General features: G+C 43.9%; 1 protein-coding gene across 1 annotated transcript; it reads right to left on the bottom strand.

The window, feature by feature from the left end:
• Positions 1 to 14,409: 14,409 nt before the first annotated feature.
• Positions 14,410 to 48,495, bottom strand: Onecut2 (one cut homeobox 2). The gene is made up of 2 exons (XM_048363440.1): positions 47,243 to 48,495; positions 14,410 to 15,693 (listed from the first exon to the last, which is right to left on the bottom strand). Exons 1-2 carry the CDS (start codon positions 48,477 to 48,479, stop codon positions 15,407 to 15,409), a joined length of 1,524 nt encoding a protein of 507 aa, XP_048219397.1. The 5' UTR covers positions 48,480 to 48,495; the 3' UTR covers positions 14,410 to 15,406.
• Between the last annotated feature and the right edge of the window lie 23,594 nt (positions 48,496 to 72,089).

Genomic DNA, 72,089 nt, shown 5'->3' with positions numbered 1-72,089 from the left:
CTTTTCCTTTTTAAGTGGTCTTTAAGTAGCTGAACAGACAAGTTTCCATGTCAGTTTAGGAGTATAATGCATCCTGATCAATGTCACCCCTTCCGTTGTTCTCCCCCATCTCTTCCAGCCCCACACATTCTCGTTACCTGGTTCCATTTTCACACACACACACACACACACACACACACACACACACACACACACACACACCCTCTCCACTGGTTTACCCCCCTCCTTGATCTGCCAGATTCCCCCCAACAAAACATTTTATGATTCTTGGTTTTCCCATAGGGTGACAATGACAGGATTCCCCTTTAGATTTGCCACATGTGATGGCATATAGAATCTATGTAAGGATTAGGGTAGGATCGGAGATATCCAAAGTTTCAACAGGTTAAGAATGAGGTAATTTACGAAGCATCCCTAATCTTTTGTGATTGATTACAAGGATGACGGATCTATTGGTTATAAAAATGTGCCTTGCATCCTGCCAGGAAGAGAAGTTGCACTCTCAGTACATTGATCAGCATTGCTGTTCTCTTTGAAATCACAGTGGATTGCAAGAGAAGGAAGAGTGCTTAACTCTGTCAAAAAAGAAAGAAGGCAACTGAGCCATAGGTCCATGAATTAAAGCAGTTTATTTGACATTAATTGCAGAATTTACAGCACTACCATTTAATGAGAGGAATAAAAATAGAAAGAATCCAGTGTAAGCAACATTGCAGACAAAACATGAGGGTGGGAAATGAGCCAGCTTGAAAATGCAACTAACATTCAAAGGAATCTTTCAAACAAAAAGGACTGGGAGCTTCTCAAGGGCAGAGCATCTCCTGGATAATGAAGTGTTGTCCTCATTCCCATCTGGATTTCAGGGCAGCCACTGAACATATATACCCTGTTGGCTATCTCTGGAAACCTCTTTCTGCAGAGTCAGACTCCACACATTTGAGAGGGTATAAAATCTGGGTCCTAATAGGTTTTGGAAATGTAACTCAATGTGGATCAGTGTGTGGGTTTTCTTTTTTCCCAAAGAATACAAAACTTTAAGGTGTATTTTCTTATTTTAAACGAGTCAAAGGGACTGGGTGAAAATAACTCTCCCTCCACGATTTTCTCAGAGAGACTATCTGTACAAGCAAAGAACTAGCATGGGACTCTATGGTCTGGTGACATGTTTGGATCTGGTTAAAGAGCTAGGACAGGCATTTGGGTTTCTACTAAAGGGCTGGATTTCTGGAACTGCTGTCTGAAAGGCAGGAGGCAGTGTATGGCCTTTGACAGGAAGACCTTCTAGCCATTTCTCCATAGCTTAATGGGTCTCTTTTCCATTTTATAACTTTAAACAGAGCGGGGGCAAAAACATCTCTCCTTACCTCTTCCCTTCTTTCATTACAGTCCCATTTACTGTAAAGCAGTCAACAGACTAGAAGAAACTATTAAAGTCCCCCAAAGGCAGCATGTAAAATTAAATGGTGTTTTTAATATCCAGAATAAAATATATCTGAAGACTTGCTGGAAGACAATAGCCAAGACTAACTTGGATCAGGAGAACAAAACTGGATCAGAAGAGATATTTGAACTTTTCATTCACTTTGGTGGGAAGACAGTTTGTCTTGTACAAATTCATTTATCCAGAAATAATCTACAATACCTGCTCTAATAAAGCATTAATTTGGGTAGAAATATCTAAATGGCTACTGTCTTTCTCTGCAGTTGGGGGAAATAATTTTTTTGAAAAAAAGTCAAGGAAGAATAAAACACTTTAGTATGTTGGCCAGTTTCTAATTATCTTTTGTCCATGAAATGCTTTGACAGCCTAGACTTGTAGAGTAGACTTGTGGATTGAGAGAAAACCTAGGATTTGGTGATTAGAGACAGGAATTTAAAAAAGAAACTAGCATTGAGATTATACCTCTATCACCTCCATGTTTGTCTCCAGGTTTCAGTAGCTCTTTATCAATTTGTCAAGTGTGAAGTTTGTGTTCTTCATTCAGAAATTCAAGGTGTTAGGTGAGAAATTTTCTGGCACCATTTGGGCTCATGAAACACAAAACAAAACAGGAAGGAAATAGTATTTTACCTTCATGTAAGTATTTGTTAATATGATCACCTGTTCTATATGTAGGTAGTCTTTAGCTACTTCATCCTTTTTTTCTCCAAAGTAGCAAGTTTTCTGACATAATCTGGGCATGGGGTGGGATGTGTGTGAATACTTTCCCTACACAGTAAACCAACTGTTGGCAATAAATGTCAAATTGAGCCAAAGCAAGGGGTATGGGAGGGAAAAAAAACAAACCCAAGTTCTTTAACTTTTTAAATAGGACTTTCAAGCAGAGATAAAGTAGGCATGGCTGGCCATGTTCTTGGCGGGCTCATAGCAGTGATTCAGCCTGTCTGTGTGATTATCAGCATGGACAATGTGTATGGTCCACTGAGATGGGAGCAAGGCACAGAACAAACGTGGGGCCTCCTTTCCTCTCTCCCATGTTTCTAGATCCAAAGATTGAAAAGCTAAGACATAACTAGAAGTAATGCATTAGAAAACTCTACTCCATATCTTCCCTTGATTTTCAAAGTGTGTTCTCTGAAAGTTATAGATGGGATGGTTAAATAGTATGCAGAGAACAGCTGCAAAGGGGACGTCTGATATGGAAGAGCCTCTCTTTCTGGGTCAAGGGCTTTGCTGTGGGAGTCAAGACAGTCACTATAAACTCCTTCAGGGGCAGCTCAGGAAGAGACAACCAGACCGATGACTCTTGCCTTGGCTAGTGGCTGTCTAGTTGGTCACAGATGACTTGAGGTTGTCATTTTCTTTTCTTTTTTATTTTTTTCTAGACGAATTAGGGTTGGTCTTAATGCTAGCAGGTGCTCATGAAAGGATTTCAAAGAAGTGTTAGGATCCCAAAAGACTGAGGATAGAGAGAGTGGGCCTAGCCTGCTTTAAAGTTGAGAGAAATGGAGATCATTCCCAACTACCCTAAATCTACCTTCCAGCCCAGAACTTTCCATGTATTTCCCAGGCCAGACCCACATACACTCAATGAGGGGAGGAAAGAAAACTAAACCAAACTAAGGTCATTTCATAGAAGTGTCTCCAAGTAAAAGGACATTCACTGGCACAAAGCATTGAGTAAAAACCCTTTAATAACAAAATAACATTCACAATGTAGCTACTTCAGTTGTCCGGAAAACTCAGCTTACACTTGATTCAACATATCACTTTCCACAAAGTTAAAAACAAAATAGGACATAAAATGGCATAACAAAATATACCTCAAATTTCATAAGACAAATTTTCTTGGCAAATCCTAGTGAGCCAGACCCCCTGCATTGCCTGTAATATAAGGGGCTGGGCATACACATGTCTCAGACACCCCTCTTTTTCCTTTGGATGGAAAAATGCACTTGAAATTTGTAGATCCTACAACATCTGCATCAAGAGGAACAGTTTGTGGGTTTGGAAATGTGAGGAGGATTTACTGAAACAAATACCACTTTGATTTATTGCGGAAGAACACATAAAGCTTTCTGGAAGATTAAAACACCAGTACAATCATCAAACTGTCTTACAAAAACTGATTTCTAAAATTCTCATATCTATTCCCATCTTTGGCAGATTAATAAAAGGAAAAATAAAAATTCTATATTACAAAGCCTTCGTTATCACAATCTACTTTATAAGGCCAAATGAAAATGTTTCTTTGTATTACTAATGAAAGTATATTCCCAATACTTTCTCATCAGCAGAAACTATGAAAATTCTACTGTCTGGTGATTTCCGGTATTTTCCATCGCAGACTTCTGGGTAACCACCATCGTCTCCATTTGCACTCTTCTATTCAAAACAAAGCGTGTTTGGCTGTTGTTTTGGCTTTATGTCAAACATACTGGTTTGGGAAATAGGTATGGAAATTGAGAATAGATACCAGAACCCCAAATATAAGAGTATGTCTGCTCAGTCCACAACAACTATTTTCAGATAAAAAACATCAAATACTTAGGGAACCTTGAAGCAACATGGGTTTCAGGACTTCCTCTTCTGCTCCCCTTTAGAAAACAGGGGTCACATTGTGAGGCAGGTCCAGAGTAAGCTAGAATGATCTCTGTCTCCAGGAAGGACAAAACCATGACAGAATCTCAATAGGTGACTTTTGAGGAAATGACTGTGTATTTTTTCCAACCACTGGACGAGTTCGAGGGGATGGCCATAAGAGTGGATTTTAAAAAGGCCAGAATGAATGACTGATAAGGATAGCATTTGAGTTATGGGGACTTAATCTGACAGTAAAACAAAAGAAAATACCCAGAGTCAAAAACTAGCAATTCTCAAATAGAGACCCAAGAGGGCCAGGGCATGGATGAAACAGCATGGACGTATACATAGCCAATTAGATTTGAGGGTGTGAACATAAAGCCAAAAGAACTCCTTTCACTACAATTCTTTTTTAAAGCATGGGTGGGTTCTTCTCAATGTTCATTTGTCAAACCCCTCTTGGATACAGTGATAGATCTGGGTTATTATGATTCCAATTTGTAGTATGCAAGCTGGCTAGCTCAAACTTGGAATGACCTTTCTCATTATAAAATTTGAACCCGATTCAATCTGACGTGTTTGAAATCCCAACGGATGTAGGGATATTTTTGAGGTGAGACATCTCCCAGTAAAACCAATATTACCACTGTGTGAGCATGAACTTTGCACGCTCTTCACAGTTTAATGTATACACAACTGTTCCACGACGGCTAACAAACAATAGGCGCCCATGCATAAATAATGTCCATTGAACCAAAGGGGGAAGAACTAGTTCAAAATGAAAAAAAAAGTTGCTATTAAGACCACAATGCATCACACTGCTAAATTTTTAGCTTCATGCATAAAATTATAGCACTGATTGGCAGTTGCTAATTATAATACTACACTGTTAACACAGAACAATTAATTGCTCAGACCAAGTAGCACAAATGTAGAAAATAATTAATAATTATTATTCTTTTTCAACAGAGCAAATGAACACAGATTGTTTCTTCAGCAAAATATGAAACTGTAAACTTTGGGCTCATTCTGCAACTTTCCCCAATCCAGAATAAATAAAATCCAAAAGGGGGAAGGGAAGAAAAAAAAAAAGAACATACATTTTTTTAAGCGCACCTTGTTATCTATTACAAAAGCACAACCTAAAACGTATAAAGCTTTTTTTCTTTTTTTTTCTTTTTTTGAAATCACAGTTACCAAAAGAAACAGTGAATAATTTATTACATACGCTATAATAACATTACTCTAACACTATTATCTATGAGGTATATCTGAGAAAATTCGGTAAGGAATTGCGCGGTCTGCATTGCCAACATGCCCAGGTTCATATTAAAGCTTTGGAACCATGAAGAACTAGAAAAGGGGAAGGAAGGGGAGGCAGGAGGAAGAGACATAGAGAAAGAACCTTTGGTATTAGTACAAATCTTGTTCTTTGCAGGGTTGCATTGCAAAGCACCACAGTACAGTAAGACCACCCATTTACTGTATGGAGGCCCAGTGGAAGCTGAGGTATTCACAGGAAGGATTAAAAAAAGCACAGAGAGGTCCAGACTGGCTAAATCGTTGCTTTGGTTCAAGCAAGGCACTCGTCCCGTGGTTTATGTCACACTTTGCAAGTGAAGCATGAGGCTGAGGGGGATTGCTGAGGAGGGGGGTCTGCCAATTGGGATGTTTTCTGTGTTCAGGCTGCCATTTTGTAGGTTCTGTTTGGTAGAAGTTCAGTGGGAGGAAGGCTGAGGAGCAGAGCTCACAGGGGAGCACTCTGCCGCTTAATGAATTACGTTATCTTTGTTGTCTCCCAGGTATTTAGAGCGATCTATTTCCAATAAGAATTGGGGAAGGAAATGGAAGCAATTTGCTGCTTGGAAGGCCTTACCGCTCTGTCTCGTGTGGGAGGAACATGGAGCTTGTTTGGATAGGCTGGAACTGTCACAAGGGATGGGATGATGGGATGGTGCTTGGGCCCTTCAGAAAGTAACTTGAGTGTTTCTTACAGTTTATCAGACTGGATTTTAAATTTCTTTCCTAGCTACACTCTTGATGTATGCACTGATGAACTGACTAGATTTTTGCTTAGCTTTTTTTTTTTTGTTTAAATGGTCTCTTAAAAAGCTCAGAGACAAAAGTCATACAGAAGGGGTGAGTGAGATCAGAGTATATCACATTCACGTATATAAATAGCCCAATGAAACACCTTCATATAACTTGTGCTAATAAAAATTATAGACAAAGCTCAAAGATAAATTATATGAAATCAAAAATTACTAGTACTGAATAAGAGCTATATTAGTCTAGAAATGGGCATTCGCATATGTCTAAACCCCATTTGGTCAAAAGCTAAAAAAAAAAGACTCACTGGCTAATGTACAAGTCATTTTGATGAATGATCATAACAGTGATTTAATCACTTAATGGGATCTAAAGAAACTTAGGACCAATTAATTTTGTAAGGAAAAAAGAGAAGCAACTTTAAGTAACCATTACTTTGAAACTGGGATATCCATTCCTCTGACATTTTGGGGTCATTTTTTTTTTCATTTAGACTGAACAACCCTTTTGCATCAAACAATGTAAGGCTTAAACTTCTGGTATTAAGTTGACTCAGAAGTGAAATGTAAATACCCTTAAGTGAAAAAGGAAAAAGCGGGATGGCTGAAATGTTATCATGGCAACTGGCAGTCAAGTTCTCTCTCTTGGTAAAAACGGGCTTAAAAATACTCAGAATAATTAAACTCAATGGGCTAGGAGTAAAATTTTTCCACCCACTGAATTTAAAGGTCCTTTATGCAACACTTTATAACGTAGAGGTTTCAAAAGCAATCACACCGTGAGGATCTATACCTTCTTCCCAGGGCAGAGCTCCCTGAGTGAGCCTTAATATTTCAAGGATGGCCACCTTACTAAGTAACCTATCATATATATGACTCTGGAAATGGAACCACATGGATACTGAAAGTGCGTGTGATAAAAAACATTAAGTGATAAGCCCCGGTCACTGCTGATTGCTCGAGGATTACTACTTTCCTATTGGCTACCATGTGACTGACCTCATGCCCAGTTGGCAGAGCATGACGGTGGAGCCATGAGGCTTAGGGGGGGCTTTGGCTCTGGGGATCTTTGACTTGGGTAACTATTTCAAGCCTCTGGATGAAATACTTAGCCTAATGTCCCTTCACATTCGCCCACCTGATGTGTGCAGGTTCTACCGTCCAGAATTTGGAAAGCTCCAATGGAAAGCTCCAGATCAGGGACAGAGGTCTTGACTAGGAGGGAAGGCCATTTCCAACCAGTCTTCTTCACCAATTTGGAATCTGAATTTAAGCCAATCCAGTTACAGCAGCATGGGAAACTTGCCTCCTGAACGTGTGGAGACAGCCAGCCACGGGAGAATCACAGAAAACATCCCTTTCCAAATTAGCAGCCGCCATCGCATAGACAATTATTTCTTTGGGGTATCTGAGCTGTGGCTGTACATACCATATGGCAGAGAGAAGAGTTCAAATGATAAAAGAGCACAAGCAAAATGCAGACCGCACAGAGAAAGAAATCTTTGGTATCTTTGGTGTCATCAACACGATTAAAATTACAAATGGAAAAGTCAGTGAGGTAGCCTTCTTTGGTTCTCACTAGAAATAGAAAGTTTTTCCTTTTTTTTTTCTTTTTTCTGCTTTTTTTTGGTTTGTTTTTCCTTTTTTTTTTTTGTCTTGTTGCTTTACACACACACAGAGTTCATTCTTGGAAGCAGCTAAGTGTAAGGGTTTTTCTCTTTTTTTGGTTTATGATTTTTTTTTTAACTTTTTTCCAGTTTCCATATTGAAGCCCCGAAATCCAGGCTGGTGGAAGAGGGTCTGAAGCTCATGTTTTCTGAAGCAGGGTTCAGGTTCAATAGTCATTGCTTGTCCCAAAATTTGCTGTTGTCCTGATAACAAACAAACTGTAGTGCTCTCTGTTGTTTTAAATAAAAATATCAACTATACAATGCATCTTTCATGGATGCTAAATAAGTTAAATAAATAAGTTACAATATAAAGGCTCTGAGGGCCCCAATAATTAAGAGGTGAAGTTCGCCTGGTACCAGGTAGGGCTGTGAACTTAAATTAAATAATTTAATAATAATTACACTATTTTAAAAGTTAATTCAAGAAGGAAAAATAACCCAAATGATTTTTTTTTGTAACCAGTATTTCTTCCCTGTCTGTAACAGAATTTCATTGTTTTATAAAGCAAACTAAACTTCAAGATTTTTCTAAATAGGATTTTTGTACACTCTGGATTTTGATAAATAAGAACTATGAGTAAAAATCAAACTAAGAAAAAGATGATTAAGTAATTACCCCAAATCCTATATTCTTGTTTACTAGAAACTAATTGAAATAAATTAATTACAGTAATGGTACTTAGCTTGTTGGGTCATTACTAGAAGAAGCAAGTTAACAAATAGTTTTTTGGGGGGAGGGGGTGAGGGTGGGAGTTAACTTTCATTTTTCAATAGACCAAATGTAGAATCTCTTTCTGTAGTCTAAATAAAAATAAAAGAGAGACGTATAACCTCTAAGGCTGAGTTTCTCACATTGGGGGCCATTTTAGTTGTGACAAGCATGAGAAAAGCAATCACCACTCCCCACCAGCCAAAGTAGGTTCTCCCGAAGCCACAGTGCTACTGTCTTAACCCAGGAAACCAGGGCCCACTTTCTCCCACTGGTTTGAGCTTGGTGTCGCTCATTTTTCCTTTTTGTCCTTTTTCAGGTCTTTGGATTTAGCTCTAGTTATTATGAGAGATCCAGAATAAAGCTATTCAACCGAAGTCACCCAGCCCAGGTGTCATTCGAACACAGATGGTTTACATGATAGCAAGGTCCCTTTGCAAGCTGAGTTTTTCTTGGGTGTGCCCGGATGGAAGTCATCTCAAGTAGACACGAGGAAGATGGTGGGATACTTTTGTTGTTTTATATTCCTGCACTTTGGTTTTCCATGTTACAATAAATAATCATGAAAGCAATGTACATCGTCAAAGTACCACATACATGTCATAAGATGATTTATAATTTATTTATCGTAACAGATTACAGTATATATATGTATGTGGGGGGGCGTGTGAAGCATGTCTGTACACTTGCATGTACACAGTCTAGACACCTCTAGGTACTATGCGTGATATCTGGAAAGACAACTAAGAGAATACATGGTAAAAATATGTATCTAAATCTGTATACATTCAAGCAGACAGACTGTATAAGCTTTAGGCAAACTTAACTATCAAGGTCTATGCTCTGTGAAATGCCTGGTGTTCAAATAGAGCTAAGTGGAAGATTTTCATGGTATGACCCAACCTTTAACATGTTTTTTTTTAATTTTTTCCCTGTACACATTTTCTCCACGAACAGCACATTAGCTGCTTAATTCTGATCAATCTAACTCAAAGCTTCTATGGGGAAGTTTGGGCTCCAGTTCTCATTTTCCTCAGACTGTCAGAGTCATTGTGAAATTCACATCCCAGCCCATCAGCTTCAGTGGTAAGTTTCCCATCTAGCCATGTGAGTTCTTCTTTTATTTTTATGTTTCATAATTAATTTTTGGTAGTTGGAGACATTCTAAAAGCTATAATCATCACCCCACACCTTGCAAAGAAACAAATCATTGATAGAAAATAGGCAATTGGGGGCATCTTTATTTAAAAATGGTGTCATTATTTTACGAAATTTATACAACCAACTGGGATGCCATTCTTTTTTTTTTTTTTTGCCAGTCCTGGGGCTTGGACTCAGGGCCTGAGCACTGTCCCTGGCTTCTTTATGCTCAAGGCTAGCACTCTACTTCTTGAGGCACAGAGCCACTTCCAGCTTTTTCTGTTTATGTGGTGCTGGGAAATCAAAGCCAGGGCTTTGTGCATGCTAGGCAAGCACTTTACCACTAGGCCACATTCCCAGCCTGTCATTCTTTTTTTATAAAGAATATTTTGTGGCACTGTTTTGAAACTGGACTCTTTTTAGTCTTTCAGTGATGCCCTGGTTTTAGTTAAAGGTACAAAATTATTAAGCTATCCATTACTGCAGCTAAATATCTGAAAAATATAGGTACACTAGCTCTATCCCTTCTTCCTGAACCTTTTCCCATCCAGTCTTCTTGGCTAGGCTGACAAGTTCTACTCAGAGCATCAGCAAGGACAACAGTAAAACGGGCAGCCCTAATTTGTCATGAATCCAGAGTGCTATTGTCCAAGTACTTGTGTTTGGACCTTGGAGTCAACCTAGACCACAGGTATTATCTCCTTTTCTCCAGTTTTTAATTCTCTATTATTCTGCAGCAGCATTGGAAGCTAGGCTGTTCTTAAGATTTTGAAAGATTCCAATTATACAACAACTTGAAAATCTATGCTCACTCCAAAGGGCTGCATGATACTCCTTTAATTCTATTGACAGTTCTTAAGATGGAGACATTTCCCCCTGTTGTAGTAATTGTTTATAAATAATTTTTTAACTTGGAATTTATTGGCACTAACAGATGGGTGCCCAGCATTATCAAGATACAATAGTCTTCTATTTAAAAGGTATTCATAGTTGACTTTCAAGTACATTGTTTGACTTAGAAAAGTGTGTTTGTCTACATCTAACAGACTGATCTTTCTAACTCAGAATTTCTTTTAGCATGAAAGGAAAATGAGTTGGATTTCCTAAGCTCACAACTGCCAAATGCCTATGAGAAAAAGAAAGCTGTATAAGCAACTCTGAGTTTTCCAGAGAAAAGTATCATACTGGGTCCATCCTGTCTCAGGTTAAGACTGAACCTTCATGTGTACAACTTAAGCATTCTTTTACATTTTGGGGAAAAGCATTTAAATATGAATGTTGTTTTCCTTTAAAAAAAAGGAAGTGCATCAGTTTAACTCTATAAAAATATACTGTAGTGAATGAATTATATTCCAAGTACCAAAATCATACTGAAAACAAAAATGGAGCTAAATTATATAAAGGCATGGAGAAAAGTATCTTTCTACTCCATAGTTGTGAGCATGTGGATTTTAGTTGCCTCCAGAATGTGCAATTGTGCAACTGGGTTAAGATTTGTTCCTTTACACTGTGCCTTTTTTTTTTTTTTGGGCTGATGGTAGAGACATCTAGAATTTTCCTTGGCTTAAATAAATTGATTCTAAACTATAACCAAGTTTAAATAGTTACTTTCTCCTGAAATTATTAAGTTTTTTTAAAAAAAACTTTGAAGAAACTCACTGGGTTAAATTCTATAACCTTTCAATATAAAAAAAATCTTTTATTTCATCCTTCTAACAAACTGAAATTCGGCAGGGCTTACAATTTTGATACAGCTACATTATATATGCAAGCTTTTTCTGAAGCAAGCACTTCTCTCTCTGACGTGATATCATTGATCTGGGTCGATCTAGTATAAGACATGTTGTCAAGAATCCTTGGAGGGAGAAATTCTTACATTTTTAAAAAATATTATGACATCTTCCTCGGATTATCAGAGCACTGGTTTGACCAGTGTTGAAATGTCAGGCCACAGGGGCAGCCTCTGTTTTGCCTATCCATCTTCAGAGGATGCCAGAGACCCAAAGGCGGATATTACGAGTGAGCCCAAGACACTTGGTTCCTCAACCTATTCTTAAGAACGACCATTTCCATTGGTCCCAAGTCACGGGGACTCAATTAGGCACACTCAAGTTCAAATTCACTTGTATCCATCCATTTGGGAGCAATCCCCTGCGGAAATATGCTTTTCTGTGGGTCCTTAGAAAGAAGCATACATGGACTATGAGTGAGGGACAAAGCGGGCACAGGGAAAAAGTTAAAAATGATGCCTCAGATGGGACCAATGACAGATACCACAGAGCTCCGTGTCTGCTGCCTACACCAAGGGCACCCCACGTGGTGGGAGTGAGGGGGTGGCACAGTGGACAGTGAAGCTCCCTCCCAAATAAGCTGTCTGTTTTCCCTCCAAGACTGAGAAAACTTCTCCCCAACAGCAGCACCACCATCCGACCTCAGTGCCAGCAGTGGTTGCACACAGGTTTGTCAATGCAAATTGGTAATTACCACCCTGAGGAAACCTGATCAACCCAATGCAACACAAGTTGGACCCATGAGAAATCTCTGGTGGATCTGCTCACTGAGGTGGGTCTGAGCTACCCTGATGGGCGGGGCATCTCCTGGAGAAGGGATTTCTGAGTTGGCTGGCATTGTGCTCCACAGCTGGTGGGAACGGACCACTGAGTCTTCCCAGCAGTTACAGAAGATCTCCCCCCACTTCCCGGCCCCACCCAGGCCCCCCCCCCCGCGCCCTACCTCCAGCTGTGGATGGCCCAGTTTGAGGCCAGTCTGGTACATGTATCTCACTCCCCACCTTGATCATGGTTGAAGTGTGATTCACTTAGCTGACTCTAAATAGAAATAACACTTGCTTATACCATGAATCCACTCATCAACAAGCATTGAAATGCTTGAACTTGAGTTTCAAACCTTCCCAGGAATTGTCAGTAGAAATCTGAATGCTCCAAGTCATCCCCAGTGGCAAATGAATGCTGGAATGGCATGGGAAATGGGCAAAATTCAGAACTGAATACTAGGACAAATTAAACCTGTGACGAAAGGAAGGTATGAACTCGGACAGCAAAAACTTGGGGTTATCACCGATGTCAACTTGCTCTATATATGTATTCATATATTATATATATCTTTCTTTAGAAATGCAACTTTATAGCTGATTTTTAAAAAGCTAATAGAAAAGTAGAAACTGGCAATATTTTTTTTTACATGTTTCCCCACCCCTAAATGAAGCCCTGTTAATAAGATGGAGCGATCACATGAAAATGAGGCTGTAAATTCCTCTATAAATTCTTTGGTTCTGTGGCTCCAGAGGACATGTCATCGAGACCTCTACCCTTGACCCTCACTCCCCTTCCCTCCCCTGATGATGAGACTCTGAACACAGAAGGAACCAAGTCTAAGGGTTAGGCAAAGAACATTCAAGTGACAATGTCATTCCCTACACTCTACTGAATGGAGAGAAGTCTTTCAGTATCCCAACATCTTAAACTGAAGAGTCCATGGAACCATTTCAGAGATTCCATGTTGGAGTAAAAAGCCATAAAACAAAACTAAAGGGAAACAATAACAGCAAATAAATGACCCTTTCCTTTTGTTGCTTGGAGAAAATAAAATGGATTACCTTTATACAGATCAATGGCGTTATTAGTATTTTAGCCAGGCAAAAGGAGACAATGAACTGAAAAGGAAGAAAAAATGATAAAAAGTGTGAGAAATCCTCATCTTTGGTATTGTAGCTGTTGAGGTTTCTGTTGTTCTGTTCCGTGTTTCTTTTGAAAAAACTGCATAGGCACAAATTAAAGACAATCTTCAACTTTTAAGATTACCGCATGAGTTGTCATTTGAAGCAGCAGCCACTGAGGTGTCTCCTTATTTCCATCCATGTTTCAACCCTTTCTTTCAAATCTGCTTCCAAAAAAAGTGTCCCAAGAGGTCTGTTTGAACACAGTGTGTCTTCCTGTTGTTCTGGGGTTTCATTTTTGTTGTCTTGTCTTGTTTTCTGGCGTGCTTCCTTCTTGAAGGTGGTCATTTGCACTGTTTAGGGATTTTTCTCATTCACGTAATGGGACAGTTGGTTTGTTGCAGAAGTAGGTGCAGAAAAAGTTTCTTTGGTTTCGATTAAGTAGTTCATACAAAAGTCAGTCTCAAGTGTCTGTAAATCATTGCAGCGTTTGGCTTGCTTAGAACACCCCCACGGTGTCCATCCGGGGCCATTCACTGGTAAATATGCACATTGTGACCTCAGCAATCTCCCAGAGTTCTGTGGGCATGCTTCAGCTTGCTATGGGAAGGAGCCAGCCATATACCAGAGCTGGTGTGGTCAAGCCACTGCCTGGGTGGCTTGGCTAACATCCTTGGCATAGCTGGCCGGCTCAGCCGAATGGCGAGCCGAATTCAAGAGCTGAATGCCATTTGGAGTTGCAGAGGCTTTCTGATTTCTAAAAGTAATCACAGTATTTTTAGGCTAGAAAATGGCAAGTAATAAGTGTCTTTGGTTTGCAGTATTCTGCTTCTTTGGTGTGCTGTGTGTCCTCCAAATTGATTCAGCTGTTTTGCAAGGATGAGTCAACAATGGAAGAGAGTTAGGACTAGAGGACAGTCATGAGCAACATGGACGGTGGTTTGATTTTTTTCTTTTCTATTCTTTCTGGAAAACACCGGATGCATCCTTCCAATGGGATGGACATGGGAACAAAGATGAGAGTGAGAATGGATGAGGTGGTGGTCATAACATACAATAGGAGGAACCAGATGACAAGTAAGTAAAATCAAGAAGGACACATTAACGATCTAAAAAAAATCTAGATCTTTAAAAACGCTGTATCGCTCCAGGTACCGTAACAGTTAAGTTGGCTTTCTGAGTGTGCGTCTGCATTATGTACAAACAAAATTTGTATCAAACTGCAAGATGTGCTTGAAGCCATGTTCCCAACAATTCCCTAATGACTTCACAACAGGTGTCTTGAAAATCCAGATGTGGCGAATCCAGAACCTTCTTTTATTTCTGTTCATCTTTGTTGTGCTTGATATTTTGAGCTCAAGTGAACTAATTTTATTTTATTTTTTGACGGATCCAAGACCACATGAGATCTCCAGGAGGTTGAAGAAAAGAAAACCATAAAGAAGGTCAACTGAAAGCTTTCTAAACCATTCAATGAAAAGGTGCCTGAGTTGGAAAATCAGGTCCTTGGACTTCTATTATTTTTATTTCCATATTTTAAAACTTGTGCTCAGTAATTATCATTCTGATGGGTTTTTTGGTTTGTGTTTAAATGTTATGGCTGTGAACTTTGGTGTACTGTGAGAATGAGGCTAAGCACTTGGAAAGCAAATGAGGTCATTCTTGTTGCTAGATTCTTCTCTAATCGTAGTGTCTTGGAAGTCTAAACTCAAGAGTCCTCACACAGGCCAAATCCACACGGTTTTCAGTGCAAACTGAATTAAGAGGTTTGATGGGACCCGCAGTGGACTGTTGACACGCAATGCTGAGTTTAGTTGACACCATAGTGGAATGAAGTGGCTTCAGGAAGGCCCCATTTGGATTTCTGGGTTGCTTAGTCTGCTCAGAAGACAGTGTCTGGTTCAGAGAGATTCATTTTCAGCTTGCACTTGGACTCTGTAGCCATTACAAACAACAACAACAACAAAAAGAACACCTGGCCTATGATTACAGCTAGAAGTTTCTTTTCAAGAGAATTGTGCTTTCAAATCACCAGTGAAGGGCCCCAGAGAAGAATCCGACGTGTTCTTCCTTTGCATTTCGTTTGGTATCTGTCGTCGTCCTTGGGAGGTGACTTGTGCCCAGGTGAGAGTCCTTGCATCATGCTTTGGTACAAGTGCTGGAGGTGGACGAGGAGCCCCCTGTGCTCAGGTCGTCCTGCCACTTCTCCAGGCTGCGGCGCCGGGCGTTCATGAAGAAGTTGCTGACGGTGGTGAGCTCCAGGCCCAGCTGCTGGGAAATGGTGATCTGCATCTCCTTTGACGGGCGCTTATTCTCCTTGAAGATGGCAAAGAGCGTGCGGCGTTGGAGGTCCGTGAACACCAGGCGGGATTTCTTCTGGGAATTGTTCCTGTCTTTGTTTGGTTCTTGCTCTTTGCGCTTGCATGCTTGAGGGGAGAGAGAAGAAAGAGAGACATCAGTGACTGGGGCTGACTGAGGGCTGGGCCCCAGAATGTGATCCATTGAAAACCTTGACAAAGCCATACACAGTGGGGGGCGGGAGCTGATGGCCCCCGTTGCCAATACCATTCCTTCCCAGTTCATTCTGGTGACTGAAGGCACTGACTCGGTAGCTAGCGGCCGTGTGAGAAAGGAGAAGACAGGGCTGCTTCACAGGCTGGTTTGGAAGTGACTGTGTGTCTTTCTCTTTTAGTCACCGCTTCCATCACCACACCCTGAAACTTTTTTTTTTTTTTAATTCCAGGTGTGATGAGGAGAATGACCAGGCACCAGGTCCCCAGAGGGAAGTAAGTAAGCCTGGTGGGGCGGTTCCTCTTTCATAGTCACCCTCTAGAATTGTTTTCAGCTGAGCTGAAATTACCTTCTGGAGTCAAAACTTACAAGTGCACATCCCTCCCCCCTCCACCACCCCCAAATCAAGGCTTTCTACCTATATGACTCCAAAAAAAAAATTGTTAACAGAGCAAAATTAGAAGTGACAGAATGATGGAATTCTCTTGACCCCAAACCTCTTCATCCAGACCTTTGAAAAACTGAAAAGACAGACAGGAGAGGCAAGACCATGAAAAACACTGGCTTGGCCTACACTGGCTAGCTTGAAGTGAAACCGGTACAGAAAGACAGGAGGCGAGGGGATGGGAAGAGGTCTGAAGTTTGCATGGCAGTGCTTTAGGGCCCCAGGTAAGTCCATGACTTCTTGCGGAATCCGGTGTAGTAGGAGCGGGTATCTACACCTGACTGATGGATGTAGAAAGGACACGGACTTGTGTCTATAGTGCAGCCAGCAAGTCTGTCTAAATAGTCCTCACTGACTCCTTTGGGATCATGGATGTAGGGAGTGTTCGGGACAATGATAAGTGGCGATCTCAAGGCCTTCCTGTGCCGGGGGGGTTCCTTAAACTTCAGTCCAGGTATTTCTGCTCAGCATGTTCCGCAGGGGAGCATCCTGTGAAGACGGGCACCTTCAGTGTATGAGGAAACATCAAGCCAGCCCCAGGTAGCAAGCCCTGGCTGTGGTCTTAATAACCATGCTCTTCCGAAATGTGCATGTTGAAATCCTAGCTCCCTTTCAGCTACATGTAGTAGATACTGGATATAGATAAATGGTGCGTAATTTCAGAATTATGTGTCAAAAGTAAACAAATAAAAATCCTAGCTCTCCAGGTGAGAGGGGCCTTAGGGGAAGGAGGTAAAGCCCCTAGAAATGGGATTAGTGCCCCTATCAGCAGACACCAGAGAGGTGGTGAGCCCCTTCTACCATGTGAAGATGCATCGAGAGCTGCTAGCTCTGAACCAGAAAACAGGAGCTCCACAGACAGGAAATCTGCCAGCCCTAGGGAAGTCACAGCTAGAGAAACAGGGCAGAATGATTTTCATTTTGACAAGAAAGAAACGGAGACCGAGAGATGAAAGTGATGGCCCCAGGGCCACACTGTGTTTTCGGCTGACCCAGGACTGCTACCATTCCCTACTGCCCTAGAATTGGGGCTTCTGTGCAGGGCAGCTCTGGAAGCGGAGTGGGGCCACATTCTGCATCCTGGACCTTTACTGTCTCCCCTCCGGCCCTTGACCCCACCGCGATTACAGATTCCTAGACCCCCACCCCTGCTCCAACCTCTTGGGATGCCTGGCACTGAGCCTTCATCTGGAGGATTCTCAATGAACAGTGCTGCATGATAGTCTAGCCTTAGCATTTCTGCAGACGTTGGCTGGGGTCTTGTGTCAATTCCTACTTTTTGGGGTTAACCATATAGCCCTCAACTTTTCATACTGGTATTCATTATCCTCCTGGTAGTATTTGCACTTTTAATAGGATGTTTGGATCACTTCTTGGCCTTTTAGCTAAGATCAAATGAGGCAGCAGTTGCATATACTTGCCCGGAGGCCTTAAAGCTGGCAAGTGTCAGCCTATGATTCTTATTCACAAGAGTATAGTGGAGAGCTGAAGGAAATAAGAGTTCCACTTGCTTTGAAAGTCTAAGAGCAGGTGGTGGATTGAATAACGTTTAGTATGAGGTGGTGCACCTCAGGATTCTTAGAAGGAGCTATGGTGCCAGATGTTCCCAGAGGAACAGCAGAGATGAATTACACTCTACAGTCAATATGTACCCATTTCTGAATAGCTAGGAAAGTGCCAGTGACTCCCTACAACCAAGGAATGTGTTAGAAACCCGATATTGAGACAGCAGATGTTCACAGGTGGTACTGTCCAAGTCCTGCCACAGCCTCAAGCTGATCAGTCTCTCTCCAGTGAAATTTGGCTACAGAGGGGGCAAGGGTAGCACTCCTCTAGACCCTTCAGCTCCATTCCTGTTCTTTCTTCTGGAGAAAAGCAGGAATGACATGCTATGGGGTGATGAATGTACCGTCGATGGTGGGGTGGGGTATGGATCTTGAAAGGCATCAGTTCTTGACATCCCTCTCCCTTTCTCTTCCTGGGAGGGGGCTTCTGTGTGGGGCATGAGGAAGAACAAGAGTTCATTTGTATTGCAAAGACTCAAGAGAAATCACTTATGCTCTTATAATGGGATGATGTACCCAGGCTACTGTGTCCTCCCCACTCCTTCTCCTCCATCCCTGCCACTCCTTCACTCTGTCTGTCTGTCTGTCTGTCTGTCTGTCTGCTGTCCCTGAACTTCTTTTGCTCAAGGCAAGCACTCTGCCACTTGAGCCACAGCATCACTTCCAGGTTTATTGGGTTTTTTTTTTTTTGAGTAGTTTATTGGAGATAAGAGTCTTATAAAGTTTCCTGCCCTGGCTGACTTTGAATTTGGATCCTCAGATCTCAGCCTCCTGAGTAGCTAAGATTATAAGCCTAGCCACTGGCACCCAGCCTTTCTCTCTCTCTCTAATGGAAAGAATAAAGTTGACTCATCTTAGTAATACCGAAACAGGGTTGAGACAAACAGGTGTGCACAGACGATGTGTATATCATCTATGATTAGGAACAAAGGAAACAGTCACTGCTTGCAGATGAGTAAGTTTTCACACCACTCACTTCTGAGGAGGGAAATGTCTCTGGTTTTAACTACCAGCCACTGCTGAGATCTTGGGATGTAAACTTGCCTATGACCTGATGGTCATCAGGCTGGCTGAAAGTTTTCCCAGGCTCTGGGAACTTTAGCTAGCTGTAGCATGACAAGCCAAGGCCAGCTTGCTGCAGGACAAGGGCTGTCCCGACCCCAGCCACCCTGGATCACTGAGTTGGCGGACCCAGCAGCTGACTGCAGATGTTTGAGTGAGCCTAGCTGAGACCAGCCAAGTGTGGTCTGGACTGGCAGAACCACCCAGCCAAGCCACAGACTTCTGAGCAAAAAGAAGTGCTGTGTTAGGCCAACCACCTTGTGGTTCTCTATGGGACATCAAGATACTGAAGCCAAGAACAACAACCTTCCTCCAAGGAATAGCCAAACACAGGGGAGAAGCCTCAGTTCAGAGTCAAGACAGATTCCAATGCCCCAGCAACCAGCAACCAGCCGGTATGACCTTAAACCTCAGCTTCCTCACCTACAGATTGGAAGTTCTGATGCCCTCAATGCCTGGACGTCAAGAGGCTAGCTGGACTGCTTAGCACTCAGTAAATGTGACTATTCTTTCTTCCTTCACAGAAATTAAAAAAAAGGAAGGTGTTAGGTGAGGTTAAAAATTCATGATCTGAACTGCTTCTCCCAGCCTTACTCAATGGTAAACTTCCCAGGGGGCTAAATGGCAAATAAAAGGTTAAAGATTTTTTTTGTGTCCCTCCTTAAGCTGTCTCATAGCCAACTCCCAGCCTTGGTGAAGAGGTAAGACTGTAGGATGGGTTTTTGCACATGTGTCAGAGATCCTAAGACGGTCCTGGACCACGTGTTTCATGACATCATTAATTTATATCTAAATACATTCTACATAGGATGGGTATTGTTAGCCCATAATAAATAATGCAGAAGGGCTCCATTCTCATTGCGTTCAGTAAATACTTGCTCTGAATAGTTCAGGAGGATCTTGCCAGGATGGAGGGTGGGGGGTGGGGGGAACAAAAACCACCCAGTGAAGAAGGGAAATGAACTCCCTGTACCACCCTCCTCTGAAGAGTTGGCCCTTGGGTACTGACAGAATAGAAAGCCCACGGGAGAGGCATGCTGTCCAGGGGGACCATTCTTCCCTCTGAAACACATCTGCAGTAGTCAAGAGCCTCTCAAATAAGACCAATAGGATCTCTTGCATTGAAGCGAGGAAGCAAGTGGAAGAACGATACACTGATAGTGCATATTTAATGCCCAGTAAGCCATCAGTGCTGGTAAGTCTTAGTCATGCAGCCTCTTGGGCCAGCAGAGAGACAGATGCCAGCACTTTGCTACAGGGACATGGGGAGGAGGGGCCGACCCACCGACTTGGGCTCAGGGTCTAAGCAGTTCCATCCAGCCACGGAGGGCCCGCTGAAAGCACGGGCAGTGGTTATCACGTGGCAGGAAGGAGTGCTCGCTGTTATTATAAAGTCATTATTTGATTCTGTGCCCCCTAAAATTTTGGCAACTAAATTGTTTGCAGCTTAATGCTTTGCATTTTTCTCTACCTCTCTGGTTCCTGGCTAAGCACCAAAGCCTGCCTTTTATTTACCACAGTGTGAGGACTGGGTCTTGTTGGGCCCTGAAAACTCAACTTTTCACTTCCCCTTTATTTCTCCTAGTGTCTTTGGTCTGAGTCAGATGGGAAACCTAAGTTGGCTCTCCTCTGGAACTGTCTCACAGACCAAATGCCTACCCACTCAGGTGGGCGAGCCCGTCACCTCTAGATCCATTTTGGAAAGCCAAGAGCAGAGGCCGGAGGGATGCGCCACGTAAATGGATTTGGACCATTTCTGGTTGATGGCTTCCCCCGCCCCCTTTGACTCTCTTCTAATTGTAGCTGTAGGAAAAGCCTTGGCAAGACTAACCTCTAAACCATTTGGCAAAGTATCCTGGGCACACAAGATACTCCAGGAGGAACAACCTATGGGACAGTCTAAGAGCTGCTGTCCCAGCAGCCTGGCTAATTATGAGAACAAATATTTTGGGCAAGAGAATGAGGGTGGGGAGGCAAGAGAGTTGGGGAAAGAAACGAGAGCACAGGAGGACCACATAACCATGAGCACAGCCCACCTATTCTGAAGACTGGACAGTGTGTGTGTGGGGGGGGGGGCGGAGAATTCTCAGAGATGCTTGAAGTCCAGAGGCCTGGTGCTGTCAGACCCGGGGTACATTCACCTCTGATATGTAGTACATTTCTGACCACAAGGTTATTTCCTGTGGCACCTTCCTCTCACTTGGAAACTGTGAAAGACCAATGATAAATTACTGCCCTTTCTCCATACCCTGGAGCCCCCCACTTTCTCTTGAACGCTGGGTGGGCTATGATAAGCATTTCTTGTTCAACAGAAGGCAAGCAGCACAGTGACTTTCTCAGTTTGAAGACATCTCTCAAGTTTTATTCTCTGCCCCTATACAAAAATCACTGAATGTTAGGGATCAGGAAACGAAGGCTCTCAATGCCTGGCAACTTGATTTGCAGGTACTCTGCCATCTGGCCAAGCCCTCAGGCAAGAAACACAAGAGTGTGCACACCAAGCGATGATGTGCCTGCCTTCTGCTTCTACTTCCCTTTGAGCAGAAATTCTGAAAGCAAAAGCAAGGCACTCCAAAGAACAGGCTGCGAAGCCAGAGCTGATAGAACTCTGGGGTCTCAAGGTAGGAATACATGGGTCACTCAGCCTTGGAAGTCACAGTTATCAGCTGTGTCTTCTGCCACGCAAATCCTACAGAGAGATCTCTAGCTGGGCTGCCTAGCTGCATTCCTGTATCCCATCCAGGAAGCCATGAGCTGCAAAAATAAATATTTGATTCTAGAAAGGAACATCTGGCTTTGGATGGCTAGAAAAGTCTGGGGTAACAACTTCCCACTATAATCACCTCAAATACAATAAATATATAACATAAATATAAAATTAAAATAAAAACTAAAATTTATCACACTAAAAACTACAACTATAAGGTCTCAGGATATCATAAAGACATCTGCAGGGGCTGGGGATATGGCCTAGTGGCAAGAGTGCCTGCCTCATATACATGAGGCCCTGGGTTCAATTCCCCAGCACCATGTATACAGAAAATTGCCAGAAATGGCACTGTGGCTCAAGTGGCAGAGTGCTAGCCTTGAGCAAAAAGAAGCCAGGGACAGTGCTCAGGCCCTGAGTCCAAGCCCCAGGACTGGCCAAAAAAAAAAAAAAAGACATCTGCACATTCATGTTTATTGCTGCACAATTCATAATAGCCAAAATATGGAAACAACCCAGATGCCCCTCTACAGATGAATGGATACAAAAAAATGTGATACCTACACACAATGGAATACTACATAGTGATTAGAAATGATAAAATATTGGTATTCGCAGGGAAATGAACAAATAATGTTGAGCGAGACAAGCCTAGAACATAGAGAACAAAGGGGCATGGTCTCCTTGATATATGACTGTTAGGATTGGGGGTGGGGAGGACAGTAGAGACCAGGTATGTAAAACAAAAAACTTCTTTTCAAATGGTACTTCCACAGGTTTGGGTCGGCGACCTTACGTTATGTATAAGCAAAAACAACTCCAAGAGAAGGACACAGGAGGATTCTATTGTTGACGTTACATTTAAAGTTCTAGGTGAATTTCCTTTGGCATACGCTACGTGGTTACTGTATATGATTTTGGAACACTGGGTACTATATATATGCCTACCTGCTCTAGGGAAGGGAAGGAAAAACAAAGGTGTACGATATCACAAGAAGTGTACTCACTGCCTTATTATGTAACTGTACCCATTTTGCACAATACCTTGTCTACAAAACTTAACTGATAAAACAAAAAACAAACTACAACTACAGTCAACCCATTTTTACCTAAACCCAAATCCAATGGAATTAGATTGAAAAATAACATTTGGACTGAGTCCCCTAACTTCTCAGAAATAAAATTTAGTAGTCATCAGTTTATTTGGAAGGTGCTCCCTTTTGCAAAGGAGTGCTGTCCATTCCTGTCCACCTGACAATTGAGAAGTGCAACTTGGGAAAACAACCAGGCAAAGAAGATTGGGGGAGAGGTGGAGGAAAAGACACTGGGGGTGGTCCCTCACTTTCTGAGAGACTATTCCAGAGAAGCAAAGGACAAGAAGTAATCCTGATGTGTTAAGAATATACTGGGGGGGGGGGAGTTGGGAATATGGCCTAGTGGCAAGAGTGCTTGCCTTGTATAAATGAAGCCCTGGGTTCAATTCCCCAGCACCACCTATGTAGAAAATGGCCAGAAGTGGTGCTGTGGCAGAGGGCTAGCCTTGAGCAAAAAGAAGCCAGGGACAGTGCTCAGGCCCTGAGTCCAAGACCCAGGAGTGGCAATATGTGTGTGTGTGTGTGTGTGTGTGTGTGTGTGTGTGCGCGTGTGTGTATGTGGGGCTGGGTGCCAGTAGCTCACACCTATAATCCAAGCTACATAGAGGATTGAATTCTGAGGATGGAGGTTAGAAGCCAGCAATCAAACAGAAAAAAGCTGAAAGTTGAGATATGGTTGTGACCTTGCACACGAAAACTAAGTAAGGGACTGTGCCCAGGCCCTGAGTAAAAGTACCAGGACTTACTAAAGAAACAAAAAACACTGAACAAAAAAACCAGCAAGTGTTTATTAGGCATTGCTGCACCCACGCCCTGGATCAGCTTGTGGACAACCCAGGCAGGGATGCAGACCATGAATCCATGTCTATCCAGTAGGGCCCAGACACAAAAACACTGTTAGAACAGGAGCTCACTTAAGTGTATACTCTGGTCATTCAACACCATTACAATGAATATGCTGACATTCTTTTGTCACTTGTGGACAAATAATTTGGATAGAAGAGATAGAAGAGAAATAGTGGGGAGTAGGAAAAATGATAGTGATATGCCAATCAGAAGAATTTCATCTGAAAACATCAACAGTTAAAGATCATTTTAAAGAATACTTCCTATCACAATATGATGCAAGAAAGAGATGGATTTTGTGAAACAGAAGAAGAAAATTATGAAGAAGAAAAGCAGAAATCTACAGCAGGATGTGTCATAAAAAGGCAACAAGATAAAGAAGTTTCAGGAAAAATGAGCAATTCAATAGTAGCACTGGATAAAATAAAGAACAAAACAGACAGTGGTTGTAGGGCTTGGATTTTGCAGCTCGTGGTCTTTCCTGTTGGTATGCATTCCTAGTTATTTGATAATTTACAAACTGTATCTATATGCTCTTCATAAAAATGAACTAGTCTGAGCCGGGTGTGGGTGGTTCACCCCTGTAATCCTATCTACTCAGGAGGCTGATATATGAGGATCATGGTTCAAAGCCAGGAAAGCCAGGAAAGTCCATGAGACTGGTATCTCCAACAAACTACAAAAGGTCAGAAGGGGTACTGTGGCTCAAGCAGTAGAGTGCTAGCCTTGAGCCAAAGAAGCTCAGGGACAGTGCCCAGGTCCTGAGTTCAAGCCCCAGGACTGGCACAAAAAGAAAAGAAGAGTCTGAAGACATACTCTTAGTTTACCAAAAAATATAATCAAACCTAAAAGTGCAAGAATGTGATATTGTCTGAGGGGAAAAAGAACAGCCAACTTATTTGGCTCCTCCCAGACATCCTTAGGAGATTTATGACATCAACAATGTACATTTTTTTGGAAAGGTTACACCAAAATAGCTGTCAGAAGGGGGCGAGTACTGAAGTTCCCTTTCACAACAAGATCTTGATGATGGGAAGTTCCTCAGAGTTTAAAACTAGCTTTGGAAGTTTAAAGACGACTTTAGATGTCAGACATGGAAAGCCAAACAGCTGTGCCTATAGTAAAACAAGAAAAATAGTTTCCAAGTTCAAACTTTCAGTGGTGAGACCTACAAGCACGACTACTGATCAATATTATGTCAGGAAAGTAGCCAATGCAATAAAACAAGAAAAATAAAAAGTCAAAATTTAGAAAGGAATGAAACTGATTTTTAAAAACTGTCAAAGGGGGCTGGGAATGTGGCTTGGCGGTAGAGAGCTTGCCTAGCATGCACGAAGCCCTGGTTTAATTCCTCAGCACCACATAAACAGAAAAAGCCAGAAGTGGCACTGTGGCTCAAGTGGTAGAGTGCTAGCCTTGAGCAAAAGGAAGCCAGGGACAGTGCTCAGCCCAGGACTGGTTAAAAAAAAAAAAGACAAAGATTGACATAAAGTACATACATTGTGTGAGCTAATTGTTCAGCCACCCTGAGGCTGAACAATTATAATGTATGATAGAAAGGAATATAGAATTCAGCAAATTAGTTAGGGTTTCATAGTAAGTGATAAAGCTGGAATTTAAATTTGGGTAGTCGGACTCCAGACTCCTTGCACTTAGCAGCTACTCTACATTGTTTCTCCTGTCAGAAACAGAACCTTCATAATTATATGCTAATGTGATTGTTTTTTCTTAACTAAGAAAACCTGAGAGCCTGCAAGACAAATTAGAACTAATAAGGAAGCTCAGCAACGTGGCCAGTTACCAAACAACAACAAAATCAATATTGATTATGTATACATAAAAAAATCCAAGAGAATACACAGACAAAAGTGTTAGAATAAAATATAGAAATTTAACAAGTTTTCCTAGACTCATAATTAGTAAACAAAAACCAATGGTCTTTTGATGTTACATAACAAATAGTAGGTAAAGTTATTTAGGTAACTCTTTAATAATGTAGAGTTACTATACATATTTACAAACATATTTATATGACACAACAATACACTTGTACTAATATGTATATAGTAATGTGTAAATATAAGCGTTTGTACTTAAAACATCAAGTATACAAAATAAACATAACAATATGTGTGAAAGTCTTTTTTTTTTTTAATTTTTTTTTTTTTTTGGCCAGTCCTGGGCCTTGGACTCAGGGCCTGAGCACTGTCCCTGGCTTCTTCCCGCTCAAGGCTAGCACTCTGCCACTTGAGCCACAGCGCCGCTTCTGGCCGTTTTCTGTATATGTGGTGCTGGGGAATCGAACCTAGGGCCTCGTGCATCCGAGGCAGGCACTCTTGCCACTAGGCTATATCCCCAGCCCCTGTGAAAGTCTTTTAACAGAGTAACCTTCAATACTTTGTTGGAGAAATCACGGAATCACTAAAGAAATAAAACTAGAAGACAGTACTATAAAGAATTTAATTCTGCCCATATCAATCTATAGAAGTAATATAATTTTTCCTCAGACTCCCATGGATTTCCCTCCCTCCCTCCCTCCCTCCCTCCCTCCCTCCCTCCCTCCCTCCCTCCCTCCCTTCCTTTTTTTAGTCTTTGGAATTTAATGAGTTGATTCTGAAAAAAAACATATGGGTATGTGACGATCAAAAACTGAACTTATTCTTTAAAATTTTTTAAAATTATTTTTAAATAGTGTACACAGAAAGGCGCTTCAATTCAATGTGAACTTATGAGCGCAATGCCCCCTAATCAGGGTCGCCCCTTCCGTCCTTCTCCCTCGTCTCTCAGTGAAGTCATTACTAAGGAAGGACAACATGGGAGGCCTGACTCTAGCACCCATCGAGGGTTTCAATAAGGCTACCATGGCACCGTACCGGGACAAGGTTGTACAGCTGCAGAGACAGGGACAGAACGGAGAGCACAGAGCATGTAGACCTTGACTTCATGACAAAGCTGGTGGTGCAGAACGTGAGGAAAGAACCTTTTCCCCAACAGTGGAGGTCAGCTCACTGGCTGGGTGACAGGATGTGATGCTGGGCTTTTACTTCATATCCTATATAGAAAGCATGTTGTGCCTGGATCATAGATAGTAACGTCAACGGTGAACAGGAAAACATTCAGCGCTGGGAATGTGGCTCAAGTGGTAGAGTGCTTGCCTTCCATACATGAAGCCCTGGGTTTGATTCCTCAGCCTCTCATATACTGAAAAAGCCAGAGGTGGTGCTGTGGCTCAAGTGGTAGAGTGCTAGCCTTGAGCAAAAAGAAGCCAGGGACAGTGCCCAGGCCCTAAGTTCAAGCGCCAGGACTGGTTAAAAAAAAAAAATCAGGTAAGTAACACAGGGTAATATCCTGGGAATGTTCTCTTAAAACTCAAAACACATACCAAGCCACAGGTTAAAAGATTGATGCATCAGGGCCCATTAAAATTAAGAGCTTCTATTTATCAAAGACAGTGAGAAGAATAAAAAGGATATTTGCCTTGGATATTTGCCACATGTGATTGGCAAAGGGCATGAAGCCAGAATACATGAAATCTATTGGAAATCAATAAGAAATCGCAGACATCCTAATATGAAAGACTGGGATTCACACTTCGTAGAAGAAATCTGAATTTCCAATCATTGCATAAAAATATGCTCAATATCATTAGCAATCTAAGACAAATTAGAGTAACAATCCCTCCACCCAAGTGGCATAGGCATAAAATCTGAAGAGAGGGCAAGGACGTGACTCTAGCAGAAACTCTCCCGGGCTGCTGTTGGGGTACATGTTGGTACAGCAGGTTGGGAAGGTGCTAGGCAGTATCTGTAAGGTTGATATCTTTGTGCCTTGTGCTCAAGACAGTCTGCTTCTGGGAAGACTCCCCTGTAGCAAATGGTGTTGTATGCTGATACAGCAAAACACAGTGGTTAAGGGTTCATACTTGAATGTTAAGAACTATGAAATACAAGCTGCACACGGTGGTGGATATCTATCATTTCAGCTACTCAGAAGAGTGAAGCTTTTAAAGCCAGCCTGGGCACAGGTAGGAGGACATTTTCTCAAATGTACAGATGTCTTCTTGAGACCTTGCTTTTGGTTCTTTTGGACTGTACTATGATATTTCTAGATCAAATGATCTGATTTAAAGTTTTAAAGAACTGCCATATGGTTTCTATACTAGCTTTGCCATTTTACATCCCAACAAGCGTGTACAGGTTCCGATTTTCCCACATTGTCACTAGCACTTATGTCCTATTCTTTCTTGATAGCAGCCTTTTTTATGGATCACATAAACTTTTAATTGAGAGAAACTAAGAAGGAACCAGGCATCCAATGGACCACTCAATGCCTGGCCCCACATCTGTTGAAATGGAGAGTTCATCTTCCTTACTCTCCTACATCTGAGTTCCCAGGGCAGATATGGTTCTAATTGTCTGTATCACTCATGGCAGAAAATGATGATATGATGTTCTTATCTCACAGCTCCTTCTCCCATCCTCAATTCCTCTTCTTTAAGAATCTGCTCCTCTTGGCTGCCCGGGACTCCAGTCCTTGCTGTGGGCCTCCTCCCTTCCTGCAGCTGTAACTGGATCCCATCAGAGCTGCCTGAGATCAGAACTAATGGCATTAGACAATCACTCAGGGAACAGAGCTGCAATTACCCCTTGCATGCTTTCTCCAGGATGACCACACACAGAACACCAAGCGAGGAGAGAGTAATGAATCACCAAGTGAATTAACTGGAAGATGCTCTAATTAGTGTTATAATTTTTCATGAAAACACTAATGAATATAAAATAATGTGGCCATGAAACCACTAGGACAATTAATGCTGGGGAGTAATTTGGGGTCAGAGAAGGATACTGGAGATTGTTTAAATAGACTGGCATGTTGACAATTCAGACACTATGGCTTCAAAATCTTCTATTAGCAAGTAGTTTGTTGCTTCAGCAAAAACAACAGCTAGGCTGTCTGAATTTTCTTTTCTTGTTAAGGTTTCAGGATTTGGAAACGAAGTCACTGGTGTGAGCCAAAACAGGAATCCCTTCAAGGAATGGGATGGAAGTCACATGGAATGGATTTGGGGGACATCAGAAGAGGCAAGGCCTGGATGTGTTGAAACAAACAAACAAAAAAGACATCACTGCCAGGAGCTGGTGGCTCAGGACTGCAATCCTAGCTACTCAGGAGGCTGAGATCTGAGGCTTGTGGTTTAAAGCCACTGGGCAGGAAAGTCCATGAGACTCCTCTCCAATAAACTACTCAGAAAAACCTGGAAGTGGCAGTGTGGCTCAAGTGGTAAAGTGCTAGCCTTGAACACCGAGAGGCTCGGGGACAATGCCCAGGCCCTGGGTTCAAGCCCTAGGACCGGCAAAACAAAACAAAACAAGAAAGACAATATATAAGCACCTTAACACCACATGACCATCTGAATTTCCATGAAAATAGCTTCTGATAGGACATCCCCCCACCCCATCCCCTCAAACCTGTGATGATGGAGATGGACACAGAGGAACTGAATCTTACTGGCTCAGCTACAGTTTCCAGATATAAAACTCTATGAAATGTAGATTGCTTGCTCAACATGGACCCCAATTCCAATGGGAACAACTGCATAGGCATTCAGTAGGAACGTATGATGTGCACAGCTCTACACGTGGGTTTAGTAGGAGACCCATAACTCATGAGTCTCCAAAGGAGACGGAGAGTAGGGAGTGAATAATCCTGCTGCCCATTTGACAAGTCTGCAAAGAGGATGTCCAGTGACAAATGCAGAGTCTGGGAATTTCACTCATCATAAATTCCACCACTGAAGGTGGCATGCAAACCATATTGATGAACAGAAGCAGCCGCCCCCTAGCAGGTTAAGAGATACCCTTTGGTGTGTCATTAAATCGGTACCCCTAACTAGGGAAAGGAGCCGGCACTCTCTGAGGTCAAACCCTTTCCCTGAGGTCACAAAGCTAATAAACAGTAACTCACAAAATGCATCTGTCTGACTCCAAGGATCATGTTCCCAAACACAAGGCAAAGCAAGCCAGGTCTACTGCTGAGATCTTCCTCCAGAAAAAGTCAAGTCAACAATCGAAGAGTAATAATAACACCAGCTAAATTCATAAGCACTTGCCACACAATAAGCACCTATATGCATTTACTCATTAAGGCTCACAATATCCTTAGGATGTACCTACTGTTATTTGAGACACAGAAATAAACAAGAGAATTCTTGAAGAGCCTCAGAGATCTTAAAGATTCTCACACATTTCAAAATGTTCAAAGGCTAATTAACAATGCAACCCAAAGCAGTTTTGTGGGACTGCATGTTTGTAAATATAAAATCAGCTGAGTGCCAGTGGCTCACACCTGTAATTCTAGCTACTCAGGAAGCTGAGATCTGAAGCTCAAGGTAGGAAGCCAGCCTGAGCAGATAAATTTGAGAAACTCTTATCTCTAAACAGCCAAAAGCTGGAAGTGAGGCATGGCTCAAGTGGTAGAGCACCAGCCTTGAGCTAAAAAACTAAGCAAGGACTGAACATGCTGAGTTCAAGTCCTAGTATCTATGGGTGCATGCATATACATATACACAATAATAATAATTTTAAAAAGAAAACAAAATAAAAAATAATGCTTATGGAACGACAACTCTCCTATTATATCGCTATCACCAGAGTCCCTTGCTGTGGAACTAATGGTATGTCTGTGTCAGTGAGAGCCAGCATGGAACAGGAGTGGAAACTGCTATTGGCAGCAGGGTAGGTGGAAGAGAGAAGGCTTTGCTCTAAGCCTTCTTTCTAAAGATTCAAAACACAGCAAGTCAAGTCTCTTCCATAAAGGAATTAACCTCTGACAACTTCTATTTGCTTTCCAATCCAAGTGAAAATCCTCACCCCTTAGCCATGCAAATCAGACTTCGGCATGCCCCCTATGCCAGAAGAAAAAGCTGGCTGCCCTGAGCTGGGGTTGTGAGCTTGTACATTAGGATTTCCATGATTCCAAGTTAATCCAGGAAAGGAATGAATTTTGTTCTCAGTGCTCAGCAGTCTAAAGAATCAGCCTGCCAAATTGTGGGCACAAAACACAAAGATTTCATGGAATAACTGGGTAAACAAGCTTAATAAACAGTGGCAGCTTGTTATGAATAACTGGAGACTACATCTGCCTGCTAAGGGTGGCTTTTCCTCCCATTGTGGGAGGTGTAAACTCTGTGTATTGATTCATAGGATGCCATTTCATATATATGCAGAACAAATCCAGCCAAACAAAGTTATCTGCCCATTGGAACTCAAAAATATTTCTCAATTTAATTTTAAACAGACCTTGAAGTGAAGGAAATTCAATTAGGTAAGTAATATAGAACACAATGAAATGTCCGTCAAAATTGCTTCGAAAGGTTTAAAACGTTTTTCCTTTCCAGACAATGTAGTTAGAGCAGCTGAGATATCTATGTTAGTGGCATGCCTTGGAAATCAATGTGAGCACCTCTGAATTAAGTATGCACAAATGAGAGGAACTGAGATCCATATAAATCAGCTCAAGTGGCCCTTGGTGTAGCTGGCCATTAGGAGAAAGGTAGAGAAGAAGATGCAAATGAACACATCATCTGGGCCTACTCACTAATGGGAGGTATCTTGCTATGCCCGAATGGAGAATCAAGATAAAATGGAGAATCAAGTACTTTTTCACACTGCTTATATGACTGGGGGGGGGGGGTGGGAAGGATGGCCCAGATGTAGAGCCTGGGGCTTAAACACAAAGTAAACCATAATTTAGGACATTGGTAGAGTCACAAATGAGTAAATCCTTTTGATAGTGGCTCTAAATTGTATCTATATTCAATAGCCAAACCCTACAAACATCTGCATTGTTTGGATTTTGTTAGTGCCAGAGATGGCCCTGCTGTGGTACCTTAGAGAGAGAAGAAGATGGCGTCTAACAGGTGGAATTCTAAGGCCCTTCACACTGGATTCAGAGCTGCCTCCTTCTCTGCCCAGTGCTGTCCCTGTCTGCCTCGGTATCAAAAGAAACTTGCTCTGACCACACAAGGCCCACAAATGCTTGTCGATTGCTTACCATGCACACCTAATATTGATCATGAAGCACACTGGGGCATTCAGGAAAGGAATCCCAAAACAAAACATCTACAAGGTTTTAATTTTCTCGCTATATTCTATCCACATGGGTTTTCACTGCTATAATGTAAATGTCAAGGCATAACTGTAAAAAGGATAAAATACCACAAGACAGTAGATTCTTTCAACTTGAGATGTATAGCAAGCAATTAGCGTCAGTTTCTCACTAATGTTGGGCACTAGGAAAATCTATCCATATTCAATCCCACACAAATATTGGATATGAAAAGGAGGATTTATTCACTTGGATCTTTAAAATTCAGTAAAATCTAATGGGAAAAAGCTAATTATTTTCCCCTTAACCATTTGGGCCAGCAGAACTATACTCATCTCTAAAACAATGGACTATGGCATCTCAAACAGCTCAAGTCATTCTATTTATCAAGTGATAAAAAATGAAAAAGGAGGGGCTGGGGATATAGCCTAGTGGCAAGAGTGCCTGCCTCGGATACACGAGGCCCTAGGTTCGATTCCCCAGCACCACATATACAGAAAACGGCCAGAAGCGGCGCTGTGGCTCAAGTGGCAGAGTGCTAGCCTTGAGCGGGAAGAAGCCAGGGACAGTGCTCAGGCCCTGAGTCCAAGGCCCAGGACTGGCAAAAAAAAAAAAAAAAAAAAAAAAAAAAAAAAAAAAAATGAAAAGGAGATTACATTTTAAAACGTGACCTTTGGTATTTTTTTTTTTTGTCAGTACTAGAGACTGAACTCACACAGAGCAGGCAATCTGCCACTTGAACCACAACCTCAGCCTTTTTTTTTTTTTTCAGCTTACCCATTTTGTTCTTGTTATTTGGGGTTTGGGGGCTTGAACTCAGGGCTTCTTGCTGAGCCATGCCTATAGTTTGTTTGTTTATCCTGGTTATTTTTTGAAATAGAGTCTCACATCCTGTTCGTGCATGTTCCTGGCTACAACACTATCGTTTTTAATATAGCTAGCATGACCGCAGCATCCCAACTACACTCAGCTGTTGGTTGAAAGGGGTGAACAGAACTTCTTTATTTCTGCCTAGACTAGCCTTGAACCAATTTTTTTCTGATCTCAGTCTTCCAAGTATTTTTTTTTTTTTTTTTTTGCCAGTCCTGGGGCTTGGGACTCAGGGCCTGAGCACTGTCCCTGGCTTCTTTTTGCTCAAGGCGAGCACTCTACCACTTGAGCCACAGAGCCACTTCCAGCTTTTTTGTTTATGTGGTGCTGAGGAATCGAACCCAGGGCTTCATGCATGCTAGGCAAGCACACTACTACTAAGCCACATTCTCAGCCCCATGCTTTTTTTTTTTTTTAAGATAAGGTCTCTCAATTTTTTCCAGAGTTGGCCTAGGACTGTGATCCTCCTATCTACACTTCCCATGTAGCTGAGATTACATGTATGCCCCACTATACTTGGTCCAGGTAAATTTTTTCTTTTTAGGTAAATTTAAGTTAACACCAATCTATAGATCTGCAGCACAATAATTAATGGCCACTGAAGTGTAAATTTTGTTTACTGATAATTAAAATGATGTATAAGAGGAAAGCTGGGGGCTGGGAATATGGCCTAGTGGCAAGAGTGCTTGCCTCATATACATGAAGCCCTGGGTTCAATTACTCAGTACCACATATATAGAAAAGGCCAGGAGTGGCGCTATGGCTCAAGTGGCAGAGTGCTAACCTTGAGCAAAAAGAAGCCAGGGACAGTGCTCAGGCCCTGAGTTCAAGCCCCATGACTGGCAAAAAAAATTTTTTTTAATAACAAAAAAAAGAGGAAAGCTGTTCCACTGCTTTGCTGATCAAATTGCTGGCTCAATTGCTCTGAGGTGGGGGACATTTTCAGCTTTAGATGGAGGCAGAACAGACTTGGCTATTAGCCAAACCATCACAGTCTGTGTTTCTCTGTATTCAGTTTATGTCTAAGTTCAGGTTAACCCTGGCATCCATTTTTATTATGTAAGCAAGTATTTCCAATATTTAAGGACAAATCATTTTCAGAAAAGAACACCCACTTTAAAAGAGAAGCTAGGAAACAATGACAGGTACAAATAAACACACACAACCTACTCCTCCCAGAGTGACAAAGATTCTGTATCCACAATCAACTCACTTGGGAAAACAGTTGCCTTTATGAGTTTGACCGTGTGACATCAGCAGAGTGAAGGATAAGAATAGGCTAGGCTTCTTCTAGAGCCCAATAAACACCTGGAGAGAATTGCAAGAAGAGTCTTAAAGCCATACTACTAACTGAGTGCTGGTGGCTCACACATAATCCTGGCTACTCAGGAGGCTGGGATCTGAGGATCATGGTTTGAAGTACATGAGCGCTTATCTCCAATTAGCCACCAAAAAGCTGAAAGATGTGGCTCAAGTGGTCCAACACCAGCCATGATCAAGAAGCTGAGGGACAGTAACCAGGCTCTGAATTCAAACCCCAGGACCAGCACACACATACACAAAATCTGTACTATTTAGTTTAGAGCAGAGACATATAGCTGGTGTTCAGGAAAGGGAGAAAAAAAGAAAAGACTACACTCAACTAAGAAGGCTTCAGAAAGAAAGCCAGGAAGAATAGAGAGAAAGAGATGAGGCACTCCATACAAGAAGAACAGATAAATAAAGGTATGGTCATGACCAAGAAGACAGTACATGGACAGAGTAATAAGGAGAGCTGCCTAATTGGGGCCAGTAGCCTTGGGGGACAAGAGGCAACAGGGAATGGGTGTCCAATGGTGGTTATTTCACAACCTTTGCCTCACTAGTGATCATCTGAAGCTTTGGATAAGACTTAACTCCACATAAAGACTCCCTTTAGAATTTATGTGTAGCTTGGGAAGATTTTCTTTTTTAAAAAGAGCCACCTAGTACAGACTGGAACACAAAAATGTTGATAGGAGGAAACCAATGAGAAAAAAGAGGTAATAAATGAAGGATAGAATCCTGAGAAGGTAGGAGGGACAGGAGCCCAGAACAAGTAGAGGATTGGGCCTTTGACAGGACAACTACCTCTTCCTCTTCATAAAAAAAAGAAGAAATGGTGAGGATGTCAGACCTTAAAGGTGAATCAAAATTTACTCTTGCACTTTGAATGTGACCTGAAGGAACTCGACCCAAGATAATTTTTATTTTCTATGATCTCTCAAAGTTGGAAAGCTAGGACACTTACCTTGCATAAAAAATTCACATTTTAATATATTTGGACTCAAAGACTACAGAATAGGTTTTGTTTACACAGCATTCCTGTCAAAATCTCTTTTAAAGACCATACTGAAGCTGGGCTCTGGTGGGCTCACGCCTGTAATCCTAGCTACTCAGGAGGCTGAGATCTGAAGATTGCGGTTAGAAGCTAGCCTGGGCAGGAAAGTCTACGAGATTCTTATTTCCAATTAACCACAAAAAAAGCTGGAAATGGAGCTGAAGCTCAAGTGGTAGAACACTAGCTTTGAACAACAACAACAACAAAAGCTTTGAGACAGTACCCAGGCCCTGAGTTCAAGTGCCTGGACTTGTCAGTGTGCACATGTACATATATACACACACAGCCATACTGAGGTCACTAGAAAGAAAATACATTTAGAGCATATTCTTAGAGATTGTTATGCCTTGTTTTAATAAGATGCAGTGATTCACATAAAGTACTTTGAAAGGCTATACTTAAACTGTCAAATCCATGTTTTGCCGGAAAAGATTTTGCTAGTGTAATTCAACAACTACTTAGAAATGAAAGTCTGCAAACTCAACATGACAGAGCTTAAAGAAACTACTACTTTTTTTTTGCCAGTCCTGGGGCTTGGACTTAGGGCCTGAGCTCTGTCCCTGGCTTCTTTTTGCTCAAGGCTAGCACTCTACCACTTGAGCCACAGTGCCACTTCTGGCCATTTTCTATATGAACCTAGGGCTTCATGTATATGAGGCAAGCACGCTACCACTAGGCCATATCCCCAGCTCCTGAAGAAACTACTTTTGTCAGAGCTTATTGAACACATAAAACCAGTTTTCAGGTCAGATCCAGATATTTTCCTGCTCATTTTTAGAGACATTTTAGGTGTTCAGACCCACAGAAAGTCTTTTGTCAACACTGGCTGTGAATGCTCTACCAAATTTACATTATTTATGGCTACGTTTTCCCTCTTCTCACACAACAGCCACTTGGAGTTCAGAGATGAATTGTCCAAGATAGGAAATCTCACTTGTCAGATCCTTTACTTTCTTTTAAAAGGCCACACGTTCCTACTTTCCAGGCTACACCTCCCCAAGAGCCCTTTAACAACAGACTGGGTCTGAACTGAAGTTCCTTAAAAAGAAGAGAAAAAGCAAAAGTTTTACATTTTCACTAGCTTTCAGAAGTCAAGGGTCATTTGCAAAGAGATGTGATCTGTGTCTAATCATTGACCACAAGAACACACCTGCCTCTTTTCTCTGGAACAAAAAAATACAAATAAAGCAGAGTCAGTGATTGACAAAGGCCAGAGTCAGGGGTCAGTGCAGCAAGTCAGCTCTCCCCCTAGAAAGGGCCAATGACTCCACTGTGCAGCCTGGAGAAAGTGACTCAACATTCCCTTGTTCTCTGGGGGCGAGGGGGAGAGGGGGGCAGTCACGATGGTGAGGGGCTTCTTCTTATTATTTTTTTTGGCCAGTCCTGGGGCTTGGACTCAGGGCCTGAGCACTGTCCCTGGCTTCTTTTTGCTCAAGGCTAGCACTCTGCCACTTGAGCCACAGCACCACTTCTGGCCATTTTCTGTATATGTGGTGCTGGGGAATCGAACCCAGGGCCTCATGTATATGACGCAGGCACTCTTGCCACTAGGCCATATCTGCAGCCCGGTGAGGGGCTTCTTAAAGAAATACCCACAGTCAATAACTCTCAAGCAATCAATCCTAATTCTGAGATAGGACTGCTAACTACATGAGAATGTTGTTAATGAAGACCATGGTAGTAGGGAACAGAACATTCGTGTATGTGTTTATTTCTGCATTTTCGTGTGTATACACACATCTGTAGATGTGGGAGGGGGTGCAAAAAGACAGCAAAACTTGAAAGGATTCCCTAAGTCTTGAGCTACCATGGCAGAAGTGTCTATAGAAGGCAGAAACAAGGACGAAGCTCAGTTCCTCTGTCCTGCACCAGAGTCTTTAGCATCTTCTCACACTGGCTCTACACTCTTTATTATCACTGACTTCACACAGAAAACCCAAGAAAACAGGAAGGAAAATACGAAGCCCTGTTCTTCCTGGGGAAATGGAATCTGCAGGACTGGGGCAACGGGTCCTGACAATACTAAATCCCAGGACAGGGCCCATCTCCCTTCTCTTGAGGGCGCGCCATGGTGCTGTCCGTGGTGCTGAAAATGGCGCCACTTCACGGAGCCAGCCACCCACCCGCAGCCATTGGGCTGAAGGGGTTGCAATGGATGTGAAGCTAGTCTGGAAACCGTTGCCACCCACAGGGCTATCTCTAGCTGCACAGCTGTGTTCTGGTTTCCCTCCTTTGCAAATGTAAAATGGCTGGTTCACTTTTCCCAGAGCCTACCTTGAGCCCTATGTCACGTTTCTCAATGTTTTTGTCTTTCCTATTCTCTCTTTTGTACTATAGTTTAGCTCTACTGAGCACACAATGGAACCATTCTCCTTTTCTTTCCCACATATAGTTCTTGCCTTCTCTGTTTCTCCTCCCCAAACACTTCCCAACTACACAGGACACTGTCACACATCAATGAGATTAGGGGGACAAACCACTTATGACAGAACTTGGCATCTGGTTTTTCCTTAGCAATGAATTAGGAGAGAGAGAAGTCCAAAGGATTAGCAAAAACAAAAAACAAAAAAAAAAAAAACCCTTATGGCTCATCTGGAAGACAATGTTTGCATGGTTGACAATCTAGAGGCAGAAGAATGAAACAGTGATATTAGGAATAACGTGAAGGAAAGAGCTTGAACCTCCTGGGAGGTGGGGGGAGGGGCTGGCTGCAGTTCAAAGACTCCCAGCAGGTGGCACGATGGCTCCCGGTGATGTGGCTGGGGGTGTGTACTCTGGCTTGCCCCAGCTCTTCTTTGAACCTTGCTTCTGCCCAGCACCTCCCTCCAGCTCCTCCCCGCCCCCCCCCCCACCATGTTAGGAGGTCTGTCCTCCCCTTGATCCAAGTACTTATCCAGACTATCTTCCTGCTAAAAGCACTGTGTGCACAGATCTACTTACTGTAATGCAGTAATGAAGGGAATAGAAAAGACAAGGGTCAGTGCGAGCAATTTCCTTTTCTTTTTCTTTTTTTCCCGTGTGTGTGTGTGTGTGTGTGTGTGTGTGTGTGTGAGAGAGAGATTGATGGTACTCAGATCAAAACTGTTTAATCATCAATAACATGATTCAGCAGTTGCGAAATGTAAACAAATTGTGCAACTGCCTGCTTTGGTCAAGGCTCTGTAGGGGCCCACCAGGGCTGAGCCAACCCCCAGGGAGGGCAGTGCCAGCAGGGTAAGGCAGAGCTGGCTGTACCTACAGACTGACTGGCGTGACCTTTGGCTTTTGCCTTACATTCACAGTTGGGCTGGGGTTAATAGCACTTTGCAGGGAGCTCCAATTGAGTAAACAACAAAAAAAAAATGCCTTGCCCTGTTCTAATGGAGCACATTATTCTGAAGCCTAAACCTTCATCCCAGCCCCTGCAGCTGCTCCGCAGGTCAGAGCTACCAATAAAGCAATTAGCCAATGAGAAAACTCTTCTTCCCTGAGGGGGACTTGAGGGTTTTGTTGCAGTTGCTGTGCTTTGCTTTGGGTTTTTAAACAGGCAATCCAAGCTGATCTTGGCCTCTTACATCAGACTCCAGGATAAGGACAGTGGAATTGTGTGTTTGCTGAGTGTGATGTTTTAGGGGACTGGTCGGCACAGGCAGGACAGCTCACTGCTTCCTGTTCAATTAACCTGAACCATAGCTGAACTCTGCCCTCTGAACCAGCTCAGCAGATAAATACATTAGCTCACCTAAGGAATCATTAATATTTTTCAATCACATAAAACAAACATGAATGTCCCCAAACAACCCAAGAGATATTCAATTAGGAATAGCTCATGTACTGTCTTGAGGGTTGGGGGGCGGACAATATCACATCATGGATGGTATTTACAGAGCAAAGACGGATCAGGAAAGAAATGAAACAGAGCCTGTCAATACTTCTACAGACAAAGGACACTGATTTTTCCTATCTGCAAGAGGAAAATTGAGCAACGTTTAGACACTACTGTTCCATCTACTCCTATTCTCATTCCTGGGCTAGTATCTACTCACTTCCATCAGAATGCACGGCTAGCTCCACGGCCCCCTCTTTCCCTTGGGACACCAGAGTCCACGCACATAGGTAGAGTTCAAAATGTTGTGTTTCTAGGGGACAATTCGATTCCTGCTCTTCTGCAAACAAACTCAGAAATTTTTCTGGCAGTATTACTACTGTTCAGTGAAGCAGCTTAAATGAACCAAATTCACAGCTTGATTGAAATAATTTTTACAGGAGAAAATGGTGTTCCTCAACTCAGCAGTGATACTCACTAGACACTATGTTGGAAATGAATTATACAACTCAGGGTGGGGGGACTTGGAGAAAAGGAGGGAGGGGTAACACTGTTTAGAAAGGAATGTACTTATTACCTGACTTACATAACTGTAATCCTTCTGTATATCACCTTTGCAATAAATTATTTTTAAAAAGAAAGAAAAGGGTGTTCCTATGACATTGTTAGTCTAGGCATATAAACAGACTTTTCTTTGTGGGGTAAAAAAAAGGAGAGAGAAGAAGAGAAAGAAGGAGAAATGGGGGTGGGGAAGCAGACCAAATACACCTATTTGGTCTTTATCCATGCATGTCATCTTAGAAGAATGAGAAAAACATCCCCAAGTCATTACTCATTTCCGTTTGATTTAATTTTACTTCCCACAATTCTATCTCCTGACCCCCTCTGCTTCCACCCCCTTTATTTGGTTTGGAGTGTGTGGGCTTAGTGCCCAGCTATCCTAGATGAGAACACTTAAAGGAATATCACAAGCACGAAGGGTAAATCTATTGAACGAGGGGTCTTTAACTATGTGGTTTCCTTAAAGGGAAAGGTTGGATCAATAGGATCAATATGAAAGGTTTCCCTGGCCCTGCATTAAAGGGTAAGGGCTTCTCTTTTCACTGGTTTAACTTTACTCTCTGACAAATGCAAATCAATGGATCTGTGTTTACAACAGATTCCCTAACAGACTCAGCTTGGGCAAAGCCCAGAGCCTTTCCTTGGGGGTTGGGGAACGAGGACAAGCTACTCCAGGCTCCATATGCCAGGGTGGCTACCAAGCACCTTGAAAAGAAGAGGCTTGCTGATTATGACCTCTGCCAAAGAGGGTAGCAAAATAATAGAGCATCAAAATATCTTCCTTGAAGGACGTCAAAGATAATATACACACAAAGCCCATATTTTTGGATTCAATGAACTGGTCAACCTGGCTGCCTGTCCGAATAGATCTTGAGCTGATTGCACATAGGAAGTGCTAATGAAATATCTGCAATTGGAACAGGGTGAGTATTTGAGCTCTCAGGAGTGCTTCTTCTGCCCTTTCTTGGGTGGTTAACTGGCTCTTAGTAATCACAAGGCAAACCCGTGGAATGGTGGAGGAGTTTTTTCCTCCCTTAATTTTGCCTTTCCCTTTAAAAATTTTGATGCTTTCCAGAGATTACATGACTTCAAGTCAATAGCAGTTACAGAGAAATTATTTTTTTTCTTCCGGCAGGAGAAAGTATATGTATATTTGATTACACGAGCCAAAGTCCAGTGCTGATTAAATTACATTGAAGGTGTGTTTCCAACCCAAACAAAGTCTGCTTTCTACTGAAAGAGTAATGAATCCTCAAATGGTAAAAGAGGTGCCAAGGTGGAATAGAGATTCTCCCTGCCCTCTGGGACAATTTGTGTGGGACAGTGTTTCATAATAAGTGTCCACAGCTTCGAGGAATTCCGCTCCCCAACTGAGACAATCTCTATTGCACAACTCACAGCACGCTGCCATACCCTGTCCATTTCTCTTCTGTCTTGGCGTCATGTGGCTGGGTCAGCCAGTCAGCTCCCATGTTCCCTCTCCCTCTCTGTGTCTACAAAATCCCTGGTGTTTTTGATCAGTCCTTGCCTTACATAGATAGGTAAGACTTAGATGTCAAAAGAGTCTTCCCCAAAGGCCCAAAGGCTGGTTAGGGAAAGACTAGAGGAAGAGGAGCCGTGATGCCCTTCCCTTGGATGGGCCAGCTCTGGGTCTGCATCTGACAGCACAAACAACTCTACAGAACACACGTGCCTTGCTCCCCAAGAAGAGTTATGCCCCTGACAGAAGCAACTTTCCTCAGTTCAGAGAAAAGAAAGAGGTTCCTAAAATGTTTAGGCTATGCAGAGCCCAGAGACTGCAGATAAAAGTCTAAAAAGCCCAGGATAACCTCTATCTTTTCCCTCTTTCCCAGGGCCATGTCTCTGGGCAATTATTTCTATTTATGCCCTCCTTATTTTCCTTCCTTTGGCAGAACCCAGAAACTGAATCTCTCTGCTTTTCCTTGGAGGTTTTCATTTCTCCAGGGACACCCCCTACATGAAACCATTTTTCATGAAGACACTTTTTTTTTTTTTGGCCAATTCCAGCCACTAGCCATGATATTGGGCCCAGTATTTTCTTTCTGAGAGCCCTCTAACCCCATTCGGTTAGATTTCCTTTAGAAATAGGTGTTAAGAAAACTGAGAACCTGAGGAGGAGGGTTTCACCTGGAGGTGACTTGACAATAAGGTCCAAGAAAGCTGGGGGGGGGGAGGGGAGGGAGAGAGGGGATGCTGGTGTGTCTGGGCAGAAGTGGCTCAACAGGAGGGGTGCTGAGGCTTTGCGGTGGTGGGGGGGGCATGCACTGACCCTCCATGGGCCTCCTCCCCTTCAGCAGATCTGGATGTACTGGGGTTCTCACATGGGGGAGGGGCGGGCAGCCTGCTACTCCACTCATCAAAGGCCCACTCTCCCCTCCTGGCACCAAGAAGTCCTTTATATGGTAAGGGGGCCACTGCCTTCCACACCAGAAGGAACCACCATATATACATCCTCAGTGCCCTGTATTTGGCCTCCCTTGACCTCACTCACACAGTTTTGGGGGCAAAAGTAGAGGGCACTTTCTGATGGAGAACTAAGGTGGGGAATTCCTTTGTTTAAGGAAACCACTGGTGAGAAGAAGAAAAAAAAAAAAACCCACACATCTGTGCAGAATATGCAAGATTTCTCTTTCCCTTTTTCTTTTCTTTTTTTTTTTTTTTCCTCACCGTTCTTGAAGAAGGTAAGAAAAGAATTCCTTTCACTCCAGAATGAGACCTTCTCTTGAAGGGGGAAAAGTTTAGTTTTTCAAATGGAAGGATTTGTAATAATAATAATAATAATGATTAACCAGTTACTTCCCATTCTGTCCCTGCTATAAAACTCACCTCAATGTCCTTCGGGAAAGCAATGGTACTCTCCAGGAGCTAGGGTGTCTCCCACAGGCAGAAAAGAAGGGCAGAAAAGGTTTCTAGTCAGTGTGGGAAATTCCCCTGCATGCTATGGGCCTGTAACCATTGCCTTAGAGCTCATTGAGAGGGACACAACTAGAAATAATGTCCTGGAAGAATGGCCCTGGGAAGGGGAGGGATGGGCGCTCTCTAGTCGGCTTTCCCTGCAGTCTGGCACGGTAGGAGGGTAGGAGACAGTATCCCCGGGTTGACGGGTTGACACAATTAGCTGGAAGCACGGCAGGCCAGCGGTTGGTTCCTGGAGGGCTGCAGTGTAGGCTTTTGGATACCGGGCCGGTATTTAATTGCCCCACGCTGACATTTGCATACAAGGTCTGCAGAGGGGGAATTTGAAGCCAGGGTGGAGGAGAGTCGCAGAGCGTGTTAAGGTGTGAATTAGCCCATCAGCGCATGCACTTCGACTTTCGAAACCACCGGGGTTCTCCGGGAGATTTCCCACCAAAGTAAAAAAAAGAAGAAAGATGAAGTGTGTGTGTGGGGGGGGGGGGGGAGAGACCAGGAGGATTCTCGGTCTGAGCGGCCGGGGCCCACGTGCGGGCCCCAGCGATCTAAGGATGACAGCTGCTTACCCACCGGAGACCCGGGAGGATTTCAGTGTCGCGTCTTCAGGGAAGGGCGCAGCCCAGAGATTTTTGCACATGGTGGGGGGTGGGGGGACGGGGGTAGAGGGAAGGAGGAGTAAACCCTGATAAGAAAAGGAGCTGGCGTGGACTCCGGGGAGGAGCTGCGGTCAGACCCGCGGAGCTGGGCCGGGCCGGCCAGGCGGAGCAGCCGGAGCGCCGGGAGCCGGGGCGCTGGCGAGCGCTCTGCTGGGAAGAGCGCGCCGACCGGCTTACTGGAAACGCGCCGGATCAGGTTCCAGATCAATGAAATCTGGGTCCACACGTTTACGTTATTGTTGCCAGCATTAATGCTCTTTTAATCTTCTAAACATTATCAGCATCGATCTCCCTCCATATACACATTTGTTTGAGAAAGTGACATAACCACATGGTGGGAAGCCTGGAATAGAAATAAATGTGCCGCCTCTGGCGTCCAAGGCGCCCCGTGGTTCGGGATACTTCTCACGCTTGGGTTCACCACCTTCCTCAGGTCCCACCTCCGCGGCCCGCTCCTCACCCACCCTACTGGGTATTCAGGAGACGTTCTTCGGAGATTGGGACTCAATGGTAGGGAGCTTTTCAGTTATTAATCCAATCAGCCAGAAGGCGAACATACCTCTGTCCCGCACTGGTTTGGGCTGCATTTAGCCTATTGGGCTCAGATCTTGAACTAAACCGCTGGTACAGGTGGGTTGGGCAGGGGCCTCAAGAAGTGGGAGATGGGGGCTGGGTGGAGAGGAGAGATGGCTGAAAAGGAGCCGACCGGTTTATCCAAACACAGGTACTGCTCATCGGGAGAGACATGCACTTCTGAGACAGTGGCAGGGGCTGCGAATCACACTACTACCTGGTCAGGAGCAAGGCGTACAACCCCGGCATTAGACACCACAACTACCCTGGCATTAGGTACTACAGAGACATGCCCTACGGTGGCTGGGCCAGGCTGGACAAGCCACATCCCGGGGTGGAACGGCCTTTGGCCACCTGAACCGAGTTAGTTGGAAACTAGTGGTGGTTCAGAGCTGCTTGGAACTGCTGGCTGGAGATCATAGGTCTGTCCACAGTAGGGCTCAGGAGGTAGGCTAGGGGGCGGACCACCAGGGAAGTTGGGCTCACAGGAGACAGAAACCTAGGCAGGGAAGGCAACCGAAGACATGCTCTTTTCCACTGTGAGGTAAGAAGAAAAATTTCCAGCCAGAAAGGCCTCCCTTCTCTGCTAGGCACAGGGTGAGTTCTTACCTAAGTTCTCCGAGACCCTCGTGTGTGTGTGTGTGTGTGTGTGTGTGTGTGTGTGTGTTTATGCACTACCAAAGCCCCTCTGGCTCAAAGCTTGGTTGTGTGTGTGCTTGAACCCGTAGTAATTGGTCATTAGAAGCCACTGGGTGGGGCAACCACTTGCTGCTCATCTTACCCTTTTCCAAGGAAACTGAAACTCCCATGTCTAAGATGTGGACAAGCTGATTTCCCCTGGTATCCCTCCCCTCCTCTCCCACGTCCTCACCCGGACCTGACCAGGCCTGGATCTGGCAGAGAGGAGAGCTTGGGAGCAAGCAAGGGGCAGGAAGGTCTTGTTGTCCTGGTGAGTGAGTATTTTTGGCCCAAGTGTGAGGTGTGCTGGTGGCCAAATCAGACTTCTTGCCAGGGCACACAAGAGGGCTGCTAGGGCCTCTGGCAGGACCCAGAGGGGCCCAAATGGGAAAGGGGGGGATGAGAAAGGTAGAGGAGAAAGAGGAAAGGAATAAGGGAGAAACCACTGACTCTGGGATGGGGTGGCTGTCTTGGTGGTTAGGGTTGAGAGTGGAATCACCCTTCCCTTCGGAGCATCTGTGTTGTTTAACCACTGGGATTCAAAGGCAGGAATCCTCTACCAGGATTCCAATCAATACTCTTGGCAGAGAAGGCCTCCCTTTTCTTCTCCATTTTTCTCCTGTCTCCTAGCGCTTCAGATCACATAATACCTGCTTACTAGTCCCAGCCTCTACGTGTCTGAAGAGACTGATCTACTGACCCCAACCTGAAAAGGCTCCTATGTAATAATAACCACTCAGCACACTTGTAGTTGCAGATAAAATGGCCAGATAAAAAGGCTAAAGCTCTTGTCCCTTTTCAAGCTAGGGCAATAAAACAGACGTACATCTGAATGCTTGAGCAAAGCCGAGTCCTCTCCCAGGCACTTCCAGCTGGAGGAGGCGGCATTCACACTCCTGCTGGGAGGCTTCAGGTGCTGCCAGCCAGGGTCTCCAGGCTGGCCCCAGAGGAGTCACCCTGGGGCTCCCAAGAACCACCAGGCACTCTTCACCATCCCAGTCATACTTGGGGCCATGGCAAAAATGGAAGGACGCTAGTAGGTGACTGTTGCTTCCCTAGAGTTTTCAGATCTACATAGGTGGAAGCCAAAGAATTTTTCAAAAAGCTGTGTCCTTTGCAGGATAGGTGTGTGTGTGTGGGGGGGGGGGCAGCGCTCTGAGAGGGGCCAGAGTAGAATAGCTCATAGAGGGGCCAGAGTAGAATAGCTTGTCACTGTTGTCTTCACTGTACCCCAAGAGCGGCTGACAAGGTCCTGCTGGCCCGCAGTGTTCCAGGAACCCTCCGGTGCCGGGCTGGGCCGGGCCCTCCTGAGAGGACCCAGCCACGTTTAGGGGGATGTTACACAAAAGGGCTTTAACCATGGAAGCTGTGGGTGACCTCTAGTTTGCTCCTCACCTCTTCTCATCGCTTTATCTTCGCTAGGAACCAACAGCAAGGGGTGCGGGTGGGGGGGGGGAGGGTGCAGGAGAGGATTAAGAATAAACTAAAGGAGAAAAGAAGAGAGACTTCTAAGTCCGCTCCAAAGTACCCTGAGCCCACGGACTTGAGAAAGCTCTTTGGAAGTAAAGCTTGTTTCCTTTGCCTTTTTAGATCCCCATCCCCAGCCAGTTACTGGGTGGACACTGGAGTCCTGGGGACTCCAGGAAACACCCCCTCCCTCGGCCCCAGTAAACTCTCTGCCTGTCATAGTCCCCAGTCCTGTCGGGCTTCTGAAGAGCGCACCCCAGGAGCCGGGTTCAGCGGTGGGGGGCGGGGGAGGGGAGGGAGTCCTGGGAATCGGCAGTGGGAACTTGAGCTAGCAGCTTCCGGAAGCGCTCTGGGCACCGCCGGGCTCGGAATCCGGCGCGTCCCAATATGCACGCACTATGCAAATCAACGCCACCAAGAATTATTCTTCTATGGCAGAAATCATCGTCTCTGAGACGCCCTTCCCTCCCCTGCCCAAGAAGAGTCACCCTCCAGACTAGCACTGGGGTATTGTGTGTGCTTCCCAGTGGGGGGTCTGGGCACTTTGCCCCCTGGGCTCCGTGCGGTGGGCAAAGCAGGCGCCAGGCGCAGCGCGCGGGGTCTGTGCGCACAATAGCGCTCCACTGCGTGCCCACCTCAGCCGCGGCCGCCCGGTTCGCTCGAGCTCCGGCACCCGCCGCCCAAAGGAGGGCTTCCGAGCTCCTAGAACAATAGAGGGCTGTACCTCGCGGCTCGGCCGCTAGAGGAGGCACAAAGAGCCGAGCCCGCTCCAGAACAATGTAACCCGTGCGTCGACCCGTCCCCTCCCGCCCGCCGCCAGCGCTCCCCGCCGCCCGGCTCCGCGCACGGTCGCCGCCGTCCGCTTCCAGCAAAGGCGGAGCTTACAGCCGGCGCGAGAGATGCATTCACTAACCCGCATCTTAATTTCCCCAGCGCCAATTCCAGCGAGCTCCCAACCTCTCCCGAGTCCCGGCGTGCCGCGGCCAATCCCAGCGAGCGCTCCGAGCGGAGCCCGGAGGCTGGCGAGGGAGGCCGAGCGCTCTCGCCGCCCCGTCTCTCCTCTCTCCTCTGCCCAAAGCGGTCCCAACCTTCGTCCTGGCGCCCCCCCCCCCCCCTTCCCTTCCTATAGGCAGTAGCCGTGGAGCTGTCCAAACTCCTCTCTTTCCGATAAGCTCGGTCAGAAAGTCCCGGCGTTCACCGCAAAGCCGGAGGGAGGTGGGGTCCGGAAGCGGTGTTTGCACCCCGAGCGCCAGTTCCCGGTAGGGGCCAGGTTGTGCCTCCCTCCTAGCCAAAGACTGAAGAAGTTTGCCTGCTGGAGCGGCTAGGAGGAATGGAGAGCTTTTTCCCTTCCAAGGAGCAAAAAAAACAAAAACAGAAAGCTCTTCAAGTGTCTCCATCTAGGGAGACTAGGCAGCCTGGAAAAGCGAACGAGGTTATCAAAGAGTTCAAGTGCACACGATTTTGAGTAAGAGCCGTTCCCGGTTTCTGCATGCCGCCTCGCTGCCGGGGGAAGGTAGGGAAAAGCGAGGGCAGAGGTTGGCACACGAGAGGAGGACGCCTGAAATGGGACGGTCCATGAAAGCTAAGGGACAAGGAGAGGGGGAAAGAAGGATTTAAGACACAGAGAGGGGGTGAAAAGGAGGAAACGGAAGAAAAGGGGAAGTAGAAGTGCACTAGACGCCTCTCCGCCAAGACCAGGCTCGGGTGGCCCCAGCAGCCCGGCGTCTCGGGCTTACCTGCCAGGCGTAAGGCGGACATGCGCTGGAACTCCGGCTCTTGCAGCCACTTCCACATCCTGCGAAAGGTCTCTCGGCCCGATTTGAGTTTACTCCACGGTTTGGGATTCCGAAGCAGGTCGGAGAGAGTCCCCTGAGACCGGCACAGCACCCTCTGGGCGAAGATCGCCTGGGGGATGCTGTAGCGTTTCAGCTCGGCCGTGATGCGTTGGGCCACCTCTTTGGTGTTGATCTCCTCCAGCTGGCCCGACGTGGCTACTTGCGAGCCGGACGAGGACGACGGGGGCCGCTCGCGGCTGGGAGCCAGCACCGGCCCGTGGGACTGAGCGTGGCCCGGGTGGTGCAGGCCGTTGAGATGCGACATCATGGCCGCGGGCGGGGTGCCCAGGCCGCGGGACAGGTGTTGCTCACCTCGGGTCAGCATGGCAGTGTGGTGCGCGTCGAAGTTGGGGCTGAGCATTTTGTCGTGGCCCGGGGGGCCGTAGTTGGGCAGGCTCTGCTGCGCGTTGTGGAGGCCGCCCAGCCCGTTGCCCAGCGGCGTGGCCGCCAGCGGGGACAGGCTCTGGCTCATGCCAGGCATCTCCTTGTAAGGGCTGTAGAGGTTGTTCATGGCGGGGAGCCCGCGCTCGTCGCGCATGAGGGTGAAGCTGCCGCTGACGTTGCCCGACAGTCGCTGGTGGTGGTGGTGGTGGTGGTGATGCGGGTGGTGGTGCGGGTGCGGGTGGTGGAACTTGTCGGAGACCGTGGAGATGGGTGGCAGCGGCTGGAGCGGCGTCAGCGTCGTGTAGGTGTTGCTCATGCCCATGCCGGGCGGGGACGAGTCGCAGGACATGCTCATGGCGTGGTGCAGCGGGATGGAGAGCTCGGGCCGGTAGTCGCTGCCGTCCAGGATCGAGGCCATGCTGGTGACCATGGCCGAGCGCGACGCCGCCGCCGCCGCCGCCGCCGCCGCCGCGGTGCCCAGCTCCTGGTGCGCGCTCGGCGGGGGCGGCGGCGGGCCCCGCAGCGAGCCGGCGGCGCCGCGGCCCGCGTGGTGGGGGCTGGGGCTGGCCAGCAGCTCCTGCTCATGGCCCGGGCCCCCGCCGCCGCCCCCGCCGCCCCCGCCGCCGCCCCCGCCGCTGCCGCCGCCGGCCGGCCCGTGCAAAGTGCCCAGACTTTCCATTGTCAGCTCCGGGTTCATGGCGCAGCCTTCTAGGTCTTTGGTGAGGCATCGATAGGCGGTGTAGGCAGCCTTCATTCAGTCCATCGGGGCCCGGGGGCGGCGGGGGCGGCGGGGGCGGCCGGCGGGCAGGCGAGGCGCGCGTGGCGGGGACTCGGCCGCAGGAGCGGGGGCGGGCACCGGAGTGCGTGGCTGTGCGCCCGGGGAGCTCGCGTGCGGGTGTGTGTGTGTGTGTGTGTGTGTGTGTGTGTGCGCCCCGGGCTGCCGGCGGGCAGGCGGACCGGCGGGCGCGCCCGGGGTGGGGGCGGGGTGGGGGCGGACCGGGCGGGCGGGCGTGCGTGCGGGAGAGAGGGGAGGGGCCGGGAGGGAGGGAGGGAGGGATCACCGGGCCCCGCCGCTCGGGCCGGCGCGCGGTCGCCTCGCCATGTCCGAGCCCGCTCCGGCGCCGACGTCTTCTGTTTGGGTGAGCGGGAGCTGTCCAGAAGGGCTCTGCCGCTCGCTGGGGCAGCCAACCTACCCTCCCGGACCCGAGGCGGGGCCGCGCCGGATGGGCGCCGCGAGTAGCCAATCGCCAGCCGAGCCTGCCCAGGAGGGTGGGCCTTCCCAACGCAGCTACCAATGGAGACTGAGGGGGTGTGGCCGCGCGTTTCAGGTTTGGCTGACGGCTCGGTGCCTTTTTTCCTCCTTTGCTACTGGAATCAAACGTCAAGGAGAGGGAGGGAGGAGAAGGGGGGTGCTGGGGAGAGAGATTAGAGTGCGGGCGAGGAAGGATTAGGTGAAAGATGTTGTGTTTCTGGGCAGCTGCGATCTGGGGAGAGGGGCGATGCTTCGGTCCCCTTCGCCTCCCCCCAAAGCTTTTCTTCAGGCGGGTGAGCCTGGAGCAGAGGACACCGCTAGTTGGCTCGTGCTGGTGCAAAAACAAACGCGCGTCTCCTAGCAAGCTACTTGCCCGGAGTCCCCCGGGCGGGAGCCGCCGCTTTAGCTTTTAAAATGCAGGCGCTAATGTATTCTAATGCATGGTAAATTCCCGAGACCGGGGCGTGCGTAATCTACCCCGGCCAAGGCAACTCCGTCGCCCGCGAGCTGCGGCCGCGCGCCCAGGGTCCGCGGGTGGGCGCGGGCAGCCGTAAATGCATGCAAAGTTAACACAATAACATCGCTTAATTACTTGGCAAGCTCATAAATCTCCCCGTCGCGACGCTTCCGAAGGACTCTGTTAGATTGCAAAACAAAACTAGAATTCCGGGAGCGGCGATTTCAAGGTGATCCAATCCTTGCCCTCTCCTTTAGCAATCGGAAAAAGAAGGGGGAGCGTTATAGGGCTTGGTGGGGTGGGGGTGGGGGGCGAAGGTTGTTGCAGATATCTATAGTGAGCAAAGTTCGGGGGGCCAGGAGTGCACAGGCTAGCCCGGACAATACCAGCGGATTTTTCAACACACACACACACACACACACACACACACACACACACACACACACACACACTCGGCTTCTCTCAGATCCCTAGAGAGGAACCTCCCCGGTTTCTGCGGTGACTGGATGACACCGAACCTGACATCTATCTGCATGATCAAACCCTGTTTCTGAAAAGACCAGAGTCCCCGAAGAAGGCCCGTAGTTATCAAAAGTGATACCAGAGTAATATTAGAATTGCCGTTGTGTTGGTAGCCCCCCGGGGTCCAGAGGTGGGAGGGGAGCTGGAAGAGAAAAGAGGTGGTGATTTCCACGGCCTGTGTGGCGGTGGAGGGTCGGTTTGGAGACAGCCTTCGAAGCTTCGGCATTGGGGAGGAAAAAAAGTAACCGATTCTTTCAAGGCAGGTTTTGCTGGGGCTCTGTTTGCCTCCGAAGATTCAAGCTAGCTGAGGTTGCGCAGATGTTGCCTTTGTTTAAAGAGACAGTAATTAAGGACAGGGTGGACATAAGTTTGAGAAGCGTGACCTATTTTCTTTTGATCAGCTGTCAAAAGAAGAGCAGGGGGTCTCCTTAAGACAGCCCCCTCCAGCCACTTCCAGCTGTTAGAGAAAACTTGATAAGAAAACAAGGACAGCCCACAATACTGTAAGTGTCTTCTTAGGGCTCCAGAAAACGTTTAATTCATTTGGAAAACCGTTTCTTAGTTGCAGTGACTGATCTTTTCTGCAGCCTTCTCTGTCCACAGAAACCCCTCCACCACCATCCTGTCACATGAATGTACAGTGACGTTATTCATAGATCAGCTTTATTGAGCTCTGGCCAATACGTAGCCAATTATTCTTCCAAACAGCATATTCTGTGCTACGAAACCAAGGTGGACAAAAAAAGAAAGATAAAATCCTGGCATATCCCCTGCTCTGCCAGACATAGTTTTCTGGCTGTTCACATCTTCAATGTGCTAACAAGAGACAGGTAAAATAAGTCAATTTTCTGTTCTGTTTTCCTCTTTCCTTGGCTCTGCCCACTGTATTCTCTACTTCCTACCTTATACATGGTATAACTGTAAGCCAGCTTATGTGTGAAAGTTGCACCACAGCAATGTGCTCTTACCCCCCACCCCCATCCAAATGACTGAAACCAGGCAGAATAGCAGGGTTGGGAAGGGGTTATCACTTCACTCTACCTCATGCTTAAAGGCAAGTCTCTACCACTTTGGCTTCAAGCTCAAGGAATGCCCTGTGACCTCTGGTGTTAGCTCCATACAAAAACCTACGTACATAAGCCATCATTTAAATACGTTTTCGAAATAATAAACTCATTTAGCAGTCCACCAAGACAAATCTGCTCCTGGGAATTGCATTTCAGTATGCTTAGGAGCAGAAAGGTGAGTTGCATTTGCTCGCAGCTTTCTTTCTTCCTTTCCCCCTCCCTCCTCTGTCTCTCCCTTCCTCCTTCCTTCCCCCCACCCCTCGATCAATATCGGCGATCTCAGGGAAATCATGAAATCGTATTGGCTTCTTTGTATATAATTTCATTGAGTTACATTAAAGCACATTTTCCACCTTGTTTTTCTAATGGTGGTTTGAGAGTTCATGTTTCAAGCCAAGCCCATTTGAAAGGAAAATGAAAGTACTTGTTCAGTCAGAACCCTAATTTTTACTAATTTAGGTTTGAATGCCCTTTCCCCCTTCTTTTAAAAAAGAGCAAGTATTCATTTTCTACTGCAAGGTAATCTTAAGACAACCCATACAAATAGGATTTTCAGATGTATTTTGAGCTACCTTTTCAAGTGTTTCTTTATGTTTTTTAATCACACCGAAAGGGTGAATTGCTTTCTAATTGTTCCCCGGTTGTAACCAGCACAAGTTCTATAGCCAAGTTCTGTGGCTCAGAATGTTGTCTTTTAAGTTACCATTTCAGTTGACTCTCTCCTCCCTCCTAGAGCATTTGATTCACAATTAGACTATAGAAATGTGGTGTCACAGCAGTTAGTTGATGACTATCAGAACCTGGACAGTTGCACTAGGAATATCATCACCAGGAGCAGGAGACCCACTTCTAGTACAGCACATCTGTGGATCATCATACATTCTTAAGACCAAAAAGTTAAATGAATCCAAAGAAGCATGTCAAGGAAGTACAGCTCCAACGACACATATAGGCTACTGCCTTTTAAAAGGGAATATATATATCTAAGCCTAACCTAGCAATTGCAGGAAAAAGATTGAAAATATTTACTGTCAGAGTTTTTCATATGTATTTTTCACATTTGAAGAATTCTTGTTAGAGCGAGACAAACCTTCCATTAAAACTGAAACTCTATACATTATTCATGGGGGGGGGGAAGACCACAAGTAAACAAAATCTGGATAAGGGGCTAACAGCTTTGTTTTTTTTAAACTAAACAACAGTAACTGCGGCCCAAATCTAGAGAAGAGGTGGGCCGTTCATTTTCTAACCAAATGCTCAAAATCCCTTTGGGTTTTTTGTTGGCCAGAACATATTTGTGCTACAGCTAGGTTTACTAGACTAGAGCAATAACAACAACAACAAAAAGACATAATGGTGGGTTGATTTGGAGTATTTTATTTTTGTCCTTTCCCAAACCATCTGGCGTGTGAGTGTAGGGGTATTGATCAGGATCTGTGAGCTGGAGACCCCATGCCAATCCATAGCGTTTCTGGCAATCAGTGTCGCCCATGAATTGCAGCTGTCTGTGTAGCCAGCTCCTGGACAGAAATCTTAAAAAAAAAAAAAACCTTATCAAACACATCATCTGTTTCTGGGTAAGTCAATATCATTTCTTTGTCATTCTGAGAGAGAGGATTATGCAGGAGAAAGTTTTTTTTTGTTGTCTGTGTAGCTGCTGCTGAGCCAAGCGCTCTCTCTCTCTCTCTCTCTCTCTCTCTCTCTCTCTCTCTCTTCCTCTCTCTCTCTTTAAAGGAGGGAGAGCAATTTTCTAGCCATTGAATGGTAATGGTTTCCCAGAAAGGCCTCAAGCATTTGTAAGAATTTGACAACAAATGCTGTTTCAATATTGTGGGGGAATTTTAGGAAGAGAAAGAAATTCTTACGTTGCTATCCACAAATAACAGGAACGGTAATAGAGGGTTTCTTTTAACGATGGAGAATTTTCTTCTTCCTCTCTCTTTTTTTCTTCTCTCCGAGTCCCTGATAATGAAGACCCCTCAGGTCTCTTTGATTACATGTGCAGATGGATGGTGTGTGTTTGTGAGCGTAAAGGAGCCTTCGGAATTGTGGCTCTGTTTGATATCTCCATTAGATTCAATTTTCTTCTGTCTAAAAGCTCGGGTTGGTTGAACACAGGAAGAAGAAAACTAAAGCCCAAACACAACCTGACTAACGCACTCCCTTCTTGCTCTCAGCTCTGAGATACACCGACACTTTTTGGATTTTCAGTGGTGTGTATAGAAAGTTGTTGCTTTTTTAAATAAAGTTTTCTGGATGGTAGGGGGAGCCTCCTTCTTTTCCCCATTTCTTCCCCCCTCCGTGTCTGTCCAGTTCAAATCCCAAAATGCCAGGTTAGCCTAGTTTCCAAAGGACTGCCCGTAAAATTTCAGTTTGCAAAAGCCACCTGGCACCGGGGTGGAGGGAGTGGGGTTTGGTAAGGCTTTTCCAGTGCCGGACGACCAAATGAAGGTGGAAGAGCCTTGCCCGCCTGGAATGGTTCTGTCTGAGCCTCCAGAGAGCAAAAACATCCCCCTCTGTAGTTTGGACGCGGGAGTGGGTAGGCAAAAGGGGGGAAGCCCTCATCCCAAAGGCCGTGCTTCACCTCCAAGGGCGGCCAGTCTGTGGGAGCAGCCGTACCTAGAACCCGGAGCCCGGCTTCGCTGAGCGGTAGCGTGCCCACCCGCGTAGTTTTCAAGAAAGTCAGGGTGTGGGGGCAGCCGGCCCCCTTCCTTCTCTACTCCCGTAGGGGACTGCGGGATGGGCGTCTACCCGCTCTCCCGGCCGCCACCCACCCGTTTCTGGGCCTCCTTGCTTGGGGGAGTTGGGGCGTGAATGGGTGCCCGGACCTCGGATCCAGACAGACTGAAAAGCAGGCACGACGGATCCTTCCAGAGCACTTTCTTTCCCCAGAATTCTGGACAAAAAGATCTCCCTTCCCACTGCGCCCCTAATTCTCCTTTTTATCCCCCACCCCACCCCGCCCAGGCTGCTAACATTGTGGAAGCTGGTTGGTTGGGAGAAAATATTTTTTCCCCCTCTTTGGAGAAAATATAATTTAGCAGAGTAAACGGGGGGATGTTAAGGATTCGAGCCTGAATACTCGAGGGCTTCTTTGGGGGGACCCAGTGGGAGGGGGGCATTTCCTGACAACCGAGACTTTAAAAAGCAACTTGTTAGCCCAGGAAGGAAGAGAACCCCCCCCCCCACACACACCCACTCACACTTTCAGTTCCCTTTGCACTGTTTGAGCTCTTTTCTGAGAGTCTCCTAACTTGGATTGAGATTAAATCTTACGTTGGTGTTGCGGTTTCTCTTCAAGGGGTTTCCAAAAGTACAGCTAAAGTATGTTTAAAATAAAGTTTTCCTTTCTTCCAGTTGTTACCTCACAAAAGAACTGGCGTGAGGTCTCTTTGTTCCGGTCAAGTTGTGCGTGAAATCGTTTTGTTGTCCTTTCCAAAAGAAGGCAAAATTTGCTGTTGATTATAAAAAGGACAAATTTAACTCTCTGAAAGCGAAGCTGTTTTGAAGTTTTCCTGGAACACGAATCCCAAGCATGGCTTAAAAAAAAATCCATTGCCCTCTAACGAATATCATTTATTTGTTCTGGAAATCATTTTTTGATTGAGGATTCAATATCATTTAGGCATCACTTCGAATATGTCTCTTAAGGAAAACAGGGGATTAAAAAAAATCTTGGTGTAAAATGTCCATGTGTCTAGCTAACACGAAACATAAAACATTTCCAACTAGAGTATTTAAAAAAAAAGAGTTGGCCAGATTTTAAACTTGAGAAACATTATTTTCGATGCCAAAGATAATACTTCTCCTTGAAAACTAACAAAACCAACCGTGGGATTTAAACTATGTATGAGAATCAGGCCAGGTATTTTTTTCCTTCTTCCTTCAATCGCTTAATTTTTAGATTCCTCAAATATCAGCTCTCAAAGAAATGAAAGCACCGGATGGGGGTGCGTTGATCATTCGGGGTAACGCGATCGAATGCCACACCACCTCCTGGGATTATTTTAGGGGCCTTTTCTTATTGGAACCTTCGCCTCGAGGTCGCTTTGGGAGTTGTTGGGCTGGCCCACCCGTAGGAGAAGGTAACCCGGGCGGGCCGAGGGTGTTGGGAGGTGACCCGGGTGGTGGGGAGGGTGAGGTGGGGTCCACGCTCCGGGCAGAGCCGGGCACCCTGGGTTCGGCTGCCTGGCAGGAAGCAGAGCTCCGAGGGCGTCGGGTCCCCGGGTCGGGAGCGCGCGGCCCCGGCCCTGCGGACGCCAGCGTCGGGGAGACCTGTTGGGTGGGAGGAAGCGGCGCGGGCCGGGGCCGGGGCCGGGGCCGGGGCCGGGGCCGGGGCCGCGCGGGGTCTGCGCGGGGCGGGCGTCGTGGCCGCGCTGGAGGACCGAGCGGTTCTCCCGGCCGGCCGGGCCCAGGCCCAGGCCCGGGCCCAGCGGCCTCGGGGTGGGTGCCGAGAGGCTTCCCGGGAAGAGGGCGGCGCGGGCCTGCGGCTGGGCCCGGGAGGCGGAGGGAGCCGGCCACGATTGATGTCTAAATCAATGCCGTTTCTAGGCGCTTCTCGGGGCTCCACTCCATCTCCCTCCAAAGCGAATCGCTTCACCCGGGTGGCGTTCCCGTCCGTCTCTCCGCCGAGTCAGCCCGACGAGGGAGTCCGTCCGCGTGGACGCCCCTCGCACCCTCGCGGCGGGGCCCTGGGTGCGGTGGGCGCCGTCTTCCACGTGCACCCCAAGGGCTCCGTCCCCGCGGCTCCCCCCGCTCCCCGCCCCGCACCCGGGGGCTGGCTGGCCGGGCCGCTCTTCCAGCCTAGGCGCAAAGCGAGGCCGGGCCCTTCTCCGCGCTCCTAGCGCCCCACTGTCCCCCCCAATTCGATGGGATCTGGGAACGAGGGAGGCCTCGCAGCCTCCGACGCCAGGCAGGCCTGGCTGCCTCTGATTTAATTATTCACTGATGAATTAGACAGCTGCAATTGTCGTGAAAAATCAGCGGCCACTATTGATTCCAGCATCGAGTGGGGGTGGGGAGGCCGCGGGGCCGGGGGGGGGGGTGGAGGGAGGGGAGCCCGCCGGAGTCCTCGGGTGCCCCGGAGCCCGGGCGACCTCGGCTCCCTTAGCTGAGTGCCACCCACACCCAGCTCCTCTAGGCTCCAGGCCCCGCGGGACGCCCGGATCCCCGGCCTGCCCTCAAAGGCGGTTGGCCTGGCTCCCCCCGTGGCCCGCTCTCCAGGCTGGAAGGAGGACCACGGGCCACCCCGGGAGGAGTGTGGGCAGCCGACCGACCACCCATCAGGATTGGCAGACGCCCAGCTAGACGCCCCCCTCCCCTCGTGCTCCCCAGTTACCAGGCACAAACGGGAAGGGCTGTCTCTGGTTCGCCCTGGGCTGGGGACCCAGCAACAAGTCTGGGGCTCTGGGGGTGGGGGTGGGGGTGGGGGAGCCCCTGGGGCCAGTGGGTGGCCTATTTCTGCTCTCAGCAATCTTTGTTCTGAGGAGAGACCCTGTCCACGTGTGCTCAACAACAGCCAGGACCCAGTCGCCCAGAGAACACACACAGGAAGGAATCCAGACTAGTCAGAACTGATAATGTGGGCCCCCCAAATGGGCAAGTTATTGCAGGTACTCAGCCCCCTAAGTAAAGCCTTTCTGTTGTGTTTCGTATTCCTATCAGAAGCCAGCCTAAACATTATATGACTTCTTTGTGGGTGGACTCGGAGCCAGGTGTGTGTGTGTGTGTGTGTGTGTGTGTGTGTGTGTGTGTGTGTGTGTGTGTGTTTTAAATTACAGTTTGGAATGGGAATCATAAATTGCGCAGGAAAAAAAAAATCTGGGCTGTGTAAAGCAAACAGGTTCAAGATTGAAGTATGTCAAGCCCTCAGTGTTTCATGGTTCTCTCCTTCTACCACGACACCCAAGTATTAACTCTCTTCTTATACAAAATTTTCTTCAGACTTTATTCTGGAAAAGAATTGAGTGAGCACCGGTTTCCTGAAGAGCAGATAGGGAGAAGTGAAAAGGGGACTTGACCCTAAATCGCCTGCCGGATAATCCGTGGGGCAGAAGGAACATAGGTCACCGAGCACAGAATGGCCTTGTATGCCCACTGCGATGCTTCCATTGATTTTGTAACCGTTTTCCAGTGTGGAGGAACCTGGTTGCGAAGCTTTGTGTCCACACACACCAAACAGGATGCACATAGTCAAATCCTTTACCTTGTCAACATAAATTGCTAACAAGACCATGGAATTCTTTAGGGAAATGCTTTAGACAACCCATGTTACAACACCAACCATAATTATAAGTGGATGAAGTCTATAAGATTTCCCTTGTTCAGTTTTTTTTTGGGGGGGGGGAGGGTGAGTCATAACTGACTTTTAACTTTTTGTAGAGATATGCTGTGTAAAGGCATTTTTAAGGATTAACTAACCCAGCACCTTCACCTGGTTTGATAAGGCCACATGAATAAAGCAAAACATTTTGTGTTTTTATTGGAAATTTTTTATTATTATTTGCAAGAAGCTGTTCTCCCAGCGCCTGAACCATTCTACCCCCAGTGCATTTGATTTTATGATGTTAGCGCATACTTAAACTCTCAGTTATGGTTTCTATATAAATTCTTCACTTGGGGCTGGGGATTGGAACCCAGATCTCTACCCATGCTTACCATGGAGATACCCCCCGCCCAAAAAAAAAACCCTCAAAACTCCATCAGATCTCACCTTTAAAGCTTATTTGCATATATACTTTCCTTTGAAAATTTAACAAATCTCCTTTCATGCTCTGATTTTGCGGCTCTAACTCCTGAGCAGATTGTTTTGTTAGTTCTTCTTTGACGCTTGTCTTTTTTTAAAAATTCTTTCTTTATTACTCAGTGTATAGCACGCAAAGTGGAAATTAACATAGCATATTTTGGGAAATGTTGTGTAAGCTTAGTTTTGATTTTAAAAGACAGCTTTATGTGAGTCTTGCATCAGAAAAAAAATTTCCTTATTAGATACTATAACGTAACTGGAATATGAATGTGTTAGTGACCAGATGCAGAAAATCAAACATAGCAGAATGGAAACTGTAAGGTTTCATAACAAAATTGTAATAACCTTTCTATTTATTAGTTAATTTTTACACTTCAGAGGTATTTCATTGTCTACTAAGTCCCTAGTAGGATTTTTTTTTTATTGCTAGCAAGAGAAGCTGCTGAGTTAGATTAATTTAAGAATGAAAATAACTTCTGTGAAATAAAGAAGACAACAAGCAGGAGGCAGGGGAGAACAAAGCACAAGAGAGAGTCAGTTCATGCTGTTGTGCAGTCTAGCTTGGAAGCCTTTCCTGACAATGTGTCTCCATTACTGCTGACCCTTGTGGCTATCTAGAACTTTTATGCCATGCCAATGTTTTGTGTTATGGTATTTTCTCCTGCATATATATATATATATATATATATATCACATATATAACAGTTATATGTTATACATATTAATATGTTAACAGTTATATATATATACGTTATCTATCTATCTATCTATCTATCTATCTATCTATCTATCTATCTACAGTCCTCAAGGAATGAAAAGGAAGGCCTCATATCCCCTCGGGCCATACATGTTAATTAGAGACACTTCAGAATGGAAGGGCTGTTTGAATAGTGAACACCAAACCAACAACAAAACAATCCCCAGACAACCACCAGAAACATGGTACTCATATATAAGTGCTGGGATGATACAGGGAATGGATTAATTACCCTGTTCTCACGAATATTTCCTAATGAATCATATACAGAGAAAAGTCATAAAAACAAAATGTTCGGCTCCTGTTTAAAAACAATGGGCTGACTCTGGCAAGCAGTATGGAGATTCCTCAGAAGGCTCAATATAGAACTCCCCTATGACCCAGCAGCCCCACTGTTGGGTATCTATCCAAAAGCCCACAAACAAAATCACAGTAATGCCACCAGCACAACAATGTTCATCGCAGCACAATTTGTCATAGCGAGAAGCTGGAACCAACCCAGATGCCCCTCCATAGATGAATGGATCAGGAAAATGTGGTACATTTACACAATGGAATTTTATGCCTCTATCAGAAAGAATGACATTGTTCCATTTGTAAGGAAATGGAAGGACTTGGAAAAAGTTATACTAAGTGAAGTGAGCCAGACCCAAAGAAACATGGACTCTATGGCCTCCCTTATTGGGAATAATTAGTACAGGTTTAGGCAAGCCATAGCAGAGCATCACAAGGCCCAATAGCTATACCCTTAGGAACACATAAGATGATGCTAAGTGAAATGAACTCCATGTTATGGAAACAAGTGATATATCACAGTTGTAACTACTTTCAACGTCCTATGTGTATGTGTAGTTTCTATTATTGATGATGTTCTTGTATCACCTTCCTATGGTTGTACCTACACTATCTCTGTAATCTTATCTGAGTATATTGGAAACCGTGTTTCCTGGTATTGGAAGTAGGAAATTCAAAGGGAATACCAAATTTGAGAGACACAGGGTAAAAAAAAGAGAAATAACTACAAAAGCAATACTTGCAAAACTGTTTGGTGTAAGTGAACTGAACACCTGGGTGGGGGAGGGAAAGGGGGGGAGGGAGGGGGGCATGAGGGACAAGGCAACAAACAGTACAAGAAATGTATCCAATGCCCAACGTATGATACTGTAACCTCTCTGTACATCAGTTTGATAATAAAAATTTGAGAAAACAAAAACAAAAACAAAAACAAAAACAAAAAAAAAAAAACAATGGGCTGCATTTCTCTCCTTTTCCTTCTTGTTCTTTTTTTGGTAAGGCTGGATATTGGTAAAGGGAGGTTAAAATGTACTGGTGGAGGAGGCCTTGCACAGAGTCTGCTATTTTGTAATGTCAAGATCAAGACAGACAGGGACCTGCATTCCAGTTGGATGCTGTTAGTGCCTAGCTGGGTGACTGAGACCTTTGTTTTACCAGGAGATTATCTCTTCACATTGAGTACCTGATAGCAGTAGATCCCTTTTTAAAAAACCAAAATGGCATTTCATGATGACCGGACAAATTTCCTGTGGGTTCTTGACATATTCTAAATCGGAATTCAAGTAGATTGGGAGCATCTAGCCTTAAAAATAATTTTTTGAGGACTATCTATTTTAACCCTTGACTTCAAATCTTGAAATGCCTTCAGAGTTCTGTTTTTCCAAAATGAGTTTTGTTTCTGATTATACCAATGATTGGCCTCAGTGAATGGGTTTGTTGCTTTTAGTTTTCCCAATGAGTTTAGGGCATCCATCTGTAACCAAAGAAAGCAGAAGGAAGAAAGATGAGGGAAAGCCAGAAACCACCATAATTGAAACTGATCAGTGAGATCAGAACTGTGCTGTTTCTTGTAATTTACTACAGCGTTTCAGAGGATATTCCTTCTGCAGAGGATTTTAGTTACATGTGAAAAAAAAATTACGTGACAGGGTTAAAACCCTTACTTAAACTCATTTCTTCACCCTGGAACTATGGTAATATTGACTACGATGTCAAAGTATCCTGACACAGAAAGATGTGGGGGCAGTTTCAAGGGTCATGTTTAACATTAGATTTGTTACCTAACATAAGCAAACAGCAGCAACCCTGAATATTTTGCATGATGGTGCTCTAAAAAAAAATGGGTTTAAATCAAATGAATACATTTAAATACATGTCGCAAAGCAAGAGTTGTTTTCCTTGTAAATGAGTCCTCAATATAAATTGTGTTTTTAAAAGTGAATAATCCTGCCATATAACCAACAATTATTTAAAGATATGCTCAAAATGCTAATTTTTGTGTATTTTTTTTGTTTGCTTAGCATGGTGGGTGGATGGCTGGCGTAAGATCTGTCCACTGAAGCTGACTGTGGAGTTCATTTGAAATGGGCTGAGATTTTTCCTTGGCTTAAGTCCACCCTTCTCTAAGCAACCTCCAATCCTACTTGTCCTTTAATACTGCCTTTGTAAACGTCTCCAGTGAGAGCCGTAATGGGGGATGGATTTTAGGCTATAATCCGAGTACATATATATTTGCTCATCTTAGGAAGGGAAGACATTTTTATGTTTTTCAGTTGCAAGTAAAGAAATTATGTAATTGTAAATTCACAATGTATTCTTTTGAATTATACATTGTGGTAAGGAGAAATGGAGAAAATGAGCATACATATTGTACTCACTTTGAATGTGTGTGTGTAGGACATTTTGAAATCTTAGCCTTTCTCTGTTTTCATGTACATGATATATTGTTTCAACAATACTCACTGTAGTACAATCCACATCTTTAATTTTCTCCTCCTCTCTAACTGAATTTTTTTTTTTTTTTGGCCAGTCCTGGGCCTTGAACTCAGGGCCTGAGCACTGTCCCTGGCTTCTTTTTGCTCAAGGCTAGCACTCTGCCACTTGAGCCACAGCGCCACTGCTGGCCGTTTTCTGTATATGTAGTGCTGGGGAATCGAACCTAGGGCCTCATGTATACAAGGCAAGCACTCTTGCCACTAGGCTATATCCCCAGCCCCTCTAACTGAATTTTTTTTTTTCTTTTTTTTGGCCAGTCCTGGGCCTTGAACTAAGGGCCTGCGCACTGTCCCTGGCTTCTTTTTGCTCAGGACTAGAACTCTGCCACTTGAGCCACAGCGCTACTTCTGGCCATTTTCTATATATGTAGTGCTGAGGAATCAAACCCAGGGCTTCATGTATACGAGGCAAGCACTCTTGCCACTAGGCCATATCCCCAGCCCCTGAAATTTTGTATTCTCTGGTATCTCCTCACCAACTCCCCACCCTCCTTCAAATTTTATTTATTTATTTATGTATTTATTCGTTCATTCATTTGCCAGTTCCGGGGGTTGAACTGAGGGCTTGGGCTCTGTCCCTGAGCCTCTCTTTGCTCAAAGCTAGCACTCTACCACTTGAGCCACAGTGCCACTTCCAGCTTTTTCTGTTTATGCGGCACTAAGAAATTGAACCCTGGGGCTTCATGCATGCTAGGCAAGCACTCTACCGCTAAGCCACATTTCCAGCCCACCACTATCCAATTTTTGACAATCGTTTTATTCTCTGTCTCTATGGGTTTGGTCTTTTAGATTCTACATGTAAGTGAGATCATACAGAATTTGTCTTTTTGTGCTTAATGTACTATACTCTAGATCTATTCAAGTAAAACATGACATGTTTTCCTCTTTTTTAAAAAAGGCTGAGTAGCATTCCATATTACACTTTCTTTATCCACTCATCCACTGGTAGGCACCGAGATTGGTGCCATATCTTGGCTATTGTTAATAATACTGCAATGAAGCTAAGCAGTGATGGCTTATGCCTGTAAATCTAGCTACTGAGGAGATCTGAGATCTGAGATCTGACGAGCAAGGTTCAAAGCTAGCAGGGACAGGAAAGTCTGTGAGACTCTTATCTCCAATTAACCACCAAAAAGTTGGAAGTGGAGGTGCAGCTCAATGGGGGAGCGCTAGTGTTTAACAAAAGGCTCAGAGACTGCATCCAGGCCCTGGACTCTAGCCCCAGGACCAGTGCGTGTGTGCACACACACGCTACAATAAACTTGGAAGGGCATATACTTCTTTGAAATATTTATATCATTCTTTGGACACAGATTAATAATGAGATTACTGGGTCATATGGTAGTTTGTGTCTTTGGTTTTTTGTTTTTTTTTTTAGAAAGTAAAGACATCTTTTAATGTTTTCTTGTAGCCAAACTTGTGTTTGAAATTAAGCACCGAAGGATAGAGCCTTTTTGATGGTCCTGGATGTATGTTTTTCTTCCTTTCCCTTTCTTTTCTTTTTTTACATTTCTTGGTCTTTGTGCTTACCTGGCTTGCTAGCTGGGTTGGTGCTCTACCACTTGGGTCAAACCTCCAGCCTGGCTTTATGATGGGACCACAAGTGTTTTGAATTTTTGACTTTTGGAATATTTGCATCTACACAATGAGATCTTCTGGGGATGAGACACAAATCTAAACATAAAACCAATTTATGTTTCGTATTTACATAGTCTGAAAGTAAGTTATCTAATATTTACAATTCATTTGTGACCGGTCACAGGAAGCCAGGTGGAATTTTCCACTTAGGGCATCAGATTGTTGTTCAAAGAGATTCAGATTTTCAGATTAGGGATGCTCAATCTATGTAAATGCAAAATGTCTCAAGAATAATATGCTGTATTCAAAAGATAGACGAGTTTGCTGCATTAATAGACCTATGTTGTGCAGCTTAGAAGGGAGATAAGAGAGTCTCTGTATGCCGGGCTGGAGATGTATCCAATTCTAGGCATCCCATTTTAATATGAACCTGGTAAGTAAGAGTGCAGCATAGGCTATCAAGCTCTGAGGGAAGGAGTTATGCTCTATGTGGAAGAGCTGAAGTTCAGCCTGGAGAAGGAGCACGCTATGGGGTACCTGTTTGCCACTTGAAAGATTTGATTCCCTGTCATATGGTGGGGGTGGGGGTGAGGTGGGTGTTCCAGGAGTTTGCCCTGGACAGAGGGGCTGCTTTGATTCCACTTATCCAAGTTGCCCAAGAGTCCAGCAGGTTACCATATGAAGGAAGGAATTCTTTTTTTTTTCTTTTAACTTACTGTATTTGCTACCTTTTAAAGCACACTACATCTCCACACACAAGCTCTTGTTGCCGAGTGGCTTTAATGGTTTTACAACACAATGAAGGAAGGAATTCTTTACCCATAAATAATATGTAGCTCAGGCTGAGTGATTCCTGGGCTAGGATGCTATTTTCAGGTGTTAGGTTAATTCTGCCACAGGTTAAAATAGCAGACCTCTCTAATTGAACTCTAGGATTTGCTGAATTGAATATTTAGAAAAATGAAATTGTGAAAGCGATTTATATTAATTGAAGAGTGAGGTTAAAATTAACAACCTGATTTTAAAAAAAAGCGCCATATGGCCTTTTATGACTTTCCATCGGAAATCACAGTGTCACTTCTATGATATCCAATGTCTAGAATTATTTGCAGGCCCATCCAGCTTCAAGGAAATAAAGACATTGAAGCATTAAAGTATTTGAGACTGTGATTTAAAATGATCATGCCATTTATTAGAGACCTGTAAGACAGGTCAGGAAGATGGGAAGAAAAACAAGTCGGGAGATGGGAGAGATCAAGTGTTTATCCATGTTGAGAAGAGGTGAGTCTTAGCCATACAAGAAGAGATAATGGGCAGGTGACTGTCAGATAAGCCAGAGTGACTATTATTTTATTTTCCCACCAGCAGAGCTTGAGTGATTTAGTTTCTTCACTTTTTTTTTTTTACCAGCCTATTGGTAATATTTTTACTTAGTCATTCTTTGTGGAATGTGTAGTAATATCATATGACTGTTTTAAGTAAGTTTCTCTAATCTAGTGATGTGATACATCTTATTTATTTATTTATTTTGTTTTGTTTTGTTTTGCTAGTCCTGAAGCCTGAACTCAAGACCTGGGCACTGTCCCTGAACTTCTTTTGCTCAAGGCTAGCACTCTACCTCTTGAGCCACAGCACTACTTCTGACCTTTTCTGAGTGGCTTATTGGAGATTAGAGTCTCAGGGACTTTCCTGCCCCAGCCGGCTTCAAACCACAATTGTCAGATGTCAACTTCCTGAGTAGCTAGGATATCAGTTGTGAGTCCGATGATACATCATTTCTCTTAATAAACTATATACTGTTTGTGTAAATACTTCAATGAAATGTCAATTTGCGTATTTTTTTTACACATTTTCTTACTGCAGTTTTGGAAGTTTTGAATTACAGCTCCTTTTCTATGTTCTAGATAGCAGTCCTTTGTCAGATATGTTCTTTGCAGATATTTTTACCTAGATTATCTACTCAGCTTCTAAACAGCACCTGTCACAAAAGAAACATTAATTTTAAGGCTGGGAATATGGCCCACTGGTAGAATGCTTGCTTTGCATACACGAAGCCCTGGGTTCGATTCCTTATATGGAAAAAGCCAGAAATGGCACTGTGGTTCAAGTGGTAGAATGCTAGCCTTGAGCAAAAAGAAGCCAGGGACAGTGCTAAGGCCCTGAGTTCAAGCCCCAAGACTGGCAAAAAAAGAAAAAGAAAAAAAACCCATTAATTTTAATGAAGTCCAACTTATTATTTTTTTCTTTTATGGACCAAGGTTGAGTTTGAAAGCTAAGAACTTTGCCTAACCCTAAATATGGAAGACAATCTTGTAAGTTTTTTTATTCTTATATTTGACATTTGATATTTAAGTATATGATGCATTTCAAGTTAATTTTTGTATAAGATCTGAGAATCATGACCAGGTTTACTTACTTTATTTTAACTATACAGATATTCAAGTGCTTCAGCTCCGTTCAGTGAAAAGACTATTTTTCTTGTGTTTGTACCGTTCTAAAAAAAATTAGTTGGGCATGAAAATAAGCATTCTCTATTGATGGATTTTTTTATTCAATTAATCTATGTGTCTTTTCCCCAGTGACAAGCGGTCTTGATTACTGTAGCTCTGTGTAGCCCTTGAAGTCAGGCAGACTAATTCCTCCTATCTTATTTTTTCCTTTAAAATAATTTTTAGCTATTTTATTTCCTTTAACTTCCCACTTTGATTTTAGGATATAATCATGTCTTACAAAAAGTCTTGCTGGGTTGCTGATAGTAATTGTGTTAAACCTGAATAAGCTAGTAATGACAAATAAAATACCATGTCAAGTACTCCAATCCAGGGACATATGATACGTTTAAAAAATTCTCTCATCTATATTGTTTGGTTTTCAGTGTGTAACTCTTATATTCTCCCTAAGTATTTAATATGGGGAGATTAAAAAATAAGTTAGTGAGAGCAGGCCACCTTGTCTTGTTCCTAGGCTTAGTGGGGAATGTATGCGGTCTTCATTATTTAATATAATGTAAGGTTTTTGTGGCTGCTCTTTAAAAAATATTAAGTTGAGAACATTTTCTTGTATTCCTATTTTATAAAAGTTTTATGAATGGATATTGTTAAAAGTTTGTGCATTGATTGATATGATTGTATAATTTTTCTTCTTTAGCTTGTTAATATGGGGAATTACATTGATTGATTTTTTTTCTCATATTGAACCAGATTTGCATTCACGGAATAAAATACAGTTGGTCAGTCTTTTTTGTTTGTAACTGATGAATTCTATTTGCTAATATTTTGTTAAAGATTTTTGCGCCTACATTTATGAGCTCCTTTTATAGTTTCCTTTTTAAGATGGTCTCTGATTTTATTATCAGGATGATACTAGCTTCATAAAATAAATTGAGAAATGCTTATGTTTCTCTTATAACCTTGGGGTGTGTGTGTGTGTGTGTGTGTGTGTGTGTGTGTGTGTGTTTCCTTTAGTACTGAGGATTAAAGCCAGGGCCTCCCTTATGCTAGGCAAGTGTTCTACAGTTTGAGTCATACCCTAACCCCAGTGTTGCCTCATTCTTAAGGAGATTGCACAAAATTTACCTCACACTTATTAGAATGGCTATGATAAAAATGACAAGAGCTGTAAAGTTTGGAGCAACTATAGAGAAAAGGTATAATTACTGTTAGTAGAAATAAAAACTGTACAGATATCATGAAAATAGTATAGAGATGCTTCAAAAATTAAAAAACAGGACTATTGTACAATCCTGTAATTTAGCTTCTGAATACTCATCCAAAGGAAATGCAATCAGTGTGTCTAAGAGACATCTATAGTCCTATGTTTATTGCATTATTAATAATAGGCCAAGCCTAGAATCAAATTGAGTGTATACTAACTAATGGAAGGTGTATGTATACAATGACATGTGGTCTCTATACTCAATGGAATTGATACACACACACACACACACACACACACACACACACAATGGAATACAGTAAGCATTGAAAGATGAAGAGATCTTGTAATTTGTATCAATGGTAAATCTGGTGGACATTATTCTAAAAGAAATAGTCCAGAAAGAGAAATACTACATAACCTTACTTAGATGAGGAGTCTAAAAAAGTCAAACTTATAGAATTGAATAGAGAGTAGAACGATATATACCAGGGCTGAGTGAAGGGGTAACTAGAGATGTTGGCTTTAGGACACATATTTTAATTAAGACAGAAGGAGTAAGTTCAAGAGCTTGATTGTACAACATGAACATGCGAACTGTAGCTAATAACAATGCTGAGAGTACATTTTCAAATGTTCTTGCCACCCCCAAATGGTAAGTATGTATGAGGAATGGATATGTCATAAGATTATTTTAGGCATCCTGTAATGTACACATGTACAAAATATATTTTGCATGAAAAATAAATATGATTTTTATCAATTAAAGAGTAATAGAATTAGAGGAAAGAATTAGAATTAATTCTTCCATGGTAGAATAACAAAAGCATCAAGACCATTACTTTGGAGTTAACTTTATTTTTGCATATGCCATGGCTGGCACTATACCACTTGAGCCATGCCTGCAGTTCTGGCTTTCCCCCCCCTGATTAATTGGAGATAAAGAGTCTGTAGATTTGTCTGGGCTGGTTTCAAAACTCTGGTCCCCATTTCCTAGCCTCCCATGTAGCTAGGATTATAAATGTGATCTATCAGAACCTGGTTTAGGGCAAGTTTTACGTTGCCAATTCTATTATCAGAGCACTGCTCACAAACCACATGCTAGTTTGTGTTTTGTGATGCATCCACATATTGTATCTAGGTCATCAGCTTTATACATACAGAATTGTTCATACTATTCCCTTTTTGGTAACAACAGAAATAAAGGAATATCTCTTGTTTCATTCCTGATATTAGTAATTTGTGTCTTCTCTCTCCTTTGGTTGAGCTTTATCAATTTTATTGATGCTTTCAAGGATTTTTGCTCTTAAATCTTTTTCTCTTGCATTGGACTTATTTTTCTTTTCTAAGTTCTTCAAGGGAAACCTTGGACAATTGATTTGAAACTTTCTCTTTTCTAATAATTAATATTACTATAAATTTCCTGTTCTGTGCAGAATTAGCTGCATCCTATATATTTGGATTTATATGTAGTTGGATTTTTAGCTTTCATTCAGTTGTGTTTTTAAATTTCCTTTAATACTTCCTGACAGATTATTTAAAAGCGAGTTTACGTTCCAAATTTTGGAGATTTCCTGTTATATTTCTGTTATTAATTTTTAGTTTGGTTCCATTGTACACAAAGAGCACTCTCCATGTTATCAATTATTGAAGTTTGTTGAGGTCTTCTTTCTAGTTCAGAAATATGCTTTATTTCAGTTTATTTTCCATGAATGCTTGAAAAGTGGTCTCTTGCTCTTGTGGCTAATGCATTCTATACAATATATGTCTTTCTGGCTACTGGTATCATTGAACAGTTCTACATTTATTTTTGCGAATTCTATCTAGTTATTTCAGTTATTGAAAGTGGGTAATGAAGTTCTATCAGTTTTTGACAAACATATTTTGTAGATCTATGTTTTGTCTATCTTTGATCTATCTTTACTAATTCTTTTTGTTGAAATGACTTTATTATGTCAAGTGTCTTTCTCTAGTGATTTTTCTCTGCTCTAAAATTTAATTTACCTAACATTAATATAGTCACACCTACAGAATTTGATTTATATGTACAGTGTGTACCCTTTTTATTTTTAATATCTGACATATATTAAATCATTAGACTTGAGCTTACTTTCCTGTAGTTAGTGTGTAGTGAAGTCATGGTTTTAAAACCGCTATGCCAATCTCTGTCTTTTAATTAGTGTATCCATCTATTTAAAGCAATTATTGGTAAGATTTTGATTTTCTTTTCCTGCCTTTCTATGTATTATTTGACAATTTATTAAATTTCTTTTTTGACTCGTTACATTTTTGAAGTTATGCCTTTTAATCTTTTGTAGTAATTGACTGAAAGTATACATAACTTACTGTAGTTTGCTAGTGTTGATAGCTTACCAGTTCAAGTGAAGTGTAAAATCTTTATTTCATTCATATAACCTATACTAGAGAGAATTAACTTTTTTGTCTTAACTGTAATTTCAATAATTCAAAAGCTGAAGGAAATGTATTGTATTCATTAATCTTTAAAAATATTTTTTTCTTGATGTTTCAAGGCTACAATACTTCTTTTACAATTTTCTTTAGTCAGTTACTTTTAGGATAGGGTTACCAGCAAAAGAATTGTCTTAGTTTTCTTTCACCTAAGAATATCTTGATCCTTCTTTTACTGCTGAAGGACATTTCATCCAGACATAGAATTTGGGATGGACAGAAACAGTTCTTCAATCTCTCTCTCTCTCTCTCTCTCTCTCTCTCTCTCTCTCTCTCTCTCTCTCTCTCTCTCTCTCTCTCAAAACATCACATTACATTTCTTGTTGTCTTCCTTGATGACTGATGGGAACTTTGCTGTCATTTAATGGTTTTCCCTCTAAGGGTATTTCCTGTATCATGCAGTTTTTTTTCTTTGTGTTTGGTTTTCAGAAATTTGATTATGATTTACCTTTTGGGTTTATCCTAAGGATTATAGTGTTTCTTGAATCTGTGGGCATATGCTTTTTTCTTTTTTGCTAAATTTTGGAAGCTTCCTACCATTATTTCTGCATGTGCTTTTTCAGGACCACCTTCTTTCCTGGGACTCAGATTCCTCATTTGTTCCAGCTCTAAAAGCCCTCAAAGTCTGTCCACCTTTTTTTTTTTTTCTATTTTGTTTTTGTAATTCAAATCACTTAATCTCTGTTACTGTCTTTCACTTTATTGATTCTTAACTCTATCTCACCATTTTTTTCAGGGGTGGTGGCAATTTTTGTTCATTTTGACTTTTAGTACTAACCTATATTTTCATTCGCTTTAAAAATGTTCATTGGACTCAGAACCTCATGCTTGCAAGGCAGACACTATGTTACTTGAGCCACATCTCTGGTCCCTTCTGGATTGTTATTGTTAAGGTAAGGGCTCACTTTATAATTGGGCTAACCTGAGCTGCAACCTTCCTTCTTGTGTTGCCGGTCTCTCTGGGGATGACATACATGTGCCATTGCACCTAGCCATTGATTGAGATGCAGTTTTGTGAACTTTTTTGCCTAGGCTGGCCTGGAATCTGAGTTCACTGATGTCTGGTTTCCAAGTACCTGGGATGACAGGCTTCGACCACTGTTTCTACCTCGTGTGATTTTTTTTTTGTATATCTTGTATTTTTTTCTGAGACTATTTATTCATTTGTTCTAAGGTCTTTATAATTGCCCAGTGAGGGATAGTTATGGTTCATGCTTCAAAATCTCTATAAATTCTACTGTCTATCAACACCATTCACAAGTACTGACTCTTTAAAATTAATGTTAAATTTTTCCTAGTTATTTGTATTCCTGATATTGCAACAAAAGATATTTTGAATATTGAGACTCTAGGTCTTATTTGAAGGCCTTGCTTTAGCTACCTTCTTCTGATACTTCCAAGGAAATGATAGGGGCTATCTCACTATTAGCAAGTGGAGGAGAAAGCCCAACTTCCTCTCTTGAGGTAGGAAGACTAGTAAGTATAAAACATTGAGGCTGAAGCTTTGAAGGGAAAAATAATAGAAATACAAGAACAAGGATTAGGAATTTATATAATTCAAAGAAAAGTTGTAACCTATGTATAATTGAAGTTGGAAAGTAGCAAGGGGAAAAGTGGGGTAGAGACAAGATTGATAGAGACCATAGCTCCAAATTCTTTAAAGCAAAAATGCACAGAGGAATACCTTTAAATGTTCTATCAGCTTCAAAAAAGAATAAATGCAAAGAAAACTGTCTTTATAAAGGAAAACTGAATAAAGATAATAAAGAACCCAATGTTAAACTGACAGACCCTAATATGGAAGCCCGGGGCTATGGAGGGTGTAATGGTATCTCCAAAGGCTCATGTATTGGGAGGTTGGTTGTCAGATGATGGGTTTTGAGAAGTGATTGGATCTGGGGGGTTCTGACTTAATCAATGGGTTAATCATCAAGCATATGACATTTGGGGGAGGTGGTAGAAAGTACAAGGTGAGAGCTAGTTGGAATAAGTAGGTTACTAAAGGTATGATGTGCAAAGATGGATCTTGTCTCTTGCTCCTTCTTCTTTCTTTGTTTCCTGGTCTTCATAAGAAGCAGCTTTCATCTACTACTATCTTCCATAATGTTTCTGCCTTTCTACAGGCCTTGAGAGGAATGAAGCAAGGCAACTGTGGACCAAAACTATGAGCTTTCTCTCAGGTGTTTGACACAGCAAGAAAAGGATGACTAGCACAGGGAGCAAGAGCTAGATATTTATGCCCAGGGGAAAAAATGCTCCCCAACTGTGAAGGTAACATAAAAACATTTCCAGAGCTAGGAATATGGCCTAGTGGCAAGAGTGCTCGCCTCGTATACATGAAGCCCTGGGTTCGATTCCTCAGCACCACATATATAGAAAATGGCCAGAAGTGGTGCTGTGGCTCAAGTGGAAGAGAGCTAGCCTTGAGCAAAAAGAAGCCAGGGACAGTGCTCAGGCCCTGAGACCAAGGCCCAGGACTGGCAAAAAAAGAAAGAAAGAAAGAAAGAAAGAAAGAAAGAAAGAAAGAAAGAAAGAAAGAAAGAAAGAAAGAAAGAAATGGAAATAAAGACTGGTAAAATGTTAAAAAAAACAAAAACAAAAACAAAAAAAATTTCCAAAGAAGGACACTTGGGAGGTTTACTGTGGCTAGTACACTTTGGAGTTTTTCAGAAGGAAAATGATGATATATGGAAATACAGAAATTTAACAGAAATGAAGTGTTAGAAGGAATATATGGAGAAATGGAAAGTTACTACACACAACAATGATATCATGTGTAAAACATATAGAATTAAAACGCATGGTAAAATGAAAGATAAGAGGTAAGCAATTTGCATTAATATGCAGTCAAAGGATTTCTTAGGATGTATAAAAATGACTTCCAATCAATCAAATTTATTTCATGGAATTGGCTTGTGTGGTTAATGGACAATTTGCAGTCTGTTAGGCAGAATAGCGGGTTGGAAATTCCCAGGCTAGAGCTTATGTCTTGATGTAGAATTTCATCTTCAGGTAAACCTCTTTTCTTGTTCTTAATGCCTTTCAACTGATTACACTTACTACACTGTGAGATA

Source organism: Perognathus longimembris, chromosome 15 (assembly GCF_023159225.1).
Source record: "Perognathus longimembris pacificus isolate PPM17 chromosome 15, ASM2315922v1, whole genome shotgun sequence".
Lineage (NCBI taxonomy): Eukaryota > Metazoa > Chordata > Mammalia > Rodentia > Heteromyidae > Perognathus > Perognathus longimembris.
The sequence above is the reverse complement of the archived record's forward strand: the minus strand, read 5'-3'. Positions and strand labels throughout refer to the sequence as shown.

Bases quoted from the DNA above. Each gene is read 5' to 3' on its own strand.
- Onecut2 (XM_048363440.1), bottom strand. From the start codon at position 48,479: ATGAAGGCTGCCTACACCGCCTATCGATGCCTCACCAAAGACCTAGAA. The intron at 15,694-47,242 runs GTAAGCCCGAGA...TCTCCCCTCAAG, and splicing joins GTCCGCCTTACGCCTGGCAG to CATGCAAGCGCAAAGAGCAA.